Here is a 72,089-nt window from a genome sequence, read left to right as displayed (position 1 = left end):
CAACATTTTGTGTGCATTACTCTGGATTTCCAGCATCTGCAGAATATCTTGGATTCATTAATAGATTTTTCTTCAGGTTTTTTTTTTGGAGGTGGTTAATCTGTTGGTTGATAAAGTAACAAGCTCTGCCCACGGGTGTAAAAAAAGAATCAAATGATCTTTATAGCTTTGCACTTTGAATAGCTTAACAGTACCACATTTAAGTTGACAACAGTGGGCAAACTGGTAAATGGGTAAATTGGTTTATTACTGCCACTGGTCACCTTACTATAGGAAAGGATGTGGAAACTTTAGAGGGAGCGCAGAGGAGATTTGCCAGGATACTGCCTGGATTAGAGAGCATGTCTTATGAGGAAAGGTTGAGCGACCTAGGGCTTTTCTCATTGAAGCAAAGAAGGATGAGCCGTGACTTGATAGACGTGTACAAGATGATAAGAAGTATAGATAGAGTTTTTTTTCCTGGGAAGAAATTACTAATACAAGAGGACACAATTTTAAGGTGTTTGGAGGAAAGTACAGGGAGATGGCAGAGGTAGATTTCTTACACAGAGGCAAATGGGTGTGTGGAACACCCTGCCTAGAATGATGGTAGTGGCTAACAATTTAGGGATATTTAAGAGACTCTTTGATAGTCACATTGATGAAAAAAATGGAGGGCATTACAGAAGAGAAGCGTTAGATGTTCATAAATCCTGCCTCTCAGGATCTTCTCCATCAACCTACCAACCACTGAAGTAAGACTCACTGATCTATAATTTCCAGGGCTATCTCTACTCGCTTTCTTGAATAATGGAACAACATCTGCAACACTCCAATCCTCCGTAACCTCTCCCATCCCCATTGATGATGCAAAGATCATTGCCAGAGGCTCAGCAATTTCCTCCCTCGCCTCCCACAGTAGCCTGGGGTACATCACATCCGGTCCCAGTGACTTATCCAACTTGATGCATTCCAAAAGCTCCAGCACATCCTCTTTCTTAATGTCTATATGCTCAAGCTTTTCAGTCTGCTGTAAGTCATCCCTACAATCACCAAGGTCTTTTTCCATAGTGAATACTGAAGCAAAGTATTCATTAAGTACCTCTGCTATCTCCTCCAGTTCCATATAAATGTTTCCACTGTCACACTTGATTGGTCCTATTCTCTCATGCCTTATCCTCTTACTGTTCACATATTTCAGATTCAGATTCAGGTTCCATTTATTGTCATTTAGAAACCACAAATGCAATGCAGTTAAAAAATGAGACAACGTTCCTCCAGAATGATATCACAAAAGCACATGACAAAACAGACTACACCAGAAAATCCACATAACGCTTGGCAATCCCCAATCCAGAGTCCGGAGATGCTGCTGCATATTAAAATCGTGCTACCATCTTAGCGTGTTCCCCAGAAAGGAGCTCCAACTCCCCCAGACAAAACAAGACCAAAAACTAAAGTTACAAGACCTGCACAAAACCACATAGATACAACATATATTTACAACAGTGCAAACAATAGCATAATTGATTTAAAAAACAGACCATGGGCACAGTAAAAATAGTCCCAAAGATGTTAAGAGACTATAAGTTCGAAAGAAACCACCACACAGTTTCCACAAGTCCTCAGGGTCCCGATTGACTCGTCATCCCATGCAGGCAGCAGAAGGGTATACCCCCACTATGGACTTACACGGCGCCGCCCAACTCAGCCTTGCAGACGCAGCACACACTGAAAGCGACCTGACCGCAGCGGACTCCGAGTCCGTCGAACCTCCGAACCTCCGACCATCCCCTCCAGCACAGCTTCTCCAAGCACCATCCTCTGCCGAGCATATTAAGACGCCCCCGCCAACGGCCATCAGCAATGCGACCCCGAGGACTGGGGGCCTGTTCTTCCCAACAGAGCCCCGGACCTCACAGCAGCAGCAGCAACGAAGAAGTTCTTCCTGGAGATTTTCAGATGTTCCTCCATGCTCCCACATCCGTTTTTCATCCGATTATGATTGCCCATGGCACCCCCTTCACAAATAACAGATAATCAGCTCTGGAGTGGCTGCTGCAAGCTGCGTCGCACCACCATATTGGATCAGTATAATTTGTAACATTTGTAGAATACCTTAGAGTTTTGCTTAATCCTGCTCACCAAGGCCTTCTCATGACCCCTTCTGGGTCTCTTAATTTCATTCTTAAGCTCCTTCCTACGCCTTATAATCTTCTAGATCTCTATCATTACCTAGTTTTTTGAACCTTTCATAAGCTCTTCTTTTCTTCTTGACTAGATATTCTGCAGCCTCTGTACACCATGGTTCTTGTACCCTACCATCCTTTTCCTGTCTCATTAGAACATACCTACACAGCACTTGGCGTATGGCCAAGTGGTTAAGGCGTTGTCTAGTTATCTGAAGGTCGCTAGTTCAAGCCTTGGCTGAGGCTGCATGTGTGTCCTTGAGCAAGGCACTTGACCACATGTTGCTCTGCGACGACACTGGTGACAAGCTGTATGGGTCCTAATGCCCTTCCCTTGGACAACATTGGTGGTGTGGAGAGGGGAGACTTGCAGCTTGGGCAACTGCCGGTCTTCCATAACAAAAACCTTGCCCAGGCTTATGCCCTGGAAACTTTCCAAGGTGCAAATCCATGGTCTGTCAAGACTAACGGAGGCCTACACACACATACAGAACCCCACGCAAATATCTCCTGAAACATTCGCCACATTTCTGCTGTACATTTCTCTGAGAACATCTGCTCCCAATTTATGCTTTCAAGTTCCTGCCTGATAGCTCCATATTTCCCTTTACTCCAAATAAACATTTTCTTGGCTTGTCTGCTCCTATCCCTCTCCAATGCTATGGCAAAGGAGATAGAATTGTGATCACTATCTCCAAAATGCTCTCCCACTGAGAGACCTGATACCTGACCAGGTTCTTTTCCCAATACCAGATCAAGCACAGCCTCTCCCTCTTATCGGCTTATCTACATATTGTGTCAGAAAACCTTCCTAAACACACCTAACAAACTCCACCCCTTCTAAACCCCTTGCCTTTGGGAGATGCCAATCAATATTGGGGAAATTAAAATCTCCCATCACGACAACCCTGTTATTATTGCATCCTTCCAGAATCTGTCTCACTATCTGCACCTTGTTGTCCAAAAAGTGACACAAGGCACAGGCGTGTCTGTACATAAGGTTCTCTGACAGGAAATGATAAAGTAGTGTTGGTTGTGGTGTGGAGGTGTTGATCAGCCTCACTGCTTAGAGAAAGTAACTGTTTTTGAGTCATAACCTCTTCCCTGATGGGTAAGTGATATAAAAGTGGTCCACAAAACAGTGGGCTGAGGAACAAATTTTAATTTTTCTTAATTACACCTTATCCAGAGGAAAGATGCAGATTTTCCATGAACTTCGTGTGGTGAACTACGTGTGCCTGTCTGGACACACCCCCTGCTAACTGCTCCTGTGGCTCCTCCCACAGACCCCTGTATAAAGGCGATCAGAGCCTGGGCCCGGCCTCTCAGTCTCCAGGATGTAGTATGGTGGTCACTCACTGCTGGTTCCTTCTTCCAGTCAATAAAAGCCAATATCTCGCCTTTACGTCTCAGAGTGAGTTATTGATGGTGCATCTCTTCGTAAGTTGGAGCCCCATTAGGGCCCATCTGGAAACTGAGTACACATGGTCATGAAACTGATAACAAAACATACATCAGTTTTGCCAAAACAAGAAGTGAATTGCTTTGCATTTTTCAGGGCCTTGGTCTGGAGGCTGGAGGCCCAGACGCAGCATGTCCTGGGGTTGGAGGCCCATCTGTCTGTGTTTGAGTTTGGGGGGGGGAAAGGGGGCTAGCTTTGCCGTCATTGCTTGTTGCACGTTGCCTGCGTGTTGTTCTGCTGAATGCTGTTGCCATGTTATGTTGGCACTGGAATGTGTGGTGAGACTTCAAAGCAGAATCAGAATCAGGTTTAATATCACTGACATATGTCGTGAAATATGTTGTTTTGCGGCAGCAGTTCAATGCAATATGTGATGGTGTTTGTGTGGTGTATTCATATCTACATAATATATATGGTATAAACATACATATAAATGCACATTACATACATATATATGTAGGTTTATGTATTTATACATATTTAACTTAAATAAGGAGTGTAAAAAGAGAGTGAAAAAAAAAGAGAACAATTAGTGAGGTAGTTCAAGTTCATCGTCCATTCAGAAATCTGATGACAGAGGGGAAGAACTTATTCCTGAATTGTTAAATGTGTGTCTTCAAGCTCCTGAACCTCCTATTTGATGGTAGCAATGACAGAGGGCATGTTCTGGGTGACGGGGGTCCTTAATGATGGATGCTGCCTTCCTGTAGCATCGCCTTTTGTAGGGTGCCCCTGTACACCTTCAGACTGTATTGGTTGTTAACACAAATGACACATTTTACTGTAAGCTTTGGTGTATAGGTAATTAACACATAAATCCAAGCTATTATTTCAGGCGTGACATAACTAGAAGACCTGCTATATCTCAGAGCCAAGGGCCCGGGGTCAGTCTTGGCCTCAGTACCGTCTGTGTGGATTTCAGAATCAGGTTTATTGTCACTGATATAAGTCATGACATTTGCATTCTCCCCGTGACCACTTGGATTTCTTATGGACACTCCAGTTTATTCCCACATCCTGCAGTCAAGCGGCTTGGTAAATTCATTTGCCATTATAAATTCCCCCTAGTTTGTGGATGAATGGTAGAATCTGGAGAGTGTAATCTGGCTAGGCAGAGCCCAAACGGCACCTATAAATTTGCCAATGACACCAAGTTTCCCATGCATTTGAGAGCAAAAAGTTTGAAGAGATGCCATTGTAACTCCTGTGTTTTAAGGTTTGATCCATATCAAGTTAAATTGTCATTCAACCATACATGAACACAGCCAAATGATCAGCATTCCTTCAGGGCCAAGGTGCAAAACACAGTACCAGCAGCACTCAACACACAGCTCAGAGCACGTAGAGAACGTAGAGTTACAATAGCACAGATACATACAGACACAAAAGAAATATATAGCCCAAGTCCTTGAATGGCATGGTCTGTAGATTGATGGTGCATGGGATGTTGTCCTGGTCCAGCTTGTCTTCCACCTAGCAAACACTGGAGGACAGCGATGAGGGAACACTGGAGAGCAGCACTGAAGGGATGGGACGGCTTTCAACCCAGTCCAGATTCCAGTGGCTACAGAGTCATCCGCTTTCCCCCCACACCACCTTAGCATCTCCTCTCCTGGCAGTTGCAATTCCACAGGTTGAATGCCTGGTCATGCAACAACTGAAGCTATGCCGTGAGTCTCACCAATGAACTGGACTTGCAATACCATTATCAATGTCCACCAGGGTCTTGTGATCACAATAAAATGTGCAAGACAATCATTTGTTAAACCATGTACTGCTTCTATACAACAACAATATTCAACAATTCCTGCAGGACAACATAGGACGCAGCTCCATTGCAATCAAAGAACTCATTGATGGGGTAATATCCACCAGTGTTTTGTGATCATAAAGAAAGACATAAAGGATGAACAATTATACCTTTGGTTGGACCCAGAGAGATCACTGTGACCATGCACACTGCCATCTGGTTGGACAGAATTCGATAGATGAGCATTATCTGTGAGAGGAAAGGAAACATCAACTTTTTGGGCTCATGCCCTCTATCAGGACTGGTGCAATTTAAAAGTTAAGGAGAAGAATATGCCATCTATAAGTTTTCCACTGACACCACTGTTGTTTGCAGAACCTCAAATGGCAATGAGGATGTGAACCAGAGTGAGATAGATCAGCTGGTTGAATGATCTCACAACATCAATCTTGCACTTAACGGCAGCAAGACCAAGGAATTGATTGTGGACTTCAAGAAGGGGACGTTGAGGAAACATAAACCAGTCCTTATCAAGGGGCCAGCAGTGGAAAAGGTGAGCAGCTTCAAGTCCTTAGGCATCAGCATCTTGGAGGATCTGTCCTGGGCCTAACATGCTAATGCAATTACAAAGAAGCCATGCCAGCAATGATAGTTTATTAGGAGTTTGAGAGGATTTGGTATTTCTACAGATGTATTATGGAGAGCATTCTGACTGGTTGTATCTTCGTCTGGTATGGAAGCCCCAACGGTCCAATGCACATGATCAAGAGAAACTGCAGGACTTGTTGACTGAGCCATCTCCAACATGGGCACTAGCCTCCCCACCTTATCTTCAAAAGAAAACGTCTCAAGAAGGCAGAATTCTTCATTAACCCTTACATACTGTTCATCTTCTATACCTTCACAGTATGGTCCAGGTCAATTTTGACCTGGCCCAAGAATCCCCTCGTAACAAGAGCCTATATTATATCCTCAATACCTGAAGCCTGGACTGACACCTTGCCCTACTGTCCTGTTTATTATTTATTGTAATGTCGGTACTGTTTTTGTGCACTTTATGCAGTCCAGTGTATGTCTCTAGTCTAGTATAGCTTTCTCTGTGTTTTTTTTTATTACGTAGTTCAGTCTAGTTTTTGTACTGTGTCATGTAAACCATGGTCCTGAAGAATATTGTCTCATTTTTACTATGCACTGTACCAGCAGTTATGGTCGAAATGACAATAAAAGTTGACTTGACTTAACTTGACTATACCAAATTTTGAACCACAGATCTATTTAGAATATATAAATAGCCTATCTGACATAAATAAATGGGTGATTAATCCTTAACAACACACTCACAAATCCTTAATTAATGTTTCAGAGATCTAAAATCCATTTCAATAGATGCTGGTCAAATTTGACCTGGAACAGCCTCAATGTACAAAAATTTGTAGCACCTGTACAAAAGTATAGAATTTTTAAATATTTTCACTTTTGCGCATTTTGGGTCACCTTAGGAAAAGTCATTAAATTTTGGCTAAAACAAATGGCATTTAGGGTGTTTTTACTGCTGTCATATATCAAAACAAGTCAAATTTGACCTGAACAGTATTTAAGGGACTTAAGGACTCTCACCAGCTGGGACGTGCCCTTGTCTCATTGCTATCATTGAAGAGGTGATGCAGGAGCTTGAAAACTACACTCAATGTTTTAGGAACAGCTTCTTCACCTCCGCTATCAGAATGGACAATGAACCCATGAACACGGGCTCGCTATTTTTGTAACTCATAGTAATTTTTTTATGTGTTGCACTTTACTGCAGGCAAAAAACAACAAATTTCACAGCATATGTTAGTGATAATAAACCCAATTCTATTCAATGCAGATATTCAGGAATGCACTGCCTGGTATGGTGGGAGAGGCAAATACATTAGAGGTTTTTAAGAGATGTTTAGATGGGCACATAGATGTAAGGAAGATGGGAAGACATGGACATGGTATAAGTAGGAGGGATTAGTGTTTGGGTGTTTTTGATTTGCTTTTTAGTTGGTTCAGCACACCATTGTGGGCCGAATGGCCTATTCCTGTGCTGTATTCTTCTGTGATCTATGTCCTATGTTCTAGTTCCAGGTTATCTGTTTTATGGGGCAATGATTAATTAGCTGGGTCAAAAGCTGAGATACTACACTTGACTCAGATACTCATAAATCAGGGGAGAGGAAAATTAGTTTGAATACCCAGTTCCGTCTCTATTGGAAAGTGGAGACATGACAAGAGTCAGGAATCTAATAAGGAATTGTGTTAACCATTATTCATTGTCCTTTTGACAAGATAGACAAGGCACACCAAGACTGGTGCCTTCTGAGTCTTGCCACAGCAAAAGGCAATTGAGTTCTGGTGATAATGCAAGAACAGGCAATGAAAAATGACATGGTCACCTTAAACCAGGGGGTGCTTAACTGGGGTCCACAGACCCCTCGGTTAATGATAGGGGTCCATGGCATAGTAAAGGTTAGGAAACCTGGCCTTAAACCCCACACGTTTTCCTTTCCACCACCTTCAATGGGAAAGGTGCTGCAAGGTAACTCTGTTTATTACTCTAATCATTGCTAACATGTTAGATGTTTGGAGAAAACTCAATGAATCTTTTTTCAAAGCACTGCATTTTTCATGGAAGGAACTGTAGGACTTTCCCTGTATAAATACCTCAGTGACTCAGTACTTCCAACTTCCACAGTAAAGCAGCCAGTAAAATCAAATAATCCATCCACTCCCAACATTGCCTCTTCTCTCCACTCTCATTATATCTCATTTCAAAAGATACAAAGTCTGAAATACCACAAGACAGCTTCCTTCCTGCTGTTACTGGACTTTTGAATGAGCCTCTTATAGAGTCATAGAAAAGTACAGCACAGAAACTGGCCTTTCAACCATCCAGTGCATGCTGGACTATTTAAACTGCCTACTCCCATCGGCCTGCACCTGCACCATAGTCTTCCATACCGCTAGCATCCATGTACCTATCCAAACTTCTCTTAAATGTTGAAATCGAGCTCACATGCACCACTTGTACTGGCAGTTTGTTCCCTACTCTCACAACCCTCTGAGTGAAGAAGTTCCCCCTCCAGGTCCCCTTAAACTTTCCACCCTCCACCCTTAAGCCCTGACCTCTAGTTGTAGACCCACCCAGTCTCTTGTATGATAAGATAGTCTCTTGACCCCGTTACGATCTTGCACTTCATTGTTTACTGCATTGCACTTTCTCTGTAGCTCTGTCCACCATGTACTGCATGCCTCCTCGAGAGGTCCATGTGGTTCAACCATTGCTTCAACATACCAGCAGTCAGTTCCATGACATTGCATGTGACAATGCCTAGGTCATAATGCATCATTAGCATATGACCCTTCTCAGCTACACTTCCACCCCTGCTTTGACTTCTCAAGTGTTGTCTCTAGTGTTGATGCCATATCAAACTGCAACAAATGAAGAGATCGCGGTTGCTGCCAGGATACTGGGCTTGCTTTATGCTGCCTATAATCGCGCACCAGCTGGGTACTTGGATTTGAATCCCTTTTGATTGTCGTCTATCTCAAAGTTGATGTGTGGTGCCCACATAACAATGCACACACAGTCATTGCCACCCCACACCAAGGAAAAGCCAAAAGCTCTCACAAAACTGGATGTTCATTCCATCTGTTGTTCTCTGGCAATGCAGGATAAAAACTAGGAAGCTCTCTTTAAACAGAGGGTGTCTCATTTTCCTTATGCAGCAGTGAATAGCAAACAGATATTGTGAATACTTTGAACTCCAGAAGGAGGCTACACTCAACAACTGAGGCCTCAATGATCTTCGTCCTCCTCTGAGCGTGGAAATGAGCTGACAGAGTTGAGTTAGCATGAATTTAATTAACACACACCCACACACCTTTAAGGTTTCAAAACAAATTTCTCCAAGCTTTTACTTTTATTTTCAAGCAGGCATACTCCGGGATCTATGAGGTTTTAAGACGAAGTAGCAGAAATAGGCCATGAGACCTATTAAGTAGCTCCAGCATTCCATTATTGCCCAACTACACCAGCGTCAGAACTTAGACGCTCTAACTCTCCGGAGTATGGATACCTGAGGTATGGGTATAGCCAAGCACATTTCTCAACTGCTAGGAACTTTCTGGCTATTCTAGCAATGCTTAGCATTGTGGCTTTCTGGAGATTTAAATAAATATTGTTGTGTAGACTTAATTGTTTAATGCCATTGTGTAGTGACTTTGGGATGATACCAGTTGTAGATATTTCTAATGGGACAATGTATACCCTGTTCATATTCCACGGTCTTCAATTTCGACTTTTAATTCAGCATATTTCTGGTGTTTTTCACTGACTGATCTCTGTATGTTATGTGTGTTTGAAATGGCCATATCTATTAAGTAAGTTGTTCTTGCCGGTTTAACCTGTATTATTATATCCAGACAGATATTAAGAATTGTCCTATCTGTAATAATGGATCTGTCATAATATAATTTGTAGAACTCTGGCTCTAAAATTGGATTAAGCTTGTATTTACAAGAACGTATGGTGTCTTATATGAGTTTGTATCTGAAAGCAAGATTTAGGTGAATGATGCTTGCCACTTGATTGTACCTGTGCAGGTAATCAGATTGAGTTAAACTGCTGCAGGACCCCCTGTAATGTGTTGGATTGTTTCTGGTTTCTCTTAATGTATTAAGAGAATAATGTATTATGCTCTTGGTCCTGTATTGCCACAAGGAACCCCTCTATTTCTGGGACGAGCTCTCCAACTCTGAGCCATATGTTTGATGCTTCCTTGTCGACATCTAATCTGCTCAGATCATGTGGATGTCTTCCATGGAGGGTCATGCTCTTCCATTGGTTAACTTTTTCTTCTATGGTGATAATTTCTTCACTTTGGGGGTTGTGCTTTCATTTAAGTTTAGTGATGTGTACCTATCAGAATTACGTATGCTTGTGTAGAGTGGTGAATTCTATTTTTGTTGATCAAAACATTCCATTAGAATTATTATCTGACTGTTGTGTACATTTTATAACAGTATTATTATTATTGTATTTGTATTTTTTCCTCAGCTCAAGCCAGTAAAACCTGAGGTTGAGGCATAGCCAAGCGCGCTCAATTCTCATTTGCTAGGAACTTTCAGACTATTCTAATGGTGTTACTATGGTGTAATGTTACTATCATTATTACAATTTTGTACTTGCACAATTTGTTACCTTTTTTCCCATTGGTTGTTTGTCCATCTTTGTCTCATACAGTTTTTTATTAATTCTATTGTGTTCCGCTGTATCTACTGTGAATGCCTGCAAGAAAATGAATCTCAGGTTCATATGAGCTGACATCTATATACTTTGAGAGGTCAAGACAATTGAACAGGGATAGCTTAATCATTGTCATAGACATTCATAACTTCAATAAAAGATGACACTATAATTTAATCTGCCTTGCTGTAAATTTATTTAAGGGCACCCATGGTAACCCTTACATACTGTTCATATTCTATACCTTCACAGTATGTTCCGGGTCAATTTTGACTCGGCCCAAGAATCCCCTCATAACAAGTGTCTATACCAAATTTTGAACCACAGATCTATTTAGAATGTATAAATAGCCTATCTGACATTAATAAATGAGTGATTAATCCTTAATTAATGTTTCAAAGATCTAAAATCCATTTCAATAGATATGGGTCAAATTTGACCTGGAACAGCCTCAATGTACAAAAATTTGTAGCACCTGTACAAAAGTATAGAATTTTTAAATATTTTCATTTTTGTGGATTTTAGGAAAAGTCATCAAATTTTGGCTTAAAAAATGGCATTTAGGTTGTTTTACTGCTGTCAAGTGTCAAAACGGGTCATCTTCCTGGCCAGTAAGATGGTGGTGCAACACAGCTTGCAGCGGCCACTCCAGAGCCGATATATTATTTGTTAAGCAGAGGTGCCATGCACAATCCTAATCTAATGACAAACGGATGTGGGAGCATGGAGCATGGAGGAACATCTGGAAATCTCCAGGAAGGCCCTCTTCGTTGCTGTTGCTGCTGTGAGGTCCGGGTCTCGGCTGAGAAGAACAGGCCCCCAGTCCTCGGGGTCACGTTGCCAGTGGCCGTCGCGGGGGCATCTTAATACGCTCGGCAGAGGATGGTGCTCGGAGAAGCTTTGCCAGAGGGGATGGTCGGAGGTTCGACGGATTCGGAGTCCGCTGCGGTCAGGTCGCTTTCAGTGTGTGCTGGGTCTACGAGGCTGAGTCGGATGGCGCCGTGGAAGTCCATAGCGGGGGTATTCCCTTATGCCGCGGGCGTGGGATGTCGAGTTTCTTGGGACCCTGAGGACTTGTGGAAACTGTGTGATGGTTTCTTTCAAACTTATAGTCTTTTAACATCTTTGGGACTATTTTTACCATGCCCATGGTCTGTTTTTTTAATCAAATTATGCTATTGTTTGCATTGTTGTAACTATATGTTGTAACTATGTGGTTTTGTGCAGGTCTTGTAGCTTTAGTTTTTGGTCTTGTTTTGTCTGGGGGAGTTGGAGCTCCTTTCCGGGGAACGCAAAGATGTTAGCGCGATATTAATACGCAGCAGCCTCTCCGGACTCTGGATTGGGGATTGCCAAACGTTATGTGGATTTTCTGGTGTAGTCTGTTTTGTCATGTGCTTTTGTGATATCATTCTGGAGGAACGTTGTTTCATCTTTTAACTGCATTGCATTTGTGGTTTTTAAATAACAATAAATTGAATCTGATTCTGAATTTGACCCAAACAGTATGTAATGGTTAAGCACTGGGAAGAATTTACTTTTGTAATATAGAGTTTATATCTGCTCACAGATTGCAAGAAGTATGGTCCTGCGATTGTGGGGCAACTATAAAATGGTTGCTCACAGAATAATTATTCAGCCAAGATACCTTTTGCAAAATAACAACAGCTGTAACTATTAGCAGTGACTTGGTGACAGTTGCTGCTGCTATACAATATTCAATACTCAAGATCGTTTATTGTCATTCATCAGTACACTAGTGTAAAGGAGAACGTAATGGTTGTTACCCTGGATCTGATGCAGAACAAAAAATGCACCATAAGCATTAATATTAAATATATTAAGTTTAAAAAAAACACTTATTATAAATACATGATGCCTTCCGTTACAACATTTGGGGTCAACCATGGATGCTTCATCCCAACTGTATTTGTCAAAGTCGATATGCGAGGCAATACGCAAGCCAGGGCAGTATGATATGGAGAGCAAGTTGCCCATGTAACAGGCTCCCCCTCTCCATGCAGCTAACGAATCCAAATTTATGGCAGAGACCGATGCAGTTTGGCACCAGAGGCATCGCAGGATTGCCAGTCAGTGTAGAACTCAACATAAGACTGCCTTAGGGATGCTAGCTCTGGATTTTTCCTCCAGTTTACTCCTGAAGCCTTCCCCATGAGTGGGTATAGCCGTAAAGCAGCAGAGGTTTGAGATAAAAGTTTTTCTTCTCCTAGATCAGCTGCCATCCATGGCTAACAAGCCCAATCTGCCCAGAGCAACTAGTCTTAAGGCACCAGAAACCCCCTTTGCCCCATTCCAAGGTCTTAGTAGCTAAGCTACACATGAAGGCCAGGAGCTGGACTCGGTTGTCAGAGGTTATTTGAGATGCACGCTTTTGGGAGCATTTAATATGAAGTGGGAGCTTGACCCCATTACCCCCCGCCCCCTGTCTATGACAAACATAAGGAATCAAATAGAAATACATAAACAACACACACAAAATGCTGGAGGAGCTCGGCAGTCCGGGCAGCCATCTATGGAAAAGAGTGAACAATTGACGTTTCAGCCCAAAATGCTTCATCAGATTAGTTTATATATAGATGCTGATTTTATAGTGGCTATAAAAAGTATTCAACACCCCCCCCCCCCGCAAATGTTTTCATGTTTTATTGTTTTACAACAAAAAAAAACAGTGGATTTAATTTGGTTTTTTTTAACCGTGATCAACAGAAAAAATTTTGTGTCAAAGTGAAAACAGATCTCTACAAAATGATCTAAGTTAATTACAAAAATATAAAATACAAAATAATTCACCGTCTTCAAGTCAGTGTTCGGTAGATGCACCTTTGGCAGCAATTACAGCCTCGAGTCTGTGAGGATAGGTCTCTATCAGCTTTGCACATCTGGACACTGCAATTTTTCTCCTTTCTTCGTTACAAAACTGCTCAAGCTCTGTCATCTTGCATGGGGATTGTGAGTGAACAGCCTTTTCAAGTCCTGCCACAATTTTCAATACGATTGAAGTCTGGACTCTGTCTTGGCCACTTCAGGACATTAACTTTGTTGTTTTAAAGCCATTCCTGTGTAGCTTTGGCTTTACGCTTTGGATCATTGTCTTGCTGGAAAACAAAATTTCTCCCAAGTCTCAGTTCTCTTGCATCAGGATTTTCCTATATTTTGCTGCATTTGTTTCACTCTCTACCTTTACAAGTCTTTCAGGCCCTGCTGCCTCCCCACAGCATGATGCAGCCACCCCCATGCTTCACAAAAAGGATGGTGTGCTTTTGATGATGTTCAGTGTCTGGCTTGCGCCAAACATAGCATTTAGTCTGATGGCCAAAAAGCTCAATTTTGGTTTCATCAGGCCATAGAAACTTCGTCCACCTGACTTCAGAGCTTCCTACATGCCTTCTGACAAAACCTAGCTGAGATTTCAGGTGAGTTTTTTTTTCAACAGTGGATTTCTCTTTGCCACTCTCCCATAAAGCTATGACTGGTGAACCTCCCAGGCAACAGTTATGTATGTGCCATCTCCCATCTCAGCTACTGAAGCTTGTAACACCTCCAGAGTTGTTGTAGGTCTCTTGGTGGCTTCCCTCACTAGTCCCCCTTCTTACACGGTCACTCAGTTTTTGAGGACGGCCTGCTCTAGGTAGATTTACTGTTGCGCCATATTCTTTCTATTGCTTGATGATTGACTTAATTGCACTCTAAGGGATAGTCAGTGACGTGGAAATTTTGTTGTATCCATCTGCTGACTTGTGCTTTTCAATAACCTTTTTCCAGAGTTGCTTGGTTGGAGTGTTCTTTTGTCTTCATGGTGTAGTTTTTGCCAGGTTACTGAGTCATCAGCAGCTGGACCTTCCCGATACAGGTATATTTTTACTACAATCAATTGAATCACCTTGGCTGCACACAGGTAAGCTCCATTTAACTAATTATGTGACTTCACAAATCAATTGGCTGTACCAGTGATGGTTTGGTGTGTCATATTAAAGGCGGTGAAACTCCTACTATCAATTATTTTGTGTTTTATATTTGTAATTAATTTAGATCACTTTGTGGAGATCTGTTCACTGTGACACAAAAAAGTCTTTTTCCTGTTTATCAGTGTCAAAAAAGCTAAATTCAATCCTTTGTGATTCAATGTTGTAAAACAATAAAACATGAAAAGTTCGGGGGGGGGGGAATACTTTTTATAGGGATGGTACATCCATTAAGTACTGCTAGGTACAGAAATATCCGTGCATAAGGTAACTCTGATAAGAATTGATAAAGTCCTGGTGGTGGGATTGGTTAATGGGGGTTCCGATCAGCCTGGCACGTTGGGTGAAGTAAGTGTTTTTGTGTCCAGTGGTCCTGGCTTGGACACTACATAGCCACTTCCCTGATGCATGTGGGACAAATAGACCATGAGCAGGGTGCGTGGGATCCTTCGTGATGTTACTGGCCCCTTTCTGACATTTTTCTATTTGTATGTCCTTGATGGTGGGTGAGATTACCTTTCAGTCTGGAGATTGTTTCTACCCAACTGACCATCTCATGCCCCTCCATTTCCTCTTGTCTGAGTTCATTTGATCTCCTGTTTGAAAACCTGGAGCAAGGCTATATGACAAAATCTAACTTAATTTTGACTTCCCCTTATTCAATGAATGTGGAAGTGTATAGAGTTATTGAGTACTATGGAACATAAACAGGCCCTATGGTCCACTAAGTTCATGCTGACTGATCTTCTACCTAGTTCCATCTTCCTGCACCTGACTCAAAAACCCCCAAAACCTTCTCACTCTCCTGAACGTAATGTTTTGTACTTCTTCCACACATAGATAAAAATACAGTTCCAATTGCTATAATCACCTACTTTACGTTTTGCATAGAGTCAGGTAAATTTAAAACTCCACATTGGATTGTCCCAAGCCCAACTGTGAAAGGGGGAGGGTTGGGCAGGGGCTAGCAAATACATCCCATGAGATCTCATTGCTGCAGAAACGGCAACAGGACCTCCAAATCTGGGAAAGGAAGGATCTTCAAAGATGGACTACACCAGAGGACGATTTGAAAGACTGGTACAGGGGAAAGGACTCTGGCGAGCTGTTGTCAGCAGCGTATGTCTCAGTAGGGATGATGGGCTTAAAATGAAGAAGAGCATATTTAAAATGGTGGTACATCCCAACTAGCAGAACCACTTTGAATACTTAATACTGGTACAGGTTTCTCCTGCTATCTGAAGGTAGAGCGTTCGTATGAAACAGTTCAAAAGCTGAATGTCGTAAAGTGAAGAAGCAATTGCCATTTATTTATATGGGAAAAATTTGTGAGCGTTCTCAGACCAAAATATAACTTACCAAATCATGCCAACTGACACATAAAACCTAAAATAACAGTAACATAATAGTAAAAGCAGAAACAATATGATAAATACACAGCCTATGTAAAGTAGAAGTATTTTTCTGTAATCATTGCAGCACTGTCTAGCGTAGCGAAAATCTCACACAAACGCTCTCGGCAGAAGCACACTTTCCAGTAACCTTTAAGCTATGAAGCTGCCAAATCATACCAAATAACAAATCGTACCAAATCATACATAAAAATACACAGCCTATATAAAGTAGAAATAATGTACGTACAGTGTCGTTTCACTTACCGGAATTGGGAAGACAGCAAACACACTGATGATGGTGTGTTAGGCTGAGTTGTTGGAGGTTGGGGTGGTGGGAGGTAGAGGAGACTGGGGTGTCATCTCATCGTCATCTGCTTCCATCTTCTTCTATGTCTTCCTGCCTTGATGTCGAAGGTCGAGGTTTGTCGTCTGCTGTGGCTGATGTGGAAGGCTTGAAAAGCGACAGTATACTTGACTGCTTAGCATGCATTTTTCTATTATACAGTTCTTTGTAAGCACTCAAACCATCCTGCAAATATGCCCTAAACCTATGTACCCTTTCAAAATCAAAGTCATACTTCTCTGCAATTGCAGAGGAAATCTCACGCAATTGCTTCACATTCAGTTTCTGGGCGTCTTCACGTTCACTACTGCATTCGGCTTCAATTGTCATCCTTTCCTCTTCATCAGGCCTTCATCTGCCAGTTCTTGGTCATGGGATGCCAAAACCTCTTCAACATCATCTTCGTCACAAACCAAACTCACTTTGTTCACCACGATCGAAATGCTTAATTATGTCTAGTTTTACATTAAGTGTAACACCCTTACGAGCTCTTTTAGGTTTTTCTGATACCATCTTGCTAATGGATGCACAAAATAGGTTGACATAAAGCACAGATGTTCACAGGCACATGTTTAAGCAATGGTGGCTAGAATGCCGTTCCGGGGAGGAGCTTGGCTGCTCAGGGCACACGCTGCCTTTTTTCGAAACAGTGAAAACGCCCTCAGTTAGCGAAAACAGGTAACTAACGTAGGTCTTTCACAACTGCGAGATGTCGCAAAGCGAACTTTCAAAAAACTAGGGCCACCTGTATCTGTCCAAAGAGCAAACACCCAAAATATACCCCTTTTGTTTCAGTGTTTTAGGAAGGCACTATTAATATGCAACTAATCAGAGGTTATATAACAAAACAGATCTGACCTGAACACAAGAGATTTTGCTGATGCTGGAAATCCAGAACAACACATACAAAATGCTGGAGGAACTCAGCAGATCAGGCAAAATCTATGGAGAGCGATAAACAGTCAACATTATGAGTTGAGACGCTTAATGAAGAGTGTCCTTATGAATGGTCTTGGCCCATAATACCTACTGGTCTTTTCTGTCCTGACTGTGCTTTAAGTGGCAGGGATCCACCTTTAACATTTTGCTATAGCAGGAACATTCAATTATCGTCTTCCCTTATGTAGATTCAATGGGACAGTATCAGAATGTCCTACACTCAATGATTGGTTTCTTTAGCCACAAAGTATCAGTTGGAAGTTTGAATTGTGTATAGGTTATAGTTCCAAAAGATTGGTTCTCATTTTAGTTAATCCTTAACTATGCTATCCATATGTCATAACTCCATAATGATCTGTAACACTGAGTAATAGATTAGAGGAGATTTGATTTTATTGAGTGGTGGAGCAGACTCAAGGGGTCACACTGCCTACTCTCTTCTGAAGTTACGTGTGACATGACAGCATAGCGATTAGCGTGATATTATCACAGTACTAACAACCTGGCTTCATTTCCTACCACTATCTGTCAGGAGGTTGTACAATCTCTCCATAACCCTGTAGGTTTCCTCAAGATGCTCTGGTTTCCTCCCACATTCCAAAGACTTGTAGGTTAGTTGGTTAATTGGTCACATGAGCGTATTTGGGTGGCACGGGCTCATTTGGGCAGAAGGGTCTGTTTCCGTATGGGGAGAAGGAAGGAAAATGGGGTTGAAAGGGAAATTGTATCAGCCAGTATTGAAGGATGGAAGACTTGATGCACCAAATGGCTCAATTCTGCTCCAATGTCTTATGGTCATAAGGCCTGGTGTCTTAATATTTTACACAGCTGTGTAAAACCATTTTCAGCACATCAATGCCCATTCTGTATTTTGGAAATAAAGCAATAACGTACGCACAGAAGCCACTTTATTAGTATGTCTTGCACTTAATAAAGTGGCCACTGAGTGTATGTTCATGGTCTTCTGCTGCTGTAGCCCTTCCACTTCAATGTTCAACGTGTTGTGCGTTCAGAGGTGCTCTTCCGCACAACACTGTTGTAATGCAAAGTTATTTGAGTTACTGTTGCTTTTCTGTCATCTTGAGTGCGTCTGGCCATTCCCCTCTGACCTCTCTCATTTACGAGGCACTTCTGCCCACAGAACTGCCACTCACTAGGTATTTTTTGCTTTTTGCACTGTTCGCTGTAAACTCAAGAAACAGTTGTGAGTGAAAATCCCAGGAGGTCAGCAGTCCCGGAGATACTCAGAACTGTCTGGCACCAACAATCACTTAGCTCACATTGCTTCCCCATTCTGATGATTAGTCTGAACAACAACTGAGCCTCTTGACCATGTCTGCATACATTTATGCATTGAGTTTGTGCCTCATGATTGGCTGATTAGATACTTGCAATAACAAGCAGCTGTACCTAATAATGTGGCCACTGCATGCATTGCCCCTTTGTGGAGGAGTTAGCCTGAACGTCTGCAAAGAGATGTTGATAAAATTAATGAGTCCTCATTTCAAAATGTTCACTTCTTAAAAGAGTAAATGGAAGAGTCATCACTAGGTACAGCTTGAGAAATGGTGTTTGTTTCTTATCCAGCAAAGGAATCTGCTCAGCAGGGAGTCTGCCTCATTCATTATACAACTACACAATGACAGAAAGTAACAAATCACAGAGAGACTAATTACTAGAGGAAAAGGTACAAAACAACCTATTTCTCTTCATGTGACTGACAGCTATGCGACCTGGCCTTTAGGTAGTTTCAGGAATGTTCTTCATTGAAGTCAAAATTGCATTATGTACTCCTGCAGACTTTATTTATTTAGAGATACAACACAATAACAGGCCTTTCCAGCCCAACAACCAATTAAATTACTGACCCTTTCATCTTTGGAAAGTAAGTGGAAGCTAAAGCGCCCAGAGGAAACCCAAACGGTCACAGAGAGAACGCACAAGTTCCTTACAGGCAATAGTGGGAACTGAACCCAGGTTGGTGGCACTGTGAACCATTATGTGAATTACTATGCTACCGTACTGCCCCAGAAGGTTTATTTTCAGAATCATTTACCACATTTAACACAGAAGTTTCAAGTCATCCAGGTCATTGTATATCCAGCAGTAGTAAATCAAGGCAACTGGACTTGTGTTGTCTAGAACATATTTCACCGCTCATCCAAAAGGCTTTTTCAGTTCTGATCCATGGTGGGTGGTTTTCCGCCTTATAAACTCTGTAAGTTGTTTAAAGGTATAGCAATCACATGGCGATCGTTAAGAATCATAGAGGTATTGAGAAGGTCTTACCTTTGCATGAATGGAGGTGTGAACTGTTGTGGAGACACCAGGGTAGAGATGTTAGAACTGCATTGTAAGTAGCTGGTAGCTGTTGTACCCCACCCCCTCTGTTCAGGGATGGGTTTTCCAGTTTGACAGAGACAGCTTCTTAAACCCCTCTTTCAAACCACCTGTCCTCCTTGTCCAAAATGTGCAGTTATAGGAAGGATACAGAAGCTTTAAAGAGGGTACAGAGTAGAGGAGAGGAGAGGTAGGTGCATGGATGGGAGTGGTATGGAAGGACTATGGTCCAGGTACCAGTCAATGGGACAAGGTAGATTAACTGGATGGACCAAATGGCCTGTTTCTGTGCTATAGTGTTCTATGACGCTTACAGATCAGATCACTACTCTGTGCATTGAGGTAGAACAAGGTAAAGCAATAACAGAATGCAGAATAAAGTGTAACAGCCGCAGAGAAAGAGCTGTGCAGGTGAACAATCAGGTGCAAGATTGTAACAAGATAGATTTTGAGGTCCAGATTCAACCTTGTCATACTATCTACAGCAACTTTTCTGTAATGATCATTGAATTGTTGTACTTAATTGTATTCTCAGTATTATCTGTTTAGTTTTGAATGTTGTTCCTGTTCAAACGCAGAACCTTTAGTTTTGTTTTATCTACTGATTTCCCCCTAGATTTGTACTCCTTATCTATGCAACCATGATCAGTTTCAGAATAAGGTTTAATATCATTGACATTTATCATGAACTATCTGGTTTTGTGGCAGTGCATACAATGCATAATAAAAGTTCTATATATTACAATAAGAAATATGTGTATAAAAATAAATATAATCATTCGTTATGTGCCCTGTTGTATGATGCAGGCAATGATAGTCTTTCCATGACCGTGATTGTTCTTGGCAAATTTTTCTACAGAAGTGGTTTGCCATTATTTTATTCTGGACAGTATCTTTACAAGACAGGTGATCCCAGCCAGTCTCGATTATCTTCAGAAATTGTCTGTCTGGCGTCAGTAGTCTCATAACCAGGACCTGTGATATGCACCAGCTGCTCATACAACCATCCACTACTTGCTCCCTTAGCTTCATGTGACCCTGATCGGGGGACTAAGCAGTTGCTACACCATACCCAAGGGTGCCCTGCAGGCTCGTCCTATTGATATGAACCCCAAGATCCTCCACACTGCCAAGAGTCTTACCATTTATATTATATTCTTCAAATTGGACCTACCAAAATGAACAGCTTCACACTTATCTGGGTTGAAGTCCATCTGCCACTTCTCAGACCAATTCTGCATCCTATCAATGCCTCACTGTAACCTCTGACAACTCTCCAGACTATCCACAACAGCCCCAACCTTTTCAAGATTCAAGATTCAAAAACTTTATTGTCATTCTAACCATACATCAGCTCTGCAGGGCAGAATGAGACAGCGTTTCCCAGGAGCAGTGCAATCATAACATAACAAACGCAACACTAAATAATAAACATAACAATAAATAGTAAAACACAACTGCCACATGTCAGTTAATAACAAGTTATAAGTGTCCAGTGCAAGTTAAAAGTGTCCAAAGCAGAGTCAGGTAGAGCAGCTATTTAGCAGTCTGACTGCATGTGGGAGGAAGCTGTTTAGTAGCCTTGTGGTTTTAATTTTGATGTTCCTATAATGTTTACCTGATGGCAGAAGAACAAACAGTTCATGGGGAGGGTGTGAGGGGTCTTTAATGATGTACTGTGTCTTCTGGAGGCATCGACTCTGAAAGAGGTCTTGGACAGAAGGGAGGGAGACCCCAATAACCTTCTCTGCTCCCCTAACCACCCTCTGCAAGGCTTTTTTGTCGGCAGCACTGCAGCTGGAGTACCAGGTTGTGATGCAAAAGGTCAGCACACTCTCAACCACGCCTCTGTAGTTAAGATGTTAGTGGGGAGTGATGCCATCAGTAAGCTTACTAACCCACCCTTCTACTTCTTCATCCAGGTCATTTATAAAAATCACAAAGTAGAGGGGTCCCAAAACAGATCCCTGCAGAACACCACTGGTCACCATCCTCCAAGTAGAATATGAACCAACTTCAACTATCCTTTGCCTTCTGTGGGCAGGCCAATTCTGGATCCACAAAGCAAGGTCTCCTTGGATCCCATGCCTCCTTACTTTCTGAAGGAGATTTGCATGGGGAACCTTATCAAATACCTTACTGAAATCCATATGCATGACATCCACTGCTCTTCCTTCATCACTGTGTTGTGTTTTCTAACATAGAAAAATGCCATGAAGGGTTTCACCCAACCTGCTGATGGACTGTTTTTCCCACTCCAATCAGGGAAGAGGCTACACCAGGACCACCAGACTCAAAAATAGTCACTTCCCCCCAGCCATCAGGCTGGCCAATGCCTCCACCCCACCACAACTACATCCATATCAGACACACCTCTTCACAGCTCTTCAGTCCCTTCAGACTCCATACATTGCCACTTTACAGTTACCTCTACGTTGTGGCAGGATGGAGACTCGTCTTTACCAAAAGAAGTTTAAGGAGCACCACCCATCTGCTAGACTGCGGGGTCACCCTCAGCAAGGTGTAGCACCTGCTTAGCCCCCACCCCCTGATCAGGGTCACGAGAAGCCATGGGAGCTGGTGGTGGATTGTCATATGAGAAGCCGATGCATATCACAAGTCCTGGTTATGTGACCACTGACGCCAGGCAGACAATCTCTGAAGAGTATTGATAATGGCTGGGGTCACCCATCTTGTAAAGACACTGTCCAGAAGAAAGCAATGACCAATTACTTCTGTAGAAAAATTTGCCAAGAAAAATCACGGTCATAAAGACCACGATCGCCCACGTCATACAACACGGCACATAATGATGATGGTGTAGCCCTGATGAAGAGTCACAGCCCAAAACATGAACAGTTTACTCTCTTCCATAGACATTGCCTGACCTGCTGAGCTCCTCCAGTGCATTGTGTGTAGCTTTGGATTTCCAGCATCTGCAGATTTTCACATGTTTGTGTTTTATAGGATTGCTTTTATATTTATATTTGTTGTGTTTTTTATGCCGCAGCAGATCCGGAGTAACAATCATTTTCTTCTGCCATACACTCGTGTACTGAAGAATGACAATAAACAATCCTGTATCTTGAATCGAGGGACAGAGGCAATTAATCATAGCTTTCATTACCAATCACTATCCAATGAAACCCTGTGCCAAATTGTTGGTGCATTTCAGACGAGAACCTAATTCAGCTCAACTACAGTCACATTCACATCTGTAAAGGCTGCCAACTCCACTGTTTATACTTTCTCAATATATTAGCCACTTGGGCAAGGTCCAGGGGACAATTATTGTTCATATAACTGTACGGCAGCGTGAAGTAACACTCCTGGGAAAGGAAGGAGAAATTAGAGAGGAAAAAGTGCTGATGCTTGGTATGAAGCCAGAATTTTTGTGAGGTTAGAGAAAAAAAATCTAGTTTTAATTTATAATACTGATGAGCCAACATCTTAGATTTATCACCTTTCTCATATTTGTGAAATATTCTTCTGACTTTAGCTGGCACAGCACTGACAAGGTTGCAATACTATAACTGCAATATCTGTATTAATTTGTCATTTTTGGTATGAATCAGCTGATCTCCATTCTGTTAAATAGATTATGAACCAGCTTTATCAATGGTATCTTCTATGCCGTCTGTTTTTTCTCTTAAAATAGGAAAACTTGAAAGTGTTGCTTTTGATTAAGCTGTCTACAGCAATTGCCCTTACTTTTCCACCCTTACACCTTTTGAATGAGTTAATTAATCATGTGTTAGAGATCCCGGAACCCGCTAAGTGCTTTTGATTTGCATTTTTTAACAGCGTTATTGTGTATTTTGCGAATGCTCCATGCCAGGGCTGGTAATAGGGTTTCTAGTTTACATTTCTAAGATGTATTCACATATTAGGTACAAAGTTGTCAAATCCTTATCTGATAAAAGAAAGGTCGCTGACTTTTATTCATAGGATTCACAAAATGAGTTGGATTTTATATTCATTGGGCAGAATTAAAGAAAACTGATTATAAAGCAGGCTAATATACAGTCAGTGGCCTCTTTATTAGGCACACCTGTACATCTGCTCGTTAACGCAAATATGGAGTTTGAGGAATGTCACATTAAACACTCGCAAATTTCTACAGATGTACCATGGAGAACATTCTAACTGGCTGCATCGCTGTCTGGTCTGAGGTCGTGGGTTGCTATGGCACAGGATGGAAGTTAGTTACAGTTGTAGTTGTCAAGCTCCATCATGGGTACTAGCCTCTGTAGTATCCAAGACACCTTCACTGAGCGATACCTCAAAAAGGCGGTGTTCATCAATAAAGGCACCCACACACTAGGACATGCCCTCCTCTCATTGCTACCATCAGGAAAAAGGTACAGGAGCCTAAAGGCACACACCCATTGATTTAGGAACAGCTTCTTCCCCTCTGCCATCAGATTTCTGAATGGACATTGAACCCATGAACCCTCACTACTCTTTTATTTCTGTTTTTGCTCTAATTCAATTTAACTATTTTATACACACGCACACACTTACTGTAATTCACAGTTTTTTCTATATTACCTAGATTATATTGAACTGCTGCCAAAAAGTCAACAAATTTCACGACATCTGCTGGTGATATTATACCTGATTCTGATTCTGATTCTAATCAGTCAATCATGTGGCAGTAACTCAAAGCATGCAGACACGATCAAGAGGTTCATTTGTTGTTCATATCTGTTACCACATACTTGCTTGAGATGCAGTTTCTTGCAGACATGTGCAGGAAAATAAAGAAATACAATAGAATTGATGAAAACCTATACATAAACAATGACCGATAAACAACCAATGTGCATAAAAAGACAATTTGTGCAAATAAACACAGAATGAATGAATGAATGAATGAATGAATGAATAAATAAATAAATAGATAGATAAATAAATAGAAGATGAACTGTGGAGCCTTGGAGGTGAGTCCATAGGTTAGGGAATCAGTTCAGAGTTGAGGTGTGAAGATTTCCATGCTGGTTCAGGAGCCTGATGGTTGTAGGATAATAGTTGTTCCTGAGCCTTTGTGGTGTAGGACCTAAGGCTCCTGTACCAGCTTTCTGTTGTCAGCAGCAAGAAGAGAGCATGGCCTGAGTGGCAAGAGTCCTTAATGACAGATGCCTCTCTTGAGGCAGCACTCTTTATAAGTGTGCTCAATAGTGAGGAAGCCTTGTCCTGTGTTGTACCCAGCACTCTTTGTAGGCTTTTCCACTCTTGGGTACTGGTGTTTCCATACCAAGTTGGGATGCAACCAACCAATCAGGATACTGTCCAGTGGACATCTGAAGACATTTGCCAAATCTGCACAAATTTCTAAGAACGTAGAGGTGCCTTCTTTGTTATGGAATTTACATGCTGGTCCAGGGACAGATCCTCTGATATGATAACACCAAGGAATTTAAAGTTACTGACGCTCTCTACCTTTGATCCCTCGATGAGCTCTAGCTAGGATGAGTACTTGAAGTGCATTTTGTAAATGGTCCTTATAAAAGGATCCAATGTGTTAATTGTCCCAAAGCAGAATGCATGAATGAATGTTCAGGATGGTAGATAGGATTCCTTTTCATAGATGCTGCCTGACTTTGAGTCCTTCCATCATTTTCTGTGTGTTGTTAATAATGAACCGAATCCGATTCTAATGTCCCATTATTTTTCTCTTGTTGACAGCTTTCTCGTTGTAGCACAAATCTCTACTCAGTCCATTTCCAAAATTCTGAATCAGTGTCTGGGGTATTCACCATTAACCACTGTAAGGAAAGAGTTAAACGTGACTTTTCCTTGTACATGCCAAAATAAAATGGAGGTTCGTAAGACAAAATGCTGTCAGCGTGGGTTGTGTTTCCCCCTTATTGACTAATACTTCATCACTATTTTGAATAGACATTATTGAGATTAGATACTGGTGAAGAACGTTTTCTCCCTTACACACCTGCTGTCTCTATTTTTGAGTTGTGTGCGTTGCTGACGTTTGTGGGACAAATAAAGGGGTCTCGAAGGATATAAAAAGGAGCAATTTCTTAGTGCAAGGGGGAATATTTTCTTAAGCTGGGTCATGACCAGGCAAAGTTGATGAAACTGACAAGCTCAGCACGGGTGCACAAAACAGCACCAATGCAGTCACCAATGTAGCACAGAGAGAGTTGTGGAACTTTACCCGAGAAGGTTTGGAACATGGACTGTTTCACATAGCCAGCGAAAAAGTAGTCATAGCTGGGGACCACGTGAGTGTTCATGGCTACCCTTTGAGTTTGGAGAAAGTGGGAGGAGCCAAAGGAGAAATTGTTGCAGGTGAGGACCAGTTCAGCCAGATGACAGGAAGTGGAGGTGGAGTGCAGCTAGTTGGCTCTTTTGTTAAGAAAGAAGTGGAGAGTGCTAAGGCCTTCTTGATGGGAGATAGAAGTGTAAAAGATTGGAGATCCCGGTGAAAATAAGGCAGTCAGATTCAGGGAATTGAAAGTTGTTGAGGAGATCAAGAGCATGTGAAGTGCTGCAAATTTAGGTAGGAAGGGGCTGAACCAAAGGGGATAGAATAAAATGCTGGCAGAACTCAGCAGGCCAGACAGCATCTATGGGAGGAGGTAGTGACAACGTTTTGGGCTGAAACCCTTCATCAGGAACTTCAGCAACCCTCCTGATGAAGGGTTTCAGCCCGAAACATCTTCACTACCTCCTCCCATAGATGCTGTCTGGCCTGCTGAGTTCTGCCAGCATTTTGTGTTTTTATTTATTTCCAGCATCTGCAGATTCACTCGTGTTGCCTGGGGATAGAATAAAGTCTATTATTGTCACATTTCCCAAGCTACAGTGAAAGGCTTGTCTTGCATATTGTTCATTCAGATCAATTCATGACACAGTGTACTGATGTTACTTACTGCTCATACAGATCAGACGTGGAGAGAGTGAGTAGTTTCAAGTTCCTGGGTGTCAAGATCTCTGAGGGGACCTAACCTGGTCCCAACATATCGAAGCAATTATAAAGAAGGCAAGACAGCGACTTTACTTCATTAGGAGTATGAAGAGAATTGGCATGTCAACAAATACGCTCAAAAACTTCTGTAGATGTACCTTGTAGAGCATTTTGACAGGGTGCATCAATGTCTGGTATGGATGGGCTACTTCACAGGACCGAGAGAAGCTGAAGAGGGTTGTAAATCTAGTCGGCTCCATCTTGGGTGCCAGCCTACAAAGTACCCAGGGCATCTTCAGGGAGCGGTGTCTCAGAAAAGCAGCTTCCATTATTAAGGACCTCCAGCACCCAGGCCACACCCTTTTCTCGCTGTTACCATCAGGTAGGAGGTACAGTAGCTTGAAGGTACACACTCACTGATTCAGGAACAGCTTCTTCCCCTCTGCCATCCGATTCCTAAATGGACATTGAACCCATGAATACTACCTCACTTTTTTAATATATAGTATATCTTTTTTGCATGATTTTTAAACTATTCAATATACATAGACTGTATAAAGTACACCGAATAAGATTTACTTATTTATTTATTTTTACTTTTTTCTTCTATATTGTGTATTGCATTGAACTGCTGCTACTAAGTTAACAAAGTTCACGTAACATGCTGGTGATAATAATCCTGATTCTGATTACACCACTGTTTTGATCCTCCATCTCTGTCTGTCCTTGGCCACTCAGATGTAGAAGGATTCTTCATTGCTATATCTGTAACCAGTCAGGGTTGTTAGCCTTGAGCTGAACCCCTGAACCTGGTGGACCGCTCTTAGTCTGGCCTCTACCTTTTGACCTGTTTGGCATAGGTGACCCAACCAAGAGTCAAAGCATAAAGCCCTGACTCCAGCCAACAGAGCTCTCCATGTCATACAAACCTCCAAACCATGGCAAGGTTGTGATCCTCTTGGAGAGGACTGATATAGAACGAGGTAAAAGAGTAACAGAAGGCTGAATAAAATGTAACAGCTACTAAGAAGGTGGAGGTAAACAACAAGATTAAATTTCTAAACAATGTAGATTGTGAGGTCAAGAGTCTATCTTGTCATACTAGGGAACCACTTAATAGTCTTGAAACAGCAAGGTAGTAGCTGTCCTTGAACTTGTTGGTAAATGCTTTCAAGGTCTTTTTATCTTCTGCGCAATTGACGAGAGAGAAGAGAGAATGTCCTATGTGAACAGAAGAGAAGAATTCTGAAAAAATATAAGCTAAAGAGGAAACAAAAGGAAAATAGAGCTCTGTGCAAAAAAAATGGCACAAGTATATGCCAATTTACTCAAACAAGAACACCACCAGGAAAGATAAGGATTCCAGATAAATAGAGGCCTCACCTCCCCTCCCTATCGCACATCATCCTAATACACTGCAACACACACAAAATGCTGGAGGAGCTCAGCAGGTCAGGCAGCATCTGTGGAACGGAATAAACAATTGATGTTTTGTACCGAGACATTTCTTCAGGACTGGAGAAGAAGGGGGAAGGTGCAAGAATAAAAATATGGGGGGGGGGGTGGAGGAGAGGAAGGATAGCTAGAATATGATAGGTGAAGCCAGAAGGGTAGAAAAGATAAAGAGCTGGAAAGGAAGGAATCTAATAGAAGAGGAGAGTGAAAGGGAGAAAGAAGGGGCACCAGGAGGAAGTGATAGCCAGGTGAGAAGAGGAAAAAGGCCAGAGTGGAGAAGAGATGAAGAGGGGAGGGGGAGGTAAAAAATGTTTACTGGAAGGAGAAATATACATAATATAGTATTAATGGTAAGACTCTTCGCAGTGTGGAGGATCAGAGCGATCTTGGTGACCCGAGTCTAAAGAACACCCAAGGCTGCTGTGCAGGGTTAACTCTGGCTAAGAAGGCATCCCGCACATTAGCTTTCATCAATCGTGGGATTGAACTTAGGAGCTGAGAGGTATTGTTGCAGCTATATAGGACCCTTGGTCAGACCCCACTTGGAGTACTCAAGTCAAGTCAAATCAAGTCAACTTTTATTGTCATTTCGACCATAACTGCTGGTACAGTGCATAGTAAAAATGAGACAACGTTTTTCAGGACCATGGTTTACATGACACAGTGCAAAAACTAGACTGAACCACGTAATAAAAAAAAACACAGAAAGCGACACTAGACTACAGACCTACACTGGACTGCATAAAGTGCGCAAAAACAGTACCAGCATTACAATAAATAATAAACAGGACAGTAGGGCAAGGTGTCAGGCCAGGCTTCAGGTATTGAGAAGTCTGATAGCTTGGGGGAAGAAACTGTTATATAGTCTGGAAATAAGAGCCCGAATGCTTTGGAGCCTTTTCCCGGACGGCAGGAGGGCGAAGAGATTGTATGAAGGGTGCATGGGGTCCTTCATAATGCTGTTTCCTTTGCGGATGCAGCGTGTAGTGTAAATGTCCGTGATGGCGGGAAGAGAGACCCCAATGATCTTCTCAGCTGACCTCACTATCCGCTGCAGGGTCTTGCGATCCGAGATGATACAATTTCAGAACCAGGGTTCAGTTGTTCAGGACGCTCTCAATACAACCCCTGTAGAATGTGATGAGGATGGGGGGTGGGAGATGGACTTTCCTCAGCCTTCGCAAAAAGTAGAGACGCTGCTGGGCTCAGTTCTGGTCGCCTCACTACAGGAAGGATGTGGAAACCATAGAAAGGGTGCAGAGGAGATTTACAAGGATGTTCCCTGGATTGGGGAGTATGCCTTATGAGAATAGGTTGAGTGAACTTGGCCTTTTCTCCTTGAAGAGATGGAGGATGAGAGGTGACCTGATAGAGGTGTACAAGATGATGAGAGGCATTGATCGTGTGGATATTCGGAGGCTTTTTCCCAGGGCTGAAATGGCTAACATGAGAAGGCACAGTTTTAAGGTGGTTGGAAGTAGGCACAGAGGATATGTTGGGGTAAGTTTTTTATGCAAAGAATGGTGAGTGCATGGAATGGGCTGCTGGCGACGGTGGTGGAGGTGGATACGTTAGGGTCTTTTAAGAGACTCCTGGATAGGTACATGGAGCTTAAAAAAATAGAGGGCTATGGGTAACCCTAGGTAATTTCTAAGGTAAGGATATGTTTGGCACAGCTTTGTGAGCTGAAGGGCCTGTATTGTGCTGTAGATTTTCTATGTTTCTAGAAATCGATATTCAAGCCATCAAAGTCTACCCAGGCAGAATATAAGGTTTTGCTCCTCTACCCTGAGGGTGGCACGAGGTATAAAGATACACTGTCTGACTTTCCACATCACTGGGGTGAAGAACTTGCTACCAGCTTTGTGGGACTTCCCTCACCAGAAGGCCTTGCTGTGACTCAAGAAACCAACATGCCGCCATCTTTACAGAAGCAATTATTCATCTAAAATAGCTAAGAATTCCCTTATCAGACCTTTCCACCTCTTTTTCCATTTTAAGAATTCCCTCAAATCTACATCCTACAGAAAAAAATTTGGTGATTTGTGCTAATATCACCAGACGTGTTGACAAATTCTGCTGATAATGTCTTTGACTTTGACATACCTGTATCTCAAGAGCAGGTGGTTTCTATCCCAGACTGTCAGCGATAATGGGTTGGTACATTGTACAAAGGTTCAGTTGTGTTTTCCAAAATTATCTTCCGTTCTGGTCATCCTGTTATAGGAAGGATGTCAAGGCTTTGGAGAGGGTGGTTTGCCAGGATACTGCCTGGGTTAGGGGGCATGTGCTAATACAAGAAGTTGGATAAACTTTAGCATCTCAGCCCACAACTCAGCACTCAATATCAGTAAGACCAAGTAATTGACTGTGGTGCTCAGGAAGGGTAAGTCAAGGAAACTCACACCAGTCCTCATTGAGGGATCAGAAGTGGAAAAGTTGAGCAATTTCAAATCTCTGAGGATCGTTCCTTGGCCCAATATATTGATGCAATTACAAAGAAGGCACAACAGAAGCTAAATTTTATTAGGAGTTTGAGGATAATTGGTATGTCACGAAAGACACTCACAAATTTCTGCAGGTGTACTGTGGAGAGCGTTCTAATTGTTTGCATCACTGTCTGGGCCAGAGGAGCCACTGCACAGGATCGGGAAATGCTGTAGGAAGTTGTAAACTCAGCCAGCTCCATCATGGGCGCAAGCCATCCGGCATCAAGGACGCCATCAAAACATATTGCTACCATCAAGGAGGAGGAACAGGAGCCTGAAGACCCACACTCAATGTTTCAGGAACACCTTCTTCCCCTCCATCATCAATGAACCCATGAACAATTCCCCAGCATTTTCCCCTTTCTTTTGCTCTACTAATTTAATTTATTTTTTATATTTACTTGTTGAAATTCACAGTGGTTTTTATTATTACATATTGCTGCCACAAAGCAACAAATTTCATGACATGTGCCAGAGATATTAAACTTGATTCTGCTTGTTTTCTCTGGAGCAGCAGAGGCTGAGCGAGGCTCTGGAAGAGGTTCACAAGATTACTAGAGGTAAAGATAGAGCAGACAGACAGTATCTTCTCCCCAAGATTGAAAAGCCTAATGCTAGAAGGCATGCAATTAAAGTGAGGGGGAGTAATTCTAAAGGAGATATGAGAGGCAAATATTTACACAGAGAGTGCTGTGTGCCTGGAATGCACTGCCCAGAATGGTGTCAAAGACCAATACTGTACATTAGGGACTTTTAAGAGACATTTAGATAGCACATGAATGTAAGGAAAATGGAAGGATATGGACATTGTTTAGGCAGAAGAGATCAGATTAGTTGGCTACTTGATTATTAATTTATTTACTTCAGCACAACATCATGGGTCAACGGCCTGTTCCTGTGCTGTATATTCTTTGTTCTATCTTAATTTAGGAACTACTCTGCAAATTAAAAAATTGTGATGACTCTCCATTATTTATGATAGTTGAGGGTCGGAACCTAGGGACCCTTAGGCTTGTTGGCTCAACATCTATTATCCAGAAATTACTAAATTATAATTAAGGACAGTCACAGGGAATTGGGATTTGCAAAAGAATCTGGATGTGCTTAATAAATTTGATACAAATATCTCAAAGAAGTGATTAAAATGCTGTACTGGGGATTATCTATGGATGGTATTCTTGTGGACATGCCACAGAACAGTTATTAATGTATCTCAGAAGAGAATGTTAACCGAAGATGGGGCTTGTGAAATTAAAGGCAAATTATTGGCCTGGTTAGCAAATTAACTGAATGGTGAGAACAGGGATGATTGCAGAATGCTACAGTGCAATACAGGTCCTTCAGCCCACAAAATTGTGCTGACTTTTAACCTACTATAAGTTCAATCTAACCTTTCCCTCATGCATAGACCTCCATTTTTCTTTCATCCATGTTTAAGATTTTCAAAACTGTATCTGCCTCTATCAGGGTATTCCGTGCACTCACCACTCTGTGTAAAAACAGAGTGACACCCCCTCCTACACTTTCCTCCAATCTCCTTAAAATTATGCCCCTTCACATTAGCTATTTCCACCCTGGGGAAAAATCTCTGGCTGTCCACTCAATCCATGCCTCTTACCATCTTGTAAACTCGACTGTGACCTCTCATCATCCTTTGCTCCAAAAAGCAAAGGCCTAGCTCGCTCAATCTATTTTATCCAGTCTAGCTTTGTTTTTTCCAGTGATTAAAGTATATTTATTACCAAAGTACCTATACAGGATACAATTCCACAATCCATCCTCCCATAGGCAGCCGCAAAACAAATAAGCACCAAGGAACCCGTTCGAGAAAACATCAAACGCCCAACAGGCAAAAAAAGAACAAATTGCGCAAACAACAAAAAGCAAGTGGTCAACACATAAAAAAATTAGACATCAAACCTGGAGTCCATAGTATTCAGTTTAGTTCAGTTCAGCGTCACGTCATTAGCCCAATGCAGGCCGCAGGGCAGAGCATATTCTGCAGATTACATCAATCAAACCACTCAAAAATAGCGAAAAAGTAAGCGTAACCAGAATGCAGGAATATGTGCAACATCAACCCAAAGGCCCCCAAAACAAGTGTGCAGCTTCTTCAATCAATCCTTGCAATGTGGATCCAAGAATCATTGACCCATAGCGCATTAAAGCACAGAAACAGGCCTTTTGGCCCTTCTTGGCTGTGCCGAACCATTTTTCTGCCGAGTTCCACTGACCTGCACCTGGACCATATCCCTCCAAACCCCTCTCATCCATGTACGTTCCTGCACTTTCCTCTGACAGCAGCTAGTCAGAGGGAGAGGGAGACTGGTCAAATGCAGGCAGATGGTGTCAAACACCCGTACCTCATAATGCACAGATTTACAGTTTTAACTTTCAACCCAGTCATCACAATCCCGAGTTCCTGAGTTTCCTGATGGTCCTGGAATTCCCCGTTGCACTTGTGGGTACCACATGTTCCTCCTGCAGGAACACATGGACACAGACATAATCCCAGAAATGGAGCAGGCAATTGGCTTGGGCTGAACTCCGGACCTTTCAATGGCCAACTTGGCCAGGTTTAACCTACACCACAACAGCGCAATGCTATTACAGCCTATGGCCTCAGATTTCGGAATTCGATCCTGGCGTCCTCTGTAAGGAGTTTGTACATCCTCCCCATGGAATGTGTTCGGTTTCCTTTGGACGCTCCAGTTTCTGCCCACAGTCCAAAGATATGCAGGTTAGTAGGTTGATAGGTCATTGTAAGCTATAGCATGATTAGGGTAGGGTTAAACTGGGAGGATGCTAGCAGTGTGGTTTAAAGGGCAGGAAGGGCCTATTCCATGTTGTATCTCTAAATAAATAAATATATGATTAACGTAGCAAGAGATGGACAATAAATTGGGCTTTGCCAGTGTTGCCCAGGTCCTGTGGAAAGATTGTCAGTGAATATTGACTCTGCTACTGAAATCATTCCAAATTTATTAATTGGTTGGCAGGCCGTATCTCCACATTCATACCATACCTTCACAGCCAACTATACCCATGTGAAAAGCCAATTTCATTGCCACCTGCCTTACTGACATTGGTCAGCAAGTAAATTTGTGGGGGAGCCAGTTTGCAGATGGTAATGTGAGGCACAGTGCAATGAAATTGATGTTGTTAACTGGGCAGCCACAGCACCACAGAATAGGATTTCTTAACATGTTAACTTTTAGCTGGACTGCTTTAACAAGAGCAGAATCTTAAGGAATAGAACAATAACCTGCTCCACACTGATTTGTAGACAATCTTTCAATTGATATTAAACAGCATCTCAATCTTAAATCAACATGTTGTGTACAGTATACAACACACACCAACATGAACCCCTTTGTCCCCAGCCTGTCAAATGAAATTAATTTAAATTTGTCTTATTCTTTAAACTATCGCAGATTGAATTTCATATTGCCCTGTGCTGCATTATGTTCCCAATAACATGACAACATAACGGGCAAAGTGAACGATCAGACAACCTCATCCCTTTGTGTGTTGATGGACAGGTCCCAGAATGCTTTGTAATGAGGACTTCAGTGATGACTTTATTTCTCTCAACCAAGCTGCCAAGTGGAGCTGTGTTCCCAGGGTTTTGACACCTTGTAAAGTCATTTTACTGCGTTCGGATACATTGAGACAGATGGTGTGAAGAGATGCAGAGGATGATAGAAGAGGAACTTGCCAGATTCCGATGTGTGTTAGGTACCTTGATGTTCCAGGGAAGAGGGTAGGAAATTATTTTTACAAGTCTGTTTCAAAACTGTACACGGCAGGACACTGCCACCAATAACCAAACCTCTACAACTCCAGCAAAAGCTTTCTAGTTGCATTTTAACACATTTAAAGACATTTTGCACAGAGCACAGTATAGTCTCATGAGAGCTGGCTCTGGGCACCAGCCCAAGAATTAGCTAATCTGCACACCGTTACCTTTTTATTTATAACTTTAATGCAGATCTCCATTGGACACTGACCCTGACAGCTGTCACCTTTCTCCCTGTGTTGCTGTACAGCAGGCTTTCATGTTCATCTACCCAGGTGCTTCACCATGCTCTTCAGTGTTTCTTCAATAAATTTCAGCATTAATGAACTGTCCCAATTCAATTTTACAGAGAATTTTGATTTTCACAGGCACACATTTTTGGATCTTTATGTGATAAAATAGGAAGTGACAATGATGAATCATGAGAGATTCTGCAGTTGCTGGAAATCCAGAGCAACACATACAAAATGCTGGAGGAACTCAGCAGGTCAGGCAGCATCTATGGGAGGGAATAAACAGTCAACGTTTCAGGCTGAGGCACTTCATCAGGGCTGAGAAAGGAAGGGAGAAGAAACCAGAATAAGAAAGTGAAGGGAGGGGAGGGAGTACAAGCTGGAAGGTGATAGGTGACACCATATGAGGGGGAAGGTGGGTGGTTGGGGTAGAGGGATGAAGTAGGAAGCTGGGGTGTGATAGGTGGATGAGGTAGGGGACTAAAGAAGGAGGAATCTGATAGGAGAGGAGAGCAGACCGAAGCAGAAGAGGAACCGGAGGGACATGATAGGCAAGTGGAGAGAAGAGAAAGGGTAAAAGGGAAGCCAGAATGGGGAATGAAATAGGAAAGAAGGGGGGAGGAGGGAGAAATATGATTTTCTTCACAGCAACACTCACAACATGATGGAGGAACTCAACACCAACTCTGGAGAAGAATCCATAGGAGAATACAGCCCAAAACGTCAACTGTTTATTCCTCTCTATAGATGCTGACTGACCTGCTGAGCTCCTCCAGCATTTTGTGTGCGTTGCTCTGGATTTCCAGCACCTGCAGAACCCCTTCTGTTTCAGGTTTTCACCAAGACTGAACCTGGGCTGTTATGGGATGGGATTTGCTTATCACACAAATACATCTCTAATCTCTAGACTTCCAGATCTACTGAAGGATATGAAGGTCAGTTACAGTCCTCACTGAGGTGGCTGCAGTGGAGAAGGTGAGCTGCTTCAAGTTCCTGGGCATACAGATGAACCACGAAGAGCATTCTGACTGCTTGCATCACAGCCTGGTATGGAGGCTCCAATGGGCAGGATTAAAATAGGCTGCAGTGGGTTGTAGATTCAGCCAGTTCCATGATGGGCACAATCCTCCCCCACATCAAACACACCTTCAAACAGCAGTGCCTCAAAAAGGTGGCTTCCATCATTAACAGCCCTCACCATCCAGGGCATGCCTGCTTCTCATTACTGCCATCAAGGTTTAAGTACAGGAGCCTGAAGACACACGCTCTTAGGTCTGTGAACCCATGTACACTACTTTGCTATTACTCTTCTGCACAATAATATTGGCAATTGCAAACTTTTATGTATTTCAATGTACTACTGCCACAGAAAAACATATTTCAAGACACATATCAGTGAAAATAAACCTGACCATGATTGTGATTCTAATTTTGATTCAGGTTGTGAGTGTGTGAAAGAGGGTCTGGGTTAGCTTCAAACTGTCGAGGGAGTAAGTGTTAAAGGGAGGGAGGAATCCAGAGCCGTATTGTGACGAAAATCGCTCAAGAGCTAGACTCCACGAGTGTAAATGGAAAGCAGAAACCAGGGCCCTGTGAACAAAGGAAAAAACAAGCTCTTCAAAGTTCAAAGTGACTTTATTATTACTACCTAGAAATTCATTTTCTTGCAGGCATTTAGAAAGAAATAAAGAAATACATTGAATTTTACAAAGAGACTATACATAATCAAAGACTGAAAAACTACCAATGTGTAAATAAAAACAATACTGAGGACTTGAGTTGTAAAGAACCCTTGACAGTGAGTCTGTTGGCCATAGAAGCAGTTCGGTGTTGAGGTGTGTGAAGTTATCCATGCTGGTTCAGGAGTCTGATGGCTGTAGGATAATAACTGCTTCTGAAAATGGCAATGGATCAGCTTTAAGTGTGGGACCCAAAGCTTCTGTACCTCCTGCCTGTTGGTGGTAGTGTGAATAGGGCATGGTTTGAATGGTGGGGGTCTTTAATGATAGATGCTCCTTTCTTGTGACAGCTGTCCACGTCAATGTGCTCAATGGTAGGGAGAGGTTTGCCTGTGACACACTGAGCTGTATCCATCTCTTTCTGTAGCCTTTCCATCCCTGGTGTCTCCATATCAAGCCATGATGCAACCAAGTAGGCTCGCTGTGCCACTCTAAACTTCCAAGAGGACCAGAACCTCATTGGGTTTGGAGGCTTGCCTGTCTCAATGACCCGGAGAGCTATGTTTGCTGGAGTCAGGGCTTTATGCTTTGGCTTTTGGTAGGGTCACCCATACCAGGCAGGTCAAAGGGTGGTCCACTAGTCCTCCAGGTCTGGGGGCTCATCTCAGGGCTAACAATCCTGACTGTAAAAACAAATTTGTTAAGGAAACAGCAATAAAGAATCCTCCTGCATCTGAATCTCCACTCGGAACTTGCGTAATTAAGAGCAGTGAAAACCAAACTGCTGACATGATGAAGGAAGCCCTGAACACTGCCAGAGATGTAAGGTCTTCACCACTGCCCTAAATGCCAGTGGCATAATGGGCAGTAGAGATCTATAGAATTTCCTCAAAATTTTTGGTGACATGGCAAATCTATTCAAACTTCTAAGAAAGTAGAACTGTCATGCCTTCTTTGTGATGGCACCTATGTGCTGGTCCCAGCACAGATCTTCTGATATGGTTATATCAAGAAATTCAAAGCCACTAATCATCTCCACCTTGATTCCCCCGAATGAGGACTGGGTCATGTACCTCTGGTTCCTTCATCCTGTAGTCAACAATCAGCTCATTGGTTTTGCTGACATCGAGTGAAAGTTGCTGTTGTTGTGGCACCACTCAACTAAATTTTCAATCTCACTCCTATATACCTATTCATCACCACCTTTGATTTGGCTAACAACAACAGTGCTGCCATCAGTGAACTTAAGCACAGCATTTGAGCTGCACATAGCCAAACAGTCATGCTTATAATCTGAGTAGAGCAGGGGTGCACCTGTGCTGATGGTGACTACAGAGGAGATGTTGTTGCCAATCCAAACTCACTGGGGTCTTTTAGTGAGGAAATCGAAGATACTGTTGTACAGGGAGGTATTGAGGCTTAGGTGTTGGAGCCTATTGATTAGTTTTGAGGGGAAGATAATGTTGAATGCTGAGCTGTAGTCATTGATGTATGCATTCTTATTTTCCAGATGTTCCAGAGCTGAGTGAAGAGCCAAGGAAATACATCTGATGTTGACCTACATGCTCTGACAGTAGTGGATCCAGGTCACTCCTCAGGAAGGAGTTAACATACATCATGACCAACTTCTTGATGCACTTCATCACAGTGGTTGTAAGTGCTACTAAACGATAGACATTGAGACAGGTAACTACAGTCTTCTTGGACATCGGTGTAACATGCTGTAAGGTTTCATTGATAATGTAATGTAGCAGCAATGTTTGGGTTATGACTAGAGATAACGAGGTTAGGAATGCTGTTGTTCTTTCTTGGGAGCTGGAAGAGAGATTTTCGTGGTCTTTTGCCAGGGAGAGATGAGGAGAAAAGACGTGAATGGAGAGAATTGGTAGACTGCCGGACAGGGTGGACTTGGAGCAAGGGTCCGAAGGTCAGCGACGATCGGAGGAGGTCGATGGGGGACGATTGGCTTATCAGTGAGCTCCAACATCGCGCAACAGACTGTTTAATAAGATTGGGCTCTTTTTTCCTTTTTCTCATTTCTTTACTATCCACATAGTCAAAGTAAGAATTATAAAGCTTAATCATTTTAATTGCATATTGTGTACTGTTTGTCATTTCGGGGTACTGATTTGTAACAGGATATATCGCGCAGCATCCACCCAAACGAGGTTTCTTAAGTTTGGCCAGGCCAGAGGCTATCACCTCCGATATTAAGCCGCTAGCCGAAGTGAGAGTTACATCGGAATTAATTGAAGCTTGTTTGAAGCAGGGGAACACCTTCGATGGCCGAAAGGAGAGGTTGAAGCTGTCAGTCGACACTCCCGCAGTTTGATCAGCGCAGGTTTTCGTTACATGGCCAGGTATGTTGTTAGAGTTGGATACTTTCTGTGGATTCACCTTCCTGAAGGGTGCTCTCACGTCCGCCTCTGAGACTGAGATCACAGGGCCAATAGGGGCTATGGGGTTTCATGAGGGGGCCTCCATGCTCTGTCTCAAAGCAAAAAAAAAGGGATAGTGTATTCACAGGAGTGTAGGAATTACTACCATGTTAGAAGCCAAAGCACCAACTTTAATGACAGGAGAGGGTAAAGCAAAGATCCCCAGCACTTAGGACTAGAACCACTTTTTTTTTAAAACACATATAGACGACTTGGGTTTCAATGCACAACACACAATTTTCAAATCTGGAGATGATGCAAAATTTGGAAGCAGTATTAACCATGAGGAACATATAACTGAATTCAAGGAGATGAATTTGGCAGATTAGTGCCAGATGACAGTTAGTGTTGGGAAATGTGAAATGTTACATTATGGGAGGAAGAAAGAGAAGAGCCAATTTAAACCAGATGGGAATGTTTCTGACAAAGGTACGGGAACTGAGAGATCTTGAGGTAAACACGTGAAATGCACTGGAAGTTCTTTAGCCAGAGGGTGGTGAATGTGTGGAATTCATTTCCACAGATGGCTGTGGAGGCCAAGTCATTGGATATAGTTAAAGTGGAGGTTAATAGGTTCTTCTTTAGGAAGGCTGTCAAAAATATATGGAGAAGACAGGAGAATGAGATTGAGGGGGATAATAAGTCAGTCATGATCGTATGGTGGAGCAGACTTGATGGGCTGTGTGGCCTTAATTCTGCTCCTTTGTCTTATGGTCTTGTGGTCTAACATGACAGAGCAGGTTGAAACCCTAATTATAAAACGATCATGAAACCTATGAAGAATAGAGCACACTGTAAGCAACTCACACTGAAACTTATGTACGTTGATTTAGCCACAGTTGGAGTATGAATGTCACATTTTGGTAAAGATATAAAGGCTTTATAGAGACTGCAGGAGAGAACTGATTCCAGGAAATATAGACTTTAGTTATGTGTAATGGACTGGATGAAGGTTGTTCTTATTGGAATAGAGAAGGCTGGAAATGAGTACTTAAACTCCTGAAAGCACATATCATTCTGAGTTAATGGAAATAAATAATTTTGTATTTATCCTCCCCTGTGGTAACAAGTCTGTGATTTAGTATCAGGGCTACACGATGAGCTGTAACATGAGGTTTATACATTTCCAAAAGGTAAATTCTGAATGCCTTAGCTGAGATTCTCCACAAATTGTGGTGACAGTGATTTTGCTCATTTCTTTAAATTTACAGATACAGGAAGCTCCCACTACCTAAAAATACTCCTCACGGCATGCACCTCAAATAACCTTTGACAACCAAGTCCAACTCTTTGCCTTCTCTTATAGCTTAGCCTCCAAGCCCGGCGGAACTGTTTCTACTGACAGGAGAAGGGGCAAAGGTGGGTCCTGTAGCCTTAAAACCAGTGCTTCGGGTAGATGGAGCTCGTCAGCCTTCAAGGGAGGGAAAACTCTGATTTCAAACCTCCGCTGCCTTGCGGCCATACCCACTCATGGGAAAGGCTTCAGGAGTAAACCCTGAGGACAAATCCAGAGCTGGAGTCCCTAAGACAGTCCGACATTGCCTTCAACCTCATTCTGGCAACTCCTGCGACGTCACTGGTGCCAAACTGTATCGGCTCTTGCCCTTCCCTTGGACAACATCAGTGGCATGGAGAGGGGAGACTTGCTGCTTGGGCAACTGCCGGTCTTCCATACGGTCTTGCCCAGGCTTGCACCCTGGAAACCATTCCAGGCACAGATCCATGGTCTTGCGAGACTAACGGATGCCATCACCACAGATACAGCGCAGTAACAGATCCTTACAGTCCAGTGAGCCTTTGCCATCCAATTGCACCCATGTAACCAATTAACCTACCAACCTGGAGATCTTTAGAATGTGTGAGGAAACCCATATGGTTATGTAACCCCCTGGGTCGCCTCAGGCTCGCTCAGGGGGAGCAGCCTTCGGTCCCGCCAAACTGGGTAATCAGCTGGTGTGGATGCTGTGTGATTTCCCCGCCTCGCCCAAAAGCAGACAGTACACCATATGCGATTAAATGAGTACAATTTATAAAGGTTACTATAACTAAGTGATTAATAACAATACAGTATATATGAAGAAAAAAATAAAGAAAAGGCGCCAAACTTATCAAAGTCCAAACCACTTTGTGCACAACCGATGGAGCTCAATTACTGAAGTCTTCTGGCCACCATTCGATCCCCTCTGAACTCCTCGACTGGCAGCTTAGGACCATCCGAAGTGGTCAACCAAGCACATCTAGCTTCATCCCCTCTCCTCAGAGTACCTCCTGGCCTCGGACCCCCGCTTGGGGTCCGTTCCTCACCCAGTTTACAGCATCGCATCCTCTCTCTCACCCCCTCGCGCCGATCTCCCCAAAAGCCCGCCAACAATAGCTTACAGACTCAGAAGAAAGAACAACATTAATCCCAATTGGTTTACAAAGGAATACAATTCTCGTTATCAGTAAATTTTAACCCAAACAAGCTTCCAGCACTCTCTCGCAACAAAGAAGCATTCCTGCTTTTACAACAAAGAAACCATTTTGATTACATACACAGTAACAAAGAAAAAAGAAGAATCCCCCTTTACAGTTACGAGGAGAACGTATAAATATACTCCAAGATCAATCTAACCCTACCCACCCCCCCAACCTTTCATTTTTGTATCATCAGTGTGCCTGTCTAAGAGTCTCTTAAAAGTCCCTAATGTATCTGACTCTACCACCACCCCTGTCAGGACATTCCATGCACCCAGCAAACTTAGTGTAAAAAAATTTATCTCTAATGTCCCATTATACTTTCTTCCAAACATTTAAAAATTATGCCCACCTGGATGGGATTATGTTAAATATACAGTGATCGGGTTTTCCTGCCCATTTCTTTTCAACCTATTTACTAAGTACTATCTACTAAGGAAATTGGAATGGAGTCTATAGAAACAAGGCAAACAAGCAGGGAGGTCATGGAAATTATACAGATTAAAGAGGAAGAGGTAGTTGTTGTCTTGAGGCAAATCAGAGTAGATAAATCCCCAGGGCCTGACAGGGTATTCCCTTGGACCTTGAAGGAGACTAGTGTTGAAATTGCAGGGGCCCTGGCAGAAATATTTAAAATGTTGATATCCACAGGTCAGGTGCCGGAGGATTGGAGGGTAGCTCATGTAGTTCCGTTGTTTAGAAAAGGCGCAAAAAGTAATCCAGGAAGTTATAGGCCGGTAAATTTGACATCGGTAGTAGGTAAATTATTGGAAGGAATACTGAGAGATAGGATCTACAAGTATTTGGATAGACAGGGACTTATTAGAAACAGTCAGCATGGCTTTGTGCGTGGTAGGTCATGTTTAACTAATCTATTAGAGTTTTTCGAGGAAGTTACCAGGAAAGTGGATGAAGGGAAGGCAGTGGATGTTGTCTACATGGACTTCAGTAAGGCCTTTGACAAGGTCCCGCATGGGAGGTTAGTTAGGAAGATTCAGTCGCTAGGTGTACATAGAGGGGTAGTAAATTGGATTAGACATTGTCTCAATGGAAGAAGTCAGAGAGTGGTATTGGAGGGTTGCTACTCTGAGTGGAGGCCTGTGACTAGTGGTGTGCCACAGGGGTCAGTGCTGGGTACATTGTTATTTGTCATCTATATTAATGATCTGGATGATAATGTGGCAAATTGGATCAGCAAATTTGCTGCTGATACAAAGATTGGAGGTGTAGTGGACAGTGAGGAAGGTTTTCAAAGCTTGCAGAGGGATTTGGACCAGTTGGAGGAATGGGTAGAAGAATGGCAGATGGAGCTTAATGCAGACAAGTGTGAGGTATTGCACTTCGGAAGGTCAAACCAAGGTAGAACATACAAGGTAAATGGTAGGACACTGAGGAGTGCAGCAGAACAGAGGGATCTGGGAGTACAGATACATAATTCCCTAAAAGTGGCGTCACAAGTAGATAGGGTTGTAAAGAGAGCTTTTGGTACATTGGCCTTTGTAAATCAAAGTATTGAGTATAAGAGTTGAAATGTAATGGTGAGGTTGTATAAGACATTGGTGAGACTGAATTTGGAGTATTGTGTGCAGTTTTGGTCACCGAATTACAGGAAGGATATTAATAAGATTGAAAGAGTGCAGAGGAGGTTTATAAAGCATGTTGCCAGGACTTGAGAAACTGCATTACAGAGAAAGGTTGAATAGGTTAGGACTTTATTCCCTGGAGCATAGGAGAATGAGGGGTGATTTGATAGAGGTGTATAAAATTATGATGGGTATAGATAGAGTGAATGCAAGCAGGCTTTTTCCACTGAGGCCAGGGGAGAAAAAAAACAGAGTTCATGGGTTAAGAGTGAAGGGGGAAAAGTTTAAAGGGAAATTTAGGGGGGGCTTCTTCACGCAGAGAGTGGTGGGAGTGTGGAATGAACTGTCAGTTGAAGTGGTGAATGCGGGCTCACTTTTGACATTTGAGAAAAACTTGGACAGGTATATGGATGTGAGGGGTTTGGAGGGATATAGTCCAGTTGCAGGTCAGTGAGACTAGGCAGAAAAATGGGTTGGCACAGCCAAGAAGGGCCAAAAGGCCTGTTTCTGTGCTGTAATGTTCTATGGTTCTATGGTTCTAACCTCTGACCTCCCCCAACCCCATCTTTTTCTGCTGTAGCTCAGTTGCTCCTACCATCCATCTATTTGCCCTTCATCTACCTCAAAGTTGCTGTCCAAGTTGACAAGGCGGTTATGAAAGTATTTTTTCTGCCTTAATAACCACCACGGATCAGGTCAGCTCTGGATTGGGTGGATGAAATCCACAGTGAGAGACAACAGCCAGGAAGGTGGTTGTGCAACACTTGGTGGAGAGTGAATGGTATGGCAAGCCATACTAGTAGACATGGTCATCCACTGCAAGCTAGGAGGACCTCAGCTGTGATGATTACTTATACAATCAGATCCAGACAGCCAAGGTCAAGAGAGTTGAACTGCCCAGTGTAACAGCATTTCCATTTTAAAACTCTTTCCCACACAGATTTCAAAAAGTGTCCTTTTTGGATTAAATGGACAACCAATCAGTTATGAAGACATTCAGTGTGTTGGCCTTAATTAGTTGTGCATTGAGTTCAAGAGCCGCAAGGTAGTGTTACAGCTCTGTATGACTCTAGTCAGACCACACTTGGAATATTGTGTTCAGACCTGATCACCCTGTCATAGGAAGGACGAAGAAGCTTTAGGGAGGATACTGAGGAGGTATATCAGGACGTACCTGGATTAGAGAGCATGTCTTGTGAGGGAAGGCTGAGTGAGTTAGGGCTGTCTCTTTGAAGAGAAAGAAGGTGAGAAGTTATTTGATAGAATTGTACAAGATAATAAGAGACATAGCTAAAGAGGACAGCCAGTGCCTTTTTCCTAGGGCTAATACAAGGGGGGCATAATTTTAAGGTAATTAGAGGAAGTAGGGGGGTATGTCAAAGGTAGGCTTTTTACACAGAGTGGTGAGTGCATGGGACTTGCTGCTTAGTGGTAGAGGCTGATACATTAGGGCCATTTAAGAAACCCTTAGATAGACATATGGATGATTGAAAAAAATGGAGGCCTATGTTGTAGGGAAGGGTTTTGTTGATCTTGGAGTAGGTTAAAGGCTGGCACAACATTGTGGGCTGAAGGGCCTGTACAGTTCTTTGTTCTATGCCCTTCCTCAAGTCCTGGAATGCAACTGCAGAGCTGCAAAACTCTGGTACCATCCCCATCTCTGTCAGATCCCACACCCCACTCATATCTCAGCACGGACTAGGAGGGCCGAGATGGTCTGTTTCCGTGCTGTAATTGTTATATGGATATATGGTTATATCTCACATGGTGAACCTCTTTGTACCTCTGACCTCCTTCTTCTTTCCCTTCGTCAGTGATCTCACTGGGCCGTACATGACGGACGTGAAGGGACAGAGAAATCAGATTGGTCAATCACTTTGACAGCTGCAAGAGCGGACCTGGGCCAAGCATGCAGATGTGTGTCTAAAAACTAGGGCTTAAGTTTGCATTCAGCAATAGAGAAAATGAGGGTTAACTAGTTCAGAATCAGAATCGTTTATTATCACAGAAATATGTCATGAAATTTGTTGTTTTTGAAGAGCAGTACACTGCAATACATAACAATAATAATAAAATATACTACAAGTTACAATAATTTATTTATATTATTATTTTTTGAAGCACAGTATGGAATAGGCCCCTTGGGCCCTTCAAGCCATGCTGTGCAGCAACCTCCCCAATTTAATCCTAGCCTAATCACAGGACAATTTACAATGACCTATTAACCTACCAATCGGTACAGCTTTGGACTGTGTCTCCAAAAGAGCACCCGGAGGAAACCCACACGGTCACGGGGAGAATATACAAACTCCTTACAGGCAGCAGTGGAAATTGAACCCCGGTCACTAATACCGTAAAACGTTGTGCTAACCGCTACACTACCGTCCTGGTACGACATAGATAAATAAACAATGCAAAAAGAGAGAAAGGTAGTGAGATGATATTCAAGTGCTCATGGACCATTCAGAAATATAATGGCAGAGGGGACTTAGAGGGCAGAAATACAATGGCTGTTCCTGAAACATTGAGTGTGCGCCTTCAATTTCCTGTACCTCCTCCTTGATGGTAGTGTTGAGAAGAGGGCCAATCCCGGATGGTAAGGGTCCTTAATGTGAATATCTTCTTTTTGAGCCATCGCCTTTTGAAGATATGCTCAACCGTAGGGAGGTTAGTGCCTGTGATGGAGATGGCTGAGTCTACAAACCTCGGCTGACTCTTTTGATTGAAACTTCCATTGATGCAACCAATCAGAAAGCTAGAGTCTTCAATGATTCTTCAAACTCAGAATCAGAATGAAGTAATGAAGTACTCCTAATGAAGTATAGCCACTGATGTGCCTTCTTTCTGAGCACATCAATGTGTTTGGGTCAAGGTCCCTTTAAACTTACTGAGGGTCCACTTCCCCACATTCTCTTTAAAATACCAGGTTAGTTGGAACATTTACTGTACTATTTCACTTATTTACAGATACAACTCGGTAACAGGCTCTTCCAGCCCAATGAGACCCAGCCACCCAATTACACTCATGTGACCAATTAACCTACTAACCTGTACATCTTTGGAATGCGGGAGGAGTCCAGAGCACCCAGAGGAAGCCCGTCATTATATGGGGAGAGGGGATGGCAGGGCAGAGATACATCTCTACCAAAGGAGGTGTAAGGCACTCTTTTCCTCCACTAGCCTGCAGGTCACTCTTGAGCAAAGTGTAGCACCTGATTAGCACTGCCTTCCCACCCGATCAAGATCATGTGAACTCATGGGGGGAGGTGGTAGATGGTCAGATGAGCATATCACAAGTCCTGGTTATGTGACCACTGACGTCAGACAGTCAATCTCCGAAGAGTATTTATGATGACTGGGGTCACCCCTCTTGTAAAGACACTGACCTAAAAAAGGCAAAGGCAAAGCACTTCTGCAAATTTGTCAAGAACAATCATGCTCATAGGACCATGATCGCCCACTGTGCCATATGACAAGAAATAAAAGTGTGTTTTGTGTGACAACTGGCATAAAACCCTGAAAATCTGTCTGTTCTGCAACACAAGAGTCCTGAGCATGCCCGATTAACAAAGATTTACTGTACTCTGCCTGCTGGAACTTCACTAACATCCATCCATGTTAGCACGGTCCCCTTGATTCCTAGGCCATCAATCTTGATGACAAGCCTAGTATATGGCACCTTCTCAAACTGCTCTCTTTTACTGACAGCTCTCAGCATTACTACAGCCTTCCCACAGCTCATCAGGATTTCACAGCCAGGGGCTACTTTTCAGTCTTGTTCCAGCCTGTCACAACTCTCTATTGCTTTAACACTCTCGATGTTCCTCTCCCACTGTTCTGGCACTGCCCCTAGGACCCAAAGATGCTCTGCCATTAATACGTATTAACTGCCTTGGCTACCAGAGCCATGCTTGAAGTTCTGGCACATTTTACTTTCGAGCACTTCAGAATCAGAATCAGGTTTAATGTAACAGGCATTTCTGTGAATATCGTGTTTTGCAGTAGCAATACGTTATGATACATATTAGCAAAACTATGAATTACGATAAGAAATACATTAAAATATAAATATATTTGATTTTATATATATAGTACTGGGGTAGCGAGCTGGAGACATGTTTCTACCGAAGGAGGTGTAAGGTGTTTCTTCCCTCTGCTAGCTTGCAGGTCACCCTTAGGCAAAGTGTAGCACCTACTTCACTCCCCACCCCACCGATCGGGGTCACATGAAGCCATGGGAGCAGGTAGCGGATGGTTGCATGAGCAGCTGCTGCCTATTACAAGTCCTGGTTATGCGACCACTGACACCAGGCAGGCAACCTCTGAACAGTCTTGATAACGGCTGAGGTCACCCTTCTTGCAAAAACACTGTCCAGAGGAAGGCAATGGTAAACCACTTCTGTAGAAAATATTGCCGGGAGCAACTATGGTCATGAGACTATGATCACATATGACACAGCACAAAATGATGACAACGATGATGATGATATACAGTATATATAAATTGTACATATAAATACCTAAATAATTTTAAATTAGTCGTGTAAAAAAAGAACAAAAGAAAGAAAACTTTGCATCTTGCATGTTCAAATCGTGAAAGTTAATGGCTGAATATAATATAACCTATACATGCCCTTGTGTTCAGTGATCAGTGCTGTGTCAATATAAAAATTATTGCAAAAGCTCGTTTCCTGTAACACACCTTCAACACACCTTCTCTCTATCACACATTTTATCTCGCACTTTTCCATCACACTGCATTCATTGGCTCAAAATGAAACAGCAGTATATTTAGTAGTAAATTTACAAAACACAAACGGGGGAGAAGCTGAAATTTCCATTCAGCAACTCTAGAGGAAACATTCTTTCTTCTCCCTCCCCCTCCTCACCACCTCCCCTCAGTCAGAAGATACCACCTGGCTCAAGGACAACTTCTATCCTGCTCTTAGACTGGTCCTTTAGTACAATAAGGTAGACTTTTGACCTCACAGCTAAACATATTTTAAATATACTTTCAAATACTTCTATTTTGAATTTGAAATATACTTTTAAAAATACCTATTTCACATTAGTCTCACTGCAAGTAATTTCCCTCTCAGCAATGTACTTTTAAATCAGCTTAATGATCTACAGATTTCACAATTGTCTGAAGGTCTTGGTGTGGCTCTTTTAACCAGGCGAAGCTTAAGCCAGAAGCAAGGCAAGATGGGGGGGGCTCCAAACCAGACTGAAACATAGATGGATGACACCCCCTCTACCCAGCACCTTGTTGATAAATGTACAGTCACTGGAGAACAAGATTGAGAGCCTGAGGGCAAGATTGCTGTATTGGAGGGAAATGAGGGACTGTTGTGTTCTATGTCTGAGCGAAACTTGGCAGTCTCCTGGCATACCAGATACAGCGGTCAAACCCAGATGTTTCTCAGCTTACTGAATGGACTGAACTGCTGATTCAGAAAAGGCAAAAGCTGGAGTTAAGTGTTTCATGATAAGCTGTCAGTGGTGTCTCATGTGGTGGTTTTGTCAAACTCGTGTTCTCCCTGCTTTGAACACCAAATGGTCAAATACTGTCTGTTCTAGTACTTACCTAGAAGTTTTCCTCTATAATTCTGATCACAGTTTACATACCATCCACAGCCAACTATAATCAAGAGCTTGCGATACTGCATGATACCACCTCCAAACATAAAACAGTCCATCCTGATGCATTTCAAATTATAGTCGGGGGCTTCAACCAGGCTTGTTTCAAGCCCAATTACCATCAGCATATAATCTGTAGCAGCAGAGGTCCCAACACACTAGACCACTGTTATACCAAGATAAGGAATGCCTACCATTCCATGCCCAGACTGCTCTTTAGGAAATTGGATCACTTTGATGACCTCCTCCTACCTGCAGACAGGCAAAGGGGTAATCACAGAGGCAGAGGAGCGGCTATGGGATTACTTGGAGTCAGTGGACTGGGCCATATTCAGGGACTCATCTGCGGACCTGAATGAGTACACCATTGTCGTAACACATTTCATTGAAACAGTTGTAGAGGAGTGTGTCCCCACAAAATCATTCGGAATCTTCCCCAATCAGGAGCCCTGGATGAACCATGAGATCCACAGTCTGCTGAGGGCCAGATCAGAGGCGTTCAAGACTGATGACCATGAAAGTTACAAGAGGTTGAGGTACAATCTCTAGAAAGCCATTTCATTGGCAAAGTGGCAATTCAGGACGAAACTTGAATCAACGAAGGATGCTCCGCAGGTTTGAATACAATTATCTCATACAAAGTTAAATCAAGAGACATAGGCGACAACAGGGCTTCACTTACAGATGAAGTCAATGCCATCTGTGCTCACATTGACCATCAAAAAAAGGAGGAACGTTCACGATCCTTGACTTCCTCTCTTGCAAAGCCCGGTCTGTTTGAATTGGCAACAACATCTCCTCTACGATCTCCATCAGCACAGGTGCACCACAAGATTTTTGTTCTTAGCCCCATGCTCTGCTCCCTTTACACTTATGACTGTGTGGCTAAGCACAACTTCGATGCCATTTTGAAGTTCACAGACGACACCTCTTTTGTAGGCCAAATCAAAGGTGGTGATGAACAAGCATATAGGAGAGAGATAGAAAATTTAGCTGAGTGGTGCCTTAACAACTTCTTACTCAATGTCAACAAAACCAAGGAGCTGATAATTGACTTCAGCAGAAGGAAACCAGAGGTCGATGATCCAGTCCTCATTGGAAGATCAGAGGTGGAGAGGGTCAGCAACCTGAAATTCCTTGGTGTTTTTATTTTGGAAGACTTGCCCTGGGCCCAGCACATAGGTGCAATTATGAAGAAAGCATGGCAGTGCCTCTGTTTCATAAGGAGTTTGTGGAAAGTCAGCATGACATCTAAAACTTTGACAGACTTTGGAGAGTGTATTGACTGGCTGCACCATAGTCAGTTATGGAAACACCAATGCCCTTGAATGGAAAATCCTTTAAATAGTAGTGGATATAGCTTATTCTTTCACGGGTGAAGCCCTCTGTACCATTGAATACATCTACATGAAATGCTGTTACAGGAACACAGTATCCATCATCAAGGACACCTAACCCCCAGGACAAGCTCTCTTATCACTGCTGTCATCAGGAAGAAGGTACAGAACCCTTCGGATTCACACTACCAGGCTCTGGAACAGTTACTACCCCTCAACCATCAGGGTCTTGAACCAAAGAGGATAACTTCACTCGATTTCACTTGCCCCCCATCATTGAAATGCTTCCATAACCAATGTACTCTCTTTCAAGGACTCCTCATCTCATTTCATATTTATTGATTAATTATTTATTATTATTTCTTTCTTTTTGTATTTGTAAAGTTTGTGGTCTTCTGCACTGTGGTTGAATGCTCTAGTTGGACGGTCTTGAATAGATATTATTATTCTATAGATTTTTTAAGTACACCTGCAAGAAAATGAACCTCAGGGTTGTACATGGTAACATACATGAAGTTTGATAATAATTGTTCTTTGAATTTTGAATATCTACCTCATTATGATCTTGCACCTTATTGTCTGCTTGTACTACCCGCTCCCTTATTCTGTATTCTGTTATTGTTGTACCTTGTGCACTGTTGTAATGAGTAACACTTTATGAACAGTACACCCAATATGTTTTTCACTGTACCATGGTACATATGACAATAATAAACCAATTTACCAGTTTAACAATTTACATCCCAGAATGACCAGGGAACGTTGCTGCTCTATAAAACTTCGGTTAGACCACACGTGGAATATTGTATTCCATCTTGATTGCCTCATTTTATGAAGGATGTGGAAGCTATAAAAGCAAAAGAGAGGGCATATAATAGAGAAAAACTAATGGGAAGTTAAAGGATTGGGAAACTTTTACAAACCAAAAGAAGGCAGCAAAATAAACCACAAGGAAAGAAAAGACGAAATATGAAGGCAAGCTAGCCAAAAATGTGGAAACATTGGAAAGGTTACAGAGGAGATTTACCAGGATGCTGCCTGGTTTAGAGAATATGGATTATGATCAGAGATTAAGGGAGCTAGGGTTTTACTCTTTGGAGAGAAGGAGAATGAGAGGAGACATGATAGAGGTGTATAAGATATTAAGAGGAATAGACAGAGTGGACAGCCAGCGCCTCTTCCCCAGGTCACCACTGGTCAGTACAAGAGGACATGGCTTTAAGGTAAGGGGAGGGAAGTTCAAGGGGGATATTAGAGGAAGGTTGTTCACTCAGAGAGTGGTTGGTGCGTGGAATGCACTGTCTGAGTCAATTGTAGAGGCAGATACACTAGTGAAGTTTAAGAGACTACTAGACAGGTATATGGAGGAATTTAAGGTGGGGGGCTATATGGGAGGCAGGGTTTGAGGGTCGGCACTACATTGTGGGCCAAAGGGCCTGTACTGTGCTGTACTTTTCTATGTTCTATGTTCTAAAATATCAGAGGATACCAGAAGTGTTTTCTGATATATAAAGAGTGAAAGAAAGGCAAGAGTAGATATTGGACTGCAGGATTGGTAATAATGGGGGACAAAGGAATGGTAGACAAACTTAATAAATATTTTGCTTCAGTCCTCACTGTGGATGACACTAGCAGTATGCCAGAAATACAGTACTGCCAGTCAGAGAGGCAGAAGTGAATGCAGCTGCTGTTACTAGAGAGAAGGTGCTTGGGAAACTGAAAGGTCTGAAGGTAGGTAAGTCACCTGCACCAGATGGTCTACACCCTAGCATTCTGAAAGAGAAGGCTGATGAGATTGTGGAGGCATTAGTAATCATCTTTCAAGAATCACTAGATTCTGGATTGGTTCCAGAGAACTGGAAATTGCAAATGCCACTCCACTTGTCGTAATGTGAACAAAGTCACTGGAGAGATTAAGCTGGTAGATAAAAAGCAGTCTTTTATTCAGAATACATTTGGAATCACTCGAGAGAGAGGCTCCCAAATCCAACATTACTGCACATTTTTATATGTCAAAGAACAAAGGTAACAGATCAGCTTATATAGCTACAATGTCCTCATAATGCTTCTTTGGAGTTACATGCAGTTTTCAAATGCCCGGGTCTTCACAGCAACACACACAAAATGAGTGTTAATTACTGTGGTCTCTGGGTCCTATTCATGCATGGGGTGTTAATTGCATTCATGCATATGTAGACATCGCAGTCAATTGGATGGCTTCTGGTCTGCAGTTTACTCCAAGTGCTGTTGTTTGAGTCCCATGCAATGGGGAATGATAGCATTCATGCATATGCAGACATATATCAGATAAATGGGTGTTTCCTGGTCTGCAAATTACTGTTCTGAACTGCATTTTGAGTTGAATCCACAATCTATATTCAGATCTGAAGACTGGTTGCTGAAGTTAATATTTGCTATATACCCTAGCTCCAGAATATGCCCTCACACACTGGGAAGCAAGCAGAAGAAAGAAAATTGTGGGCCAATTAGCCTAACTTGAGTGATTGGGAAGATTATTAAGGATGAGGCTTCAGGGTACTTAGAGGCAGATCAGAAAGTAGGCAGAAGTCAACATGATTTTCTTAAGCAAAAATATTGCCTGACAAATCTGATAGAATTCTTTGAGGAAATAATAAGCAGGATAGACAAAGGAGAATCAATGGATGTTGTTTACTTGGATTTTCAGAAGGTCTTTGACAAAGTGGTTCACATGAGGCTGCTTAACAAGATAAGAGCCTGTGGTACTACAGGAAAGATACTACCATGGTCAGAAGATTGGCTGACTGGCAAGAGGCAAAGAATCGTAATAAAAGGGTCCTATTCTGATTGGCTACTGGTGACAGGGGTCGGTATTAGGATTGCTTCTTTTCCCTTTATACAGTGTGTCAACAACATGGATGACAGAACTGATGGCTTTGTGACCAAGTTTGCAGTCGATACAAAGGTAGGAGGAGGAGCAGGTAGTGTTGAGCAAGCAAAAAGTCTTCAGAAGGTCTTAGACAGATTAGGAGAATGGGCAAAGCAGTGGCAGATGGAATGCAGTGTTGGGAAGTGTATGGTCATGAACTTTGGTAGAAGGAGTAACGCTGTAGATGTGTAAACAAGGAGAACATGCAAGAAATCAGAGGTCCAAAGGAGCTTGGGAGGAACAGTCCCTAAAGATCAACTCATAGGATGAGTTGCTGGTAAGGAAGGCAAACTCAATGTTAGCATTAATTTCAAGAGTACTAAAATATAAAAGCAGGGATATAATGCTGAGGATTTATAAGGCATTGGTCAGATTTTGTGAGTAGTTTTGGGCTCCTTATTTATTGGAGAAGATCCAGAGGAGATTCATGCAAACGATTCTGCAAGTCACTGCCACAGACAGCTGTGGAGGGCAAGTTATTGAGTATATTTAAAGCAGAGGTTGATAGGGTCTAATCAGGGCATCAAAGGTTACAGGGCAGGAGAGTAGGGTTGAAAGCGATAATAAATCAGCCATGATAGAATGATGGAGCAGATTCAATGGGCCGAGTGTCCTAATTCTGCTCTGAAGTCTGTAACCCATCTGCCACTTCTTTGCCTATACTCCTACCTTCTCCCCATAACTTTTGACACCCTGTTTAATCAAGAATCTATCAACCTTCAGCTTAAGTATATCCAATGATTTGGCCAGTACAGCTGCCAAGAATTCCACAGATTCACCACTCTCTGGCTAAGAAATTGTTCTCATCTCTAAATGGATCTCCCTCGAATCTGAGGCTGTACCATCTGGTCCTAGACTACCCCACTATAAGTAACATCCTCTCCAATATCTACTCTGTCTAGACCTTTCAACATTCAATAGGTTTCAATCAGATCTCCCCTCATTCTTCTAAACTCCAGAGAGTACAGGCCCAGAGCCATCAAACTCTCTTCATATATTAACCCTTTTATTCCTGGGATCATTCTCATGAACCTACTTTTCTTAGATAAGGGGTCATAAATTGGTTGCAATACATCAAGTGAAGTCATGATGGTCTCCCCGTGATGGATTAGGTCATATTCACTACTTTCTGTAGGATTTTCCATGCAAGTGCATTGCTGTTTCCATACGAGGCCATGATGGAACCAGTCAATAAACTCTCCACCACCCATCTATAGAAGTTAATCATAGTTTTAGATGACATGCTGAATCTTTGCAAACTTCTAAGAAAGTTGTTGTGCTTTTTTCATAATGGCATTTACATGCTGGACACAGGACAGATCCTCTGAAATGATAACACCAAGGAATTTCAAGTTGCTGATCTTCTCTGTCTCTGATCCCCTGATGACAGATTCTTGATTAATCAGAGTGTCAAAGGTTATGGGGAGAAGTTGTTAGTATAGATCTGGTTTCCTCCTTCTCCAGACAATAATGAACTCCTTGGTCTTGCTGACATTGAGTGAGAGGTTGTTGATGAACAAGTTGTTGTTATAGCACCACTCAACCAGATTTTCAGTCTCCCTCTTATATGTTTATTCATCACTGTGGTGTTGTCACCAAACTTCAATATGGCATTGGAGCTGTGCTTAGCCTCAAAATCATAAATGTAAAGACAGTAGAACAGGGGACGAAGCACACAGTCTGGTGGTGCACCTGTGCTGATGGAGATTGTCGAAGAGATGTTGTTGCTAATCAGAACTGACTGAGGTATGCAAGTGAGGAAATCAGGTATCCAGTTGCTCAAGGAGGCATTGAGGCCTAGGACTTCAAACTTAATGAATAGATTTGAGGGGATGAATGCCGAACTGCAGTTAATGAAGAGCATGCATTTTCACTGTCCAGATGTTCCATGGATGGGACGAGTATGGAAGACTGTGGTTTGGGTGCAGCTCAATGGGACTAGGCAGATTAATGGTTCAGCACAGTTTAACCAAAGGACCTGTTTCTGTGCTGCAATTTTCTAAGAATCTATGGTTGAGTGAAGAGCCAGTGAAATGGAATCTACTGTTGACCTGTTGTGATGGTCGGCAAATTAAAGTGGATCTAAGTCACTCCTCAGGTAGGAGTGATATCTCAACCTCTCAAAGCACTTCATCACTTTGGACGTAAGTGCTAATGGATGATAGTCATCAGTACAAAAATGTAAAATAGCTTAGTGGTAATGCAACACTCTTACAGCTTGGGGCAGCAGAGTTCAGAGTTCAATCCTGGCGCTGTCAGGATTGTCAGAAGTTTGTACGGCCATCCCGTGAATGTTTGAATTTCATCTCCTCTTACCTCTCACATTCCAAGGCCAGACTGGTTAGCAGGTTAATTAGTCATTGTGAATTTTCCTATGATTAGGCTAGGGTTAAATAGGTGGGTTGCAGAGTGGTGCAGTTTATTGGACTGGAAAGGCCTCTTTCCCGAAATAAAAAAACAATGAATTCAATATATTTATATTTTATATTATTGGCATTTTCCATAAAGGGCCTTCTTCAAAAATTTGACGTTACTAAATAATCATAAAACGCCACAGTGACATGGCACCAGTCTGGGTACATGAAGAATCCACTTACATGTGTAACTGCATTCTGCTCGGGCTGCAGACATTCACATCTGGGAAGGCAATCTTCTTATGAATAGAATAGTTACCCTTTTTCCTTTCTGAGATCTTGAACTCATTTTGCAGATACATAAATATCTACTTTTTATCAACTGTTGAATTTCAAACCCCAGAGGTTTGAAGAGATTGATGACAGTTCTTTAACTGAGCCCCTGGTCCATTTCTATTTATCCTTGGCACAGAAGTTAGTGAAGAAAGGAAAGATCTAAAGGCCTCATTGGCTGAGTGTCAACGTGGTTATTATTGCCTCAGGTTTCTCTCCCCTCTCACGAGGTATGGAATGTGGCAGCCTGAGCCAATTCCTCCTGTCGTCAATAATCAGCTCTTTGGTTTTGATGATGTTGAGTGAGGGGTCGTTGTTGTAGCACCACTCAACCAGTGTCTCTCTTCTATATGCCGGTTCATCACCACCTTTGAGTCACCCAGCAATAATGGTGCTGTCAGCAAACTTATTTATGGCATTCTCACTACAACAGTCGGGCAGGAGGTACAGGAGCCTTAGGTCCCACACCACCAGGTTTAGGAACAGTTAATACCCTTCAGCAATCATGCTCCTGAACCAATGTGGATAACTTCACTCACAACAACTCTCAACTGATTCTACAACCTATGAATTCACTTTCAAGAACTCGGCAGTTCATGTTTTCTGTGTTATTATTTTGTTTTATATTTGCGCATTGCTTGTTTGTCAGACTTCATTTACTTACGCTATTTTCAGAGATTCTATTGTATTTCATTATTTTTCTGGTAAATGTCTGCTTAGAAAATGAATCTCATTAGTTTATGGTAACATGCACTCAGTGGCCACTTTATTACATGTGGCGTGTGCCTTATAAAGTGGCCACAGGAGTGGAAATTGGTGTGATCTTCTGCTGCTGTAGACCAACAACTTCAAGGTTCAACATGCTGTGCATTCAGGGATATTCTGCATACCACAGTAGTAATGTATGGTTATTTGAGTTACTGCTTCCTTCCTGTCAGCTTGAACCAATCTGGTTATTCTCCTCTGATCTCTCTCATTAACAAGGCATTTTCGCCCTACAGAATGGCTGCTCACTCCTTGTTTTTTTCTTGATTTTCACCCCATTCTGCAAACTCTCGAGACTGTTGTGCGTAAAAATCCAAGGAGATCAGCAGTTTCAAACTGCTCTGTCGGTCGCCAACGATCATTCCATGGTCAAAGTCACTTAGATCACACTTCTTCCCCACTCTGTACTGTACTAATTTTATATATTGCACACTGTTGCCATGAAACAAAAACACATCTGATGACATACAGTACCCATAAGTATTCACCAACACCCCCTGGGAAGTCATCATGTTTTATTGTTTTACAACATTGAATCACAGTGGATTTAATTTGTTTTACTTTTCACACTGATCAACAGAAAAAATCTTTTGTGTCAAAGTAAAAGCAGTTCTTTAAAAAGTGATCTAAATTAATTGCAAATATAAAACACAAAATAATTGATCACATAACTATTCAACCCCCCCCCCCCCTTTCATATAACTCACCAAATCATCACTGGTGCAGGCATGTGGGCCCGAAGTCCCGAGATCTTGGCAATCTTCAGGCAGAGTTCGTAAAAAGCCACAAAATAGACTTTTTAATATCGTAAACCAGCAGGTTGTTGTTATGTCTCCCACTTGCTATGAAAATGGGGGACATCTCCTTCTCTCTTATTAGGGAGAGAGCGAATCCGTGGGTTGTCGAATACCGGATGAAATGCGATAGTCTGTGGGGTAACTGCAAGGTCTGTGTCTTTGCTATCACCTTGCTCACGCTTGTGCTTGGTAGCGGGTACACTTTTTTTGCTGGGGGAGGGGGGACCGTTGCTTGTTGTCGCTTATGCGTGGTGGGGGGGAGAGCTGAGGGAGACTTCAGGGTTCTCACGTTTAACTATCATTCATTCTTTGGGACACTTCTCTGTTTTCATGGATATTTGCCAAGAAAAAGCATTTTAGGATGTATATTGCATACATTTCTCCGACATTAAATTGGACCTTTGAGCATTTGAATCTTTGAAATGGTTCATGTTTTTGGAAACCTGTGTGCAGTCAAGGTGTTTCAATTGTTGGTAGTAAAGCTACACCTGTATCGGGAAGGTCCAGCTCCTGACAAAAACTACACCCTGAAGACAAAAGAACACTCCAGACAATTCCGCGAAAAGGTTATTGAAAAGCACAAGTCAGGAGATGGATACAAGAAAATTTACAAGTCACTGAATATCCTTTGGAGTACAGTTAAGTCAATCAACAAGAATTAGAAAGAATATGGCACAGCTGTAAATCTGCTGTCCTCAAAAATTGGGTGACTGTGCAAGGAAGGGACTAGGGAGGGAGGCCACCAAGACACCTATGACATCTCTGGAAGAGCTACAAGCTTCAGTGGCTGAGATGGGAGACATTGCACAAACAACAACTGTTGCCCAGGTGCTTCACCAGTCGCAGCTTTATGGGAAAGAGGAAGCCACTGATGAAAAATCTCACATGAAAGCTCAGCTAGAGTTCATCAGGAGGCATGTTGGAGACTATGAAGTCAGCTGGAAGACAGCTCTGTGGTCTGATGAAACCAAAATTGAGCTTATTGGCCATCACCACACATCATCAAAAACATACCATCCGTATCATGAAGCATGGTGGGGGTTGCATCGTGCTGTGGGGATGCTTCACTGCAGCAGGTCCTGGAAGGCTGGTGAAGGTAGAGGGTAAAATGAATGCAGCAAAGTACAGGGAAATCCTGAAGGAAAACCTGATGCTGTATGCATGAGAACTTGGGAGATTTGTTTTCCAGCAAGACAATGACCCTGAGCATGAAGCCAAAGCTACACCGGAATGGCTTAAAAACAAGAAAGTTAATTTCCTGGAGTGGCCAAGTCAGAGTCTAGACCTCAGTCCAGTAGAGAATTTGTGTCTGGACTTGTAAAGGGCCGTCCACTCACAATCCCCATGCAATCAGACAGAGCTTGAATAGTTTTGTAAAGAAGAAAGGGGAAAATTTGCTATGTCCAGATGTGCAAAGCTTATAAAAACCTATTCACACAGACTCAAGGTTGTAATTGCTGCCAAAGATGCATCTAAATACTGATTCTGAAATGAGTTGCTGTTGTGGACTGATAGTGGCAAAGGGGCGGGCAGAGGAGAATCATGGTCATGGAAAGTGGAAGGGACAGCGGGAGAGAAGCACCAGAGAGACATTCAGTAATGATCAATAAACTAATTGTTTGAAATCGTATGACTTGGCCTGGTGTCTCAGGGCTGGGTGTGTCTACACCTTTGCCACACCCTACCCCCCAACCTATGGTATTCCTTCTGTGCCCTCGCGTGGTGCTTCACTCTCACCATTCCCAACATTCTTCACACCCACCAGATTTACAAACTCGTTCCACTCTCTGCTCCACATTGACAAATACAGAAACAGAATCAGGTTCATTATCACCAGCAGGTGTTGTGAGATTTGTTAACTTAGCAGCAGCAGTTCAATGCGATATATAATATAGAAGAAGAAAATAAAATAATAATAATAGTAACTAATAAATAAATGAATGAGTAATCAATTACAGTATATATACATGAATAGATTAAAAATTGTGCAAAAAACCCCAGAAATAATATATATTAAAAAGTGAGGTACTGTTAATGGGTTCAATGTCTATTTAGGAATTGGATGGCAGAGGGGAAGAAGCTGTTTCTGAATCACTGAGTGTGTCCCTTCAGGCTTCTGTACCTCCTACCTGATGGTAACAATGAGAAAAGGGCATGCCCTGCCCTGGGTGCTGGAGGTCCTTAATAATGGACGCTGCCTTTCTGAGACACTGGTCCTTGAAGATGTGCTGGGTACTTTGTAGGCTAGTACCCAAGATGGAGCCAACTAAGTTTACAACCTTCTGCAGCTACTGTTAGGATGCTCTCCATTTTGAGTGTATTTGTTGACATACCAAAGCTCTTCAAACTCCTAATGAAGTATAGTCGCTGTCTTGCCTTTTTTATAACTGCACCAATATGTTGGGACCAGGTTAGGTCCTCAAAGATCTTGACACCCATGAATTTGAAGCTGCTCACTCTCTCCACTTCTGATGCCTCTATGAGGATTGGTATGCGTTCCTTCATCTTACTCTTCCTGAAGTTCACAATCAGCTCTTTTGTCTTACTGACATTGAGTGCCAGGTTGTTGCTGTGGCACCATTCCACTAGTTAGTATACCTCACTCCTGTATGCCCTCACATCACCATCTGAGATTCTACCAACAATGGTTGTATCATCAGCAAATTTATAGGTGGTATTTGAGCTATGCCTAGCCACACAGTCATGGGTATAGAGAGAGTAGAGCAGTGGGCTAAGCACACACCCCTGAGGTGCACCAGTGCTGACCGTCAGTGAAGAGGACATGTCATCACCAATCCACATAGGTTAGGGTCTTCCGGTTAGGAAGTTGAGGATCCAATTGCAGAGGGAGGTACAGAGGCCAAGATTATGTAACTTCTCAGTCAGGAATGTGGTATTCAATGCTGAGCTACAGTCGATGAACAGCATCCTGATGTAGGTGTTTGTGTTGTCCAGGTGGTCTAAAGCCATGTGGAGAGCCACTGAAATTGCGTCTGTCGTTGACCTATTGTGACAATAGGCAAATTGCAGTGGGTCCAGGTCCTTGCTGAGACAGGAGTTCAGACTAGTCATGACCAACCTCTCAAAAGCATTCCATCACCGTCGATGTGAGTGCTACCGGGCAATAGTCATTAAGGCAGCCCACATTATTCTTCTTAAGCACTGGTATAATTGTTTCCTTTTTGAAGCAAGTAGGAACTTCTTAGTAGTGAGAGGTTGAAAATGTCATTGAATACTCCCGCCAGTTGGTTGTCACAGGTTTTCAGAGCCTTGCCAGGTACTCGATCGGGACCTTCTGCCTTGCAAGGGCTCACCTTCTTTAAAGACAGTCTAACATCAGCCTCTGAGACGGAGATCACAGGGTCATCAGGTGCAGCAGGGATCTTCACAGTGAGTTATATTCTTCCTTTCAAAGTGGGCATAGAAGGTGTTGAGTTCAACTGGTAGTGAAGCATCGTTGCCATACAATGCTATTGGGTTTCGCTTTGTAGGAAATAATGCCAGAGTTGTCATACATCCAAAGTCACCTCCAACCTCATTTGAAATTGTCTCATTGCCCTTGAGATAGCCCTCTGCAAATTATATCTAGTTTTCTGGTACACGCCTGGATTGTCAGACTTGAATGCCACAGAACTAGGCTTCAGCAGATGACATACCTCCTGGCTTTTGGTTTGGGAATGTCCAGTAAGACTCTGTCGGCACACACTCACCCACACAGGTTCTAATGAAGTCCGTAACAGCTGCAGCATACTCATCCTGGCTCGAAGATGAATCGCTGAATACAGTCCAGTCCACTGATTCAAAGCAGTCCTGTAGGCACTCCTGTGCTTCCCTTGTCCATACCTTCTCAGTCCTCCCTACTGGTGCTGCAGTCTTCAGTCTCTGCCTGTACTCAGGGAGTAGAAGTACAGCCAGGTGATCAGACTCCTGAAGTGAGGGCGTGGATTGCACTCCGCCTCCACCACTGCTGCCGGCAGCCCATTCCACGCACTCTCCACTCTCTGCGTAAAAAACTTACCCCTGACACTTCTCTGTACCTCCTTCCAAGCACCTTAAAACTATGCCCTCTCGTGCTAGCCATTTCAGTCCTGGGAAAAAGCCACACACACAAAATGTTGGTGGAACGCAGCAGGCCAGGCAGCATCTATAGGAAGAAGCGCTGTCGACGTTTCGGGCCGAGACCCTTCGTCAGGACTAACTGAAAGAAAAGATAGTAAGAGATTTGAAAGTAGGAGGGGGAGGGGGAAATCCAAAATGATAGGAAAAGACAGGAGTGGGTGGGGTGAAGCTAAGAGCTGGAAAGGTGATTGACAAAAGGGATACACAGCTGGAGAAGGGAAAGGATCATGGGACGGGAGGCCTAGGGAGAAAGCAAAGGGAAGGGGAGCACCAGAGGGAGATGGAGAACAGGCAGAGTGATGGGCAGAGAGAGAGAAAAAAAGGGAGGAGTAAATAAATCAGGGATGGGGTAAGAAGGGGAGACGGGGCATTAACGGAAGTTAGAGAAATCAATGTTCATGCCATCAGGTTGGAGGCTACCCAGACGGAATATAAGGTGTTGTTCCTCCAACCTGAGTGTGGCTTCATCTTGACAGTAGAGGAGGCCATGGATAGACATATCAGAATGGGAATGGGACGTGGAATTAAAATGTGGAGATCCTGCTTTCTCTGGTGGACCGAGCGTAGGTGTACAGTGAAATGGTTTCCCAGTCTGTGTCAGGTCTCACCAATATATAAAAAGCCACACCGGGAGCACCAGACACAGTATACCACACCAGCCAACTCACAGGTGAAGTGTCGCCTCACCTGGAAGGACTGTCTTGGGCCCTGAATGGTGGTGAGGGAGGAAGTGTAAGGGCAGGTGTAGCACTTGTTCCACTTACAAGGATAAGTGCCAGGAGGGAGATCAGTGGGAAGGGATGGGGGGGGGGGAACGAATGGACAAGGGAGTCACGTAAGGAGCGATCCCTGCGGAAAGCAGAAAGAATGGGTAGGGAAAGATGTGTTTGGTAGTGGGATCCCGTTGGAGGTGGCACCAGCAAAAGCTCCTGACTATCCACATGATTAATGCCTCTCATTATCTTGTACACCTCTATCAGGTCACCTTTCATCCTCCGTCACTCCAAGGAGAAAAAGCCAAGTTCACTCAACCTATTCTCATAAGGCATGCTCCCAAATCCAGGCAACATCCTTGTAAATCTCCCCTGCACCTTTTCTATGGCTTCCACATCCTTCCTGTAGTGAGGCGACCAGAATTGAGCACAGTTCTCCAAGTGGGGTCTGACCAAGGTCCTATATACTGTAGCTGCAACATTACCTCTTGGCTCTTAAACTCAGTCCCATGATTGATGAAGGGCAATGCACCGTATGCCTTCTTAACCACAGAGTCAACCTGTGTCTTACCATTAATGCTATATTCTGCCATCATATTTGACCTACCAAAATGAACCACCTCACATTTATCTGGGTTGAACTCCGTCTGCCACTTCTCAGCCCAGTTTTGCATCCTATCAATGACCCGCTGTAACCTCTGACAGCCCTCCACACTATCCACAGCACCCCCAACCTTTGTTCTTCACTTTATCTTCACTCTTCTTCACACAGAGAGTGGTGAATCTGTGGAATTCTGTGGAAACAGTTGTGGCCGGTTCATTGGCTATATTTAAGAGGAAGTTAGATATGGCCCTTGTGGCTAAAGGGATCAGGGGGTATGGAGAGAAAGCAGGTACAGGGTTCTGAGTTGGATGATCAGCCATGATCATACTGAATGGCGGTGCAGGCTCAAAGGGCCGAATGGCCTACTCCTGTACCTATTTTCTATGTTTTTATGTTTGTGTCATCAGCAAATTTACTAACCCATCCCTCCACTTGCTCATCCAGGTCATTTATAAAAATCACGAAGAGTAGCAGTCCCAGAACAGATCCCTGAGGCACTCCACTGGTCACTGACCTCCATGCAGAATCCATTGATGGTAATTGCTTAGTGATTTTTTCAGACTGGCCTGGTTAAAATCGCCCAAAACAATAGTAGAATGCATACTGCTATCAAAATGATCCTGGAAATCTTCCGCAGTAGGTAAAAAGAATGGTACTTAACTGCTAGATTTTCCAGATCTGGTGAGCAGAATTGGGACAGCACTGATATATTTGTGCACCATGAAAAGCTGGTCATGAGGCATATTCCTCCATCTTTGCTTTTGAGAGACTCTGTAGATCTATCCTGACAGTGTAGAGTAAATCTGTCGATCTGAATCGCTGCATCAGGTGCGGGAGGGGTTAACCAGGATAAACGTGATCCTAATGTCCCTCTGATTTAGAACCCTGGCTCCGAAATCATCGATTTTATTCACCAGAGACTGCACATTCGCCAGAGAGATAGTCAGTACAGGGAATTTAAAACCCCATTTCTTTAAACACACTTGTATCCCTGACCTGCAGCCACTTTTCCTGCGTGGAATCCTACAAGGATGAATCCATCCCAAATCGGCATTGTTTCCTTCAGTTTTAAGCAGCGATAGTTCATTTAAACGCATTAAGACATCTTTGTTGACTGTACTGACCTTGGAAGCAGTTGTGCTTTTTAGCTGTATCAGGTTGAAATGAGAATACTTAATCGTATCCATTGAGAGTACTGCAGCTACACGAGTCGCCCTGAGGCACCCCAGAAGTACTTTGCAAAAAGATGACAACAGGCTTTATTGTAACCATCAGGGCCCCATCATAATGTTAGAACTTCCAGAGACCAATGTCCAGGGAATTGGTAACAACCTTAAGACAAGCATTCTTCCTCTGGTGACTGTATCACTGTTAGTTTTGTTACAACACATTCAACCAGAGAGATCAATAGACTGTACAAGTGCAAATGCTGAATGGAGAGATAACGTACCAAGCAAGTTGTAAGCTCTCACTCTGCAGTATGTACGTATCACTCATGTGGAAAAACCTTTGGCAAGGGTGAAAAATAGAGAATTTTCATTGGTTATATTTAAGGCGGAGATTGATAGGTTCTTGATTAGTCGGGGCATTGAGGATTACAGGGAGAAGGCAGGAGATTGGGGCTGAGAGGGAAATGGATCGGCCATTATGAAATGGCAGAGCAAACTCGATGGCACAAATGGCCTAATTCTGCTTCTATATCTTATGGCTAGATGGTCTTAAAATAGATATAATAGAGCATGTTTCTGAAAAATAGCCTTCATAGAGTCATAGAACAGGCTATTCAGCCTAATTAATCCATGCTGAACTGTTATTCTGCCTGAACCCATCAATTTATCCCTGGGCCGTGCATGGCCCTCCATACCCCTCCCATCCAAACTTCATTTAAATGTTGAAATCAACCTGCAGCCATCATTTCTGCTGGCACACTCTCATGTTAACGAAGCATCATGCACCTTAACAAGTTGGTCCCCTTCTTTGATGGCATTTGGTTTTCCGCCATGAGCATCATGTATGCTTTCCTATACAGTAATTTTCGAGACAAATTCCTGCCTACAAATAGTCACCTACCTATAGGTGGAAATCAATAATGATGAAAGAGTATAAAGGAAATTTACAAGGATGTTGTTGGGACTTGAGGACCTCAATTTTTGGGAAATGTTGAATCGGCTAGGACTTGATTCCCTGAAGGATATGAGAATGAAGGGAAATTTGATAGGATTGTCAAATATTATGAGGGATAGGGTTAATGCTTTTCTCATAGGTGAGACTAAAACTAGAGGTCATAGGTTAAGGGTAAAAGGTGAAATGTTTAAGGAGAACATGAGGGGGAGCTTCTTCACTCAGGGCACGGTATAAAAGTGGAACAATCTGCCAGTGGATGTGATGGATGCAGGTTTGATTTCAACATTGAAGAGAAGTTCGGATAAGTACATGGATGGGTGGAATATGGATCAGGGTCAGGTCGATGTGTCTAGGCAAGCTAATAGTTCAGCATGGACTGGGTGGGCTGAAGAACTTGTTTCTGTACTGTACTGCACTATGACTCCATGACAAAAATAATAGGCACACTATTCCAACATCAAAAGAAGCAGGACTTCTAGTCAGAAAACAAGAGCAATAAGATTAGTGCCATTGCACGGGAATATTCCCTTTCATTCTGCTACTCTAGCAAGGGACCGTGCTAAGGAACGGACAGCAGCAGTACTGGAAAATGCAAGTGGAACAAGTGGTTATAACCCCAGTGCATAATCAACTTGGCTGGCTAATGCTTATGTGTAGAATTTGAAGAAGATGAGCACTCTTACAAGGAGGGCTGCCACAAGACAGCAGCACCCACCATCCAGGCCATGCTTTCTTCTTACTGCTACCATTGGGAAGAAGGTACACATGCCTTAGTTTCCACACCACCAAGTTGAGGAACAGTTATTGCCTTTGAACCATCAGGATCTTGAACCAGAGTGGATAACTTCACTTACCTCATCATTGAGTTGATCAATGCACCAGGAAGAGTATTCTAGCTGGTTGCATGGTATGGAAACACCAATGGTCAGGAATAGGAAAGGCTCCAGAGGGTGGTGGAAACAGCCCTGTCCATCACAGGTAAAGCCATCCCTACCACTGAGCACATCTGCAAGAAACACTACCATATGAAATCAGTATCCATCATCAAGGACCCCCACCACCAAAGCCATGCTCTCTTCTCACTGCTTACATTAGGAAGGAGACACAGGAGTTATAGGTCACACACACCATGCTCAGAAACAGTTTTCACCCTTCAACCATAAGGCTCCTGTACCAGTGTGGATAACCTCACTCACTTCAACACCAAACTGTTTCCACAACCTGTGGATTCACTTTCAAGGACTCTACAACTCATGTTCTCTGTATTATTTATTTTTTATTATTATTATTTTACTTGCACAGTTGTCTTCTTTTGCACGTTGGTTGTTTGTCAGTCTTTGTGTGTAGTTTTTCATTGATTCTATTGTATTTATTTGTTCTACTGTAAATACCTGCAAGAAAATGAATTTCAAGATAGTATATGGTGACAGATACTTAATTTGATAATAATTTTACAGATCTTTGAACTGTAATGCACTCAACCCACTGAGGGGCCCATGCTCCCGGAAGTTCCCATAGAGGTTACGTGTCAGTTCTCCTTGGACACCTGGGCACACATGTAACCCTGGAAGAGGGGCAGGCAATCAGCTGGACAAAGCCCTCAACTAGCCCACTGCCCAGACCTGGAAATCGTCAGCTTGTTTAGGCCCTGGAGCAAGCTGACCACGAGGTCCTTTGATTGACACAACCCCAACCTTCCATATCAGATCACCGTAGATCAGAAGCATGGAGATAAAGTGCAACCAGAACTTGAGGAACTTCAGATATTCAAATAGAGACTGCAACCTCGCACACTCGATGTACACAGGGTACACTGATGCTTCCCAGCCACAGAAAGGACAGTGGGCTGGGCAGTCAGTGAACTGGCTCATACACTCAGTGGTCACTTTGTTAGTTCCACCTATACATCTGCTCGTTAATGCAAATATCTGATCGGCCAATCATGTTCCAGCAACTCAGTGCATAAAAGCATGCAGACATGGTCAAGAGGTTCAGTTGTTGTTCAGACCAAACATCAGAATGGGGAAGAAATGTGATCTAGGTGACTTTAATTGAGGAATGATTTTGGTGCCAGATGGGGCGGTTTGAGTATCTCAGACACTACAGTGATCTGAGATTTTCACCCACAACTGTCTCTAGAGTTCAACGAGAATGGTGCAAGAAACAAAAGACATCCAGTGAGCAGTGGTTCTGTGGGCAAAAGAGCCTTATCAGTGAGAGAGGTCAGAGGAGAATGGCCAGACTGGTTCAAACTGACAAGAAGGCAACAAAAACTCAAATAACAATATGTTATAACAATGGTGTGTAGGAGACCTTCTCTGAATGGACAACACATGGATGGGCTACAGCAACAGAAGACCATGAGCATAAGCTCAGTGGCCACTTTATTAGGTACAGGAGGGTCCTGATAAAGTGGCCATTGAGTGTAAATCTATTGCATGATACTACTGTATGCAACATCTTCCAGCCCAGATACTCTATGTACACGGATTCATAGCATTGTTCTCCACTTCATGTCTGTCCACTGAGTGCTATGGTCCATTTCTCCCCTGTACCTTGACACCTCTCCATCTAATGTATCTTGAAATACGGTGCTCACTACCCTTCTATTTTAGGCAACATAGCAAGGAGGGCGTTCTCCTAGTGAGATGAACAATATGGTTGTTCTTCAGAACATCCAAAAGCACAGCTCGGCAAACACTCTGATTATTTTTTTCCATGGGCTTTGTTGTGGTGCTCTTCAAATCCAATTTGGTTGCCTTGGCAACTCAACGCATCAGCCAAGGTTGGAAACTAAAGCCAGGAACCCGGAGAAGCCGTCCAACATGCCTGCTATCTACTTGGAACAGATCTCGAAACCGTCGGAATTTCGAAGTGGGGGAGCCGGGGCTGAATCCCAGAATGGGTGTTATTCACGCCAACAGAGCCGGAATGACACGTGTGGCGGACCCCAAACACTTGGAAAGCACTCAGCATTCATGAAGCTTTGCTGACGGATTCTGCACTGCTGTGGCTTGGCGCCAACTCGCCCATAGCAGGGAGTGTGCCTGAGCAGAGCCTTGGCGCATGTTGGACACATCACCGCTCCGCAGAATGATTCACCCATGTCATATTTCCCCTGGCAGTCAGGGAGGAACTTGAAGCGTGAAGAACTCAGATCTGTGGTTATTTTAAGCACCTCAGGCTGAGATATTACATAGTGAGTTACCCCTCCAGCTGGGATACAGCACAATGGTAACAACACAGTGATGTTTTCTCTGGGCCACCACAGGCATTGCATGCATTACACAACAGTCATATGTAGATAACCCCTCCTGAGATACATTCTTGTGAGTATCTGTAGCAAGTGACTTTATATCATCTGTATATACTTCCAGCCCTTTACCTTTCTGCATCCATTTGTTAAAAATGCTTCTATTCGAGGACCTCTGTGTCATTAGTGGGTCCTTGAAGAATATAGGTCTGCTGCTACATTACTTAAATTAGATGTATATATTAAAAAAACTACAAAGAATATAGAACAGTACAGTACATTACAAGCCCTTTGGACCACGATGTTATACTGACCTTTTAACCAAAACCAAGATTAATCTAACTTCCGGCAAGATGGTGCCAGTGACCAATGGAGACATCTTGCAGACAGCTTACAAAACTACTGGATACTCTTCTTCTTCTTCTTCTTCTTCTTCTTCTTCTTATTATTATTATTATTATTATTATTATTATTATTATTATTTTGAACTGTGTTGACTGCAGGCTGTAATTTCCCTTTTAAGAAAGTATTTTTGGGCTGACTGAATGATCTGGTACTTATGCGTTCTCTTGGGGGATTCAGCGTGGATGGGATTCTGTGTCGATTCCTAATGGCAGGACACAAACCTGGGGTTGACTCCATTATTCTGTGCTGATTAAAGCGTCAAGCAAGATTTAAATCGTTGAGGACAAGAGCGGAAAACAAACAGGTGCTCAGCAGCGTCTGCTTGCGCTTGACCGGTCTCTCTTGCTGCTGCTGGCAGGCAGAAGATGCACGAGTCTTGGGTCCCAGGCCACCAGGTTCGGGAGCAGCTCTTGCCTACAACCATCAGTCTTCTGGATGGGTTTTCCTCAGCACTGAACACACTCCATTCAGGGACTCTGCAGTTCATGGGGTTTTTCTGTTTACTTATTTATTTGCGCAATTCAATATGGGTGCTTCAGCACTAAACTAACTCTACCCCTGTAGCCATTGGGACTGCACTGATGACTCTCTTTTGGGACTCTGCAATAACGTTATTTGTTTATTTTTTATTGTTTGCACGATTTGTTCTTTTTTCGCACTGGGTGTTCGATAGTTTTGTTGAATGGGGCTTTTCTTTGAACAGGTTCTATTGTGTTTCTTTGTTTTGTGACTGCCTGCAAGAAGACAAATCCCAAGGTTGTATACAGTATACATACTCAATAATAAATGCATTTTGAACTTTGAACCTTCCATCCCACATAGCCCTCCATTTTCTTTAATTCATGTGCCTATATAAGGGTCTCTTAAATGTGCCTAATGTATCTTTCACTAACATAACCCATGCAAGCATATTCCAAGCACCCACCACTCTGTGTAAAAACATCTACATCTGACTTCCTCCTGTACTTCGACCACATAAGGAGACTGCAGTTAGTGGTCACTATATTGGAAGCACTGTACACCTGCTTGTTAATATAAATATCTAATCAGCCAATCATGCGGCAGTAACTCAATGCATAAAAGCATGCAGACATAGTTAAGCAGTTCAGTTGTTGTTCAGACTAAATATCAGGGAAGGAATGTGAACTAAGTGACTTTGACTTGGAATGATTGGTGTTGTCAGATGGGATGGTTTGAGTATCTCAGAAACTGCTGATCTCCTGGGATCTTCACACACAACAGTCACGGGAGTTTGCAGAGAATGGAGTAAAAAACAAAAAAAAAGCATCCAGTGAGTGGCAGTTCTGTGGGTGAAGATGTCTCATTAATGATAGTTAGAGGAGAAAGGCCAGACTGGTTCAAGCTGGAAGGTCACAGTAACTCAAGTAACCACATGTTATAATAGTAGTGTGCATCTCTGAATATACAACACATTGAACCTTGAATTGGCTACAGCAGCAGAAGACCACAAGATTGATCTTGGTTTTGGTTAAACGGTCAGTATAACATTGTAGGCCAAAGGATCTGTAATGTGCTGTGCTGTTCTATATTCTATGTTGTTTTTATATATACCTCTAATTTAAGTAATATAGCAGCAGACCTATATTCTAAAGAATATAGATACAAGAGGTACCAAATATCTTGTGAAATACATGAGTGTATATATTTTAGTGTTATCATATGATTATGAAATATATTAAATGCAATTCTTTAGTTGTATTTTCACTGTAATTTTATTCTTTTTATTTTAAATGTGGGAAAATTATGTTGGAGTATAAGTTAGCTTTACCGAAACTTTAAATTTGTATAGACATTTAAAATTCACCAAATGATCTTCCCAATGTTTAGAGTGAAGAAAACCTCTTACCAATTATCCACGATCTAACCAAATAGCTTATTCCTATGGTTCCTTAAGGTTGTCATAGCTGGGGGTGGTAGTGGGGACAAGCTCTCACTACCTATTAAATGCTCCCAATGACATGTGCCTCAAGCAACATCTGACAATCAAGTCCAGCTCCTGGCCATCACATGTGGCTTAGCTACGAAGCCCAGTGGAAGCAACTCTACTGAGAGGAGAAGGGGCAAAGGCAGGTTGCTGGTGCTTTAAAATCTATCATTTTGAGCAGATGGGGCTCATCAGACATGGCTGAAAGCACATTTAGGAGAAGGAAAACTCTGATCTCAAACTTTCATTGCCTTGTGACTATACCCTCTCACGGGGAAGGCTTCTGGAGTAAACCGCAAGGGAACTATCCAGAACTGGAGTCCCTAAGGCAGTCCTACTTTGAGTTCAATGCTGACTGGCAACTCCTGCATAACTGCTGGTGCCAAATTGTAGGTCTCTGCTGTTCCTCTTGGCTCGTTAAATGTGTGGAGAGGGAGCCTGCTACATGGGCAACATCTTGCTCTCCATAATGTACTGCCCTGGCTTGCATACTAGATAGCAAGGATGCAACATCCATGGTTGACCCTGACCAACAGAAGCCTTAAAGTTCTAGCGGTATGATTAATATGTACATGATAGATGTAGGAGAAGGGCAGTTTACCCCTCAACCCTGCTGCCTCCTTTAATAAGATCATAAGGCAGCATCTATAAGAAAAAGCACAGTCCTTACAAAGGGTCTCGGCCCAAAACGTCGACAGCGCTTCTTCCTGTAGATGCTGCCTGGCCTGCTGTGTTCCACCAGCATTTTGTGTGTGTTGCTTGAATTTCCAACATCTGCAGATTTCCTCTTGTCTGAATGAAATATAGTCACTTTCTTACTTTCCTAATAGCTGCATCAGTATGTTGGGACCAGGTTAGATCCTCAGAGATATTAATACCCAGAACTTGAAATTGCTTGCTCTCTCCACTTCTGATCTTTCAATGAGAAGTAGTGTGTGTTCCCTCATTTTACCATTTCTGAAATCCACAATTAGCTCTTTAGGCTTGCTGACATTGAGGTTGTTACTGTGATACCACTCGTATGTCTCTCTCCTGTAAACGCCCTCATCACCATCTAAGTTTCTGCCAACAATGGTTGTATCATCTGCAGATTTATAGATGCCATTTGAGCTATGCCTAGCCATACACTCATGGGTGTAGAGAAAGTAGAGCAGAGGGCACATACCCCTGAGGTGTGCCAGTGCTGAATGTCAGTGCGATGAAGATGTTATTACCAATCTGCACACACTGGTCTTCTGATAGGAAAATCGAGTAGCAGAGGCTCAGGTCCTGGAGCTTTTTGATCAGGATTGTAGAAACGATGGTATTAAACACAGACCTAGCATCCTGATGAAGGTATTTGTATTTTCCAGGTGATCCAAGGCCATGTGGAGAGCCAATGAGATCGTGTTCATAATTTGCAGAGGGTCCTGGTCCTTACTGAGGCACAAGTTGATTCTAGCCATGGCCAACCTCTCAAAGCGCTTCATCACCATGGACATGAGTGCTACTGGACAATAGTCATTAAAGCAGCTCACTCTACTTTTCTTGGCCACTGGTATAATTGACGCCCTTTTGAAATAGGTGGTAACTTCCGACTGTAGCAGTGAGAGATTGAAAATGTCTTTGAACACCCCTGCCAGTTGGTTGTCACAGGTATTCAGAGCCCTACCTGGTACTCCATCAGACCCTACCACCTTGAGCAGGTTCACCCTCCTGACAGACGACCTGATGTCAGCCTCCGAGTCTGAGATCGCAGGGTAACCAGATGCTGTAACCCTCATGACTGTAGTTTTATTCTTCCTTTCAAAGCATCTTTAAAAGGCATTGATCTCATCTGGGAGTGAAGCATCACAGCCGTTCATAATGCTGAGTTTTGCTTTGTACGAAGTAATGGCCTGCAAACTCTGTAAGTGTAGACGTGCATCCAATGTTGCATCCAATCTCACTCTGAATTGTTTCTTAGTTCTTGAAATAGCACTCTGCAAGTCATGCCTGGTTTTCTTGTACAAATCTGGGTCGCTAGACTTAAGGGCCACGGATCTAGCCCTCAGCAGACTACAAACCTTCTGGTTCATCCACAGCTTTTGCTTTAGTATTA

Source organism: Hypanus sabinus, chromosome 14, assembly GCF_030144855.1.
Source record: "Hypanus sabinus isolate sHypSab1 chromosome 14, sHypSab1.hap1, whole genome shotgun sequence".
In the NCBI taxonomy this organism is placed as follows: Eukaryota; Metazoa; Chordata; class Chondrichthyes; order Myliobatiformes; family Dasyatidae; genus Hypanus; species Hypanus sabinus.
This window is presented reverse-complemented; position numbering follows the sequence as displayed.